The 59,829-nt window shown below is 58.7% G+C and overlaps 3 protein-coding genes and 1 long non-coding RNA gene across 8 annotated transcripts; 2 read left to right on the forward strand and 2 right to left on the reverse strand.

The window, feature by feature from the left end:
- Nucleotides 1–2,385: 2,385 nt before the first annotated feature.
- Nucleotides 2,386–25,484, reverse strand: SMC1A (structural maintenance of chromosomes 1A). Its single transcript, XM_048293200.1, has 13 exons — nucleotides 25,275–25,484; nucleotides 24,608–24,796; nucleotides 23,410–23,522; nucleotides 20,321–20,524; nucleotides 18,022–18,260; nucleotides 16,883–17,141; nucleotides 15,555–15,695; nucleotides 15,387–15,469; nucleotides 14,308–14,515; nucleotides 11,208–11,393; nucleotides 9,046–9,225; nucleotides 7,095–7,241; nucleotides 2,386–2,544 (listed from the first exon to the last, which is right to left on the reverse strand). The coding sequence occupies exons 1-13, from the start codon at nucleotides 25,381–25,383 to the stop codon at nucleotides 2,386–2,388; spliced, it is 2,217 nt and encodes a 738-aa protein (XP_048149157.1). The 5' UTR covers nucleotides 25,384–25,484.
- A 4,927-nt stretch (nucleotides 25,485–30,411) lies between these two features.
- On the forward strand, nucleotides 30,412–48,987 carry LOC125320776 (solute carrier family 12 member 4-like). The gene is made up of 21 exons (XM_048293193.1): nucleotides 30,412–30,479; nucleotides 32,673–32,960; nucleotides 33,753–33,848; nucleotides 34,946–35,092; nucleotides 36,579–36,633; nucleotides 36,738–36,868; nucleotides 38,208–38,440; nucleotides 38,532–38,668; nucleotides 39,009–39,122; nucleotides 39,786–39,884; nucleotides 40,464–40,521; nucleotides 40,955–41,129; nucleotides 41,905–42,008; nucleotides 42,082–42,180; nucleotides 43,247–43,366; nucleotides 43,935–44,039; nucleotides 44,261–44,436; nucleotides 45,412–45,610; nucleotides 46,141–46,322; nucleotides 47,069–47,200; nucleotides 48,869–48,987. The coding sequence occupies exons 2-21, from the start codon at nucleotides 32,733–32,735 to the stop codon at nucleotides 48,886–48,888; spliced, it is 2,610 nt and encodes an 869-aa protein (XP_048149150.1). The 5' UTR covers nucleotides 30,412–30,479; nucleotides 32,673–32,732; the 3' UTR covers nucleotides 48,889–48,987.
- On the reverse strand, nucleotides 35,200–35,490 carry LOC125320779. Its single transcript, XR_007201279.1, has 3 exons — nucleotides 35,458–35,490; nucleotides 35,355–35,421; nucleotides 35,200–35,230 (listed from the first exon to the last, which is right to left on the reverse strand). It is a non-coding gene; the product is annotated as an uncharacterized LOC125320779 (long non-coding RNA).
- On the forward strand, nucleotides 48,296–53,699 carry LOC125320777 (proline-rich proteoglycan 2-like). 5 transcript variants are annotated; one of them, XM_048293198.1, is made up of 6 exons: nucleotides 48,296–48,334; nucleotides 49,727–49,763; nucleotides 49,860–50,079; nucleotides 52,675–52,976; nucleotides 53,137–53,275; nucleotides 53,569–53,699. In XM_048293198.1, exons 3-6 carry the CDS (start codon nucleotides 49,962–49,964, stop codon nucleotides 53,691–53,693), a joined length of 684 nt encoding a protein of 227 aa, XP_048149155.1. In that variant the 5' UTR covers nucleotides 48,296–48,334; nucleotides 49,727–49,763; nucleotides 49,860–49,961; the 3' UTR covers nucleotides 53,694–53,699. The 5 variants fall into 5 exon arrangements, with proteins under 5 accessions (XP_048149155.1, XP_048149154.1, XP_048149151.1 ...); XM_048293197.1 differs by lacking the exons at nucleotides 48,296–48,334; nucleotides 49,727–49,763 and adding an exon at nucleotides 49,238–49,311 and having other exon boundaries at nucleotides 49,946–50,079; XM_048293194.1 differs by lacking the exon at nucleotides 48,296–48,334 and having other exon boundaries at nucleotides 49,741–49,763; nucleotides 53,137–53,699.
- Nucleotides 53,700–59,829: the final 6,130 nt, after the last annotated feature.

Consider the following 59,829-nt stretch of genomic DNA (forward strand, 5'->3'; position numbering starts at 1 on the left):
AAACCCGCCTGTTTTTGCCCCAATCCGGGGCCTATTTTTCCCAAACCCAGGGCTATTTTTTTCCAAACCCAGGGCTGTTTTTCTCAAACCTGCCCATTTTTGCCCCAAACCCAGGATGTTTTTTCCCAAACCCGCCCGTTTTTGCCTAAACCCCGCTGTTTTTCCCAAACCCGCCTGTTTTTCCCCCAAACCCCGCTGGTTTTGCCCCAAACCCGCCCGTTTTTGCCCAAACCTCACTGTTTTTTCCCAAACCCGCCCGTTTTTCCCAAACCCGCCCGTTTTTGCCCAAACCCCGCTGTTTCACCCAAACCCGGCCGTTTTCACCCCAAACCCCGGGCTATTTTTTCCCAACCCCGCAGTTTTGCCCAAAACCGGCCGTTTTTTCCCCCAAACCCCGCTGTTTCACCCAAACCCGCCCGTTTTCACCCCAAACCTGGGGCTGTTTTGCCCAAACCCGTCCGTTTTCACCCCAAACCCCGGGCTATTTTTTCCCAACCCCGCAGTTTCACCCAAACCCGGCCGTTTTCCCAAACCTGGGGCTGTTTTTCCCCAAACCCCGCAGTTTTGCCCAAACCCGGCCGTTTTCACCCCAAACCCCGGGCTATTTTTTCCCAACCCCGCACTTTTGCCCAAACCCCGCAGTTTTTCCCAAACCCCGCAGTTTTTCCCAAACCCCACTGTTTTTGCCCCAAACCCGCCCGTTTTTGCTCAAACCTCGCTGTTTTTTCCCAAACCCGGGGCTGTTTTTTCCCAAACCCGCCCTTTTTTCCCAAACCCCGCTGTTTTGCCCAAACCCGGTGGTTTTGGCCCCAAACCCGGCGCTATTTTTCCCCAAACCCGCCCATTTTTCCCCAACCCCGCCCGTTTTTCCCCAAACCCCACTATTTTCCCCCAAACCCTGCTGTTTTCCCCAAACCCCACTATTTTCCCCCAAACCTGGGGCTGTTTTTGCCCCAAATCCCGCTGTTTCACCCAAACCCGCCCGTTTTTCCCCCAAACCCGCCCGTTTTTGCCCCAATCCGCACTGGTTTTTCCCAAACCCGGCTGGTTTTGCCCAAATCCAGGCCCGTTTTTGCCCAAACCCTGCTGTTTTTCCCAAACCCGCCCGTTTTTGGCCCAAACCCAAGGCTATTTTTCCCAAACCCAGCCGGTTTTGCCCAAACCTGCCCGTTTTTCCCCCAAACCCACCCATTTTTCCCCAAACCCCACTATTTTTTCCCCAACCCCGCTGTTTTTCCCAAACCCACCCATTTTTGCCCCAAACCCAGGGATGTTTTTTCCCAAACCCGCCCGTTTTTTCCCAAACCCACCCGTTTTTCCCAAACCCCACTATTTTCCCCCAAACCCCGCTGTTTTTCCCAAACCCGCCCGTTTTTCCCAAACCCCACTGTTTTGCCCAAACCCGCCCGTTTTCACCCCAAACCCCGCTGTTTCCCCCAAACCCCGCTGTTTTTCCCCAAACCCCACTATTTTTCCCAAACCCGCCCATTTTTCCCCCAAACCCCGCCCGTTTTCCCCCAAACCTGCAGTTTTGCCCAAACCCGGCTGTTTTCCCAAACCCCACTATTTTTCCCCAAACCCCGCAGTTTTCCCCAACCCTGCAGTTTTGCCCAAACCCAGCTGTTTTCACCCCAAAGCCCGGGCTATTTTTTCCCAAACCCGCCCGTTTTTCCCAAACCCGCAGTTTTCCCCAAACCCGCAGTTTTCCCCAACCCTGCTGTTTTTCCCCAAACCCCGCTGTTTTCCCCCAAACCCCGTAGTTTTCCCCAAACCCGCCCGTTTTTCCCCAGACCCCACTATTTTCCCCCAAATCCCGCTGTTTTTCCCAAACCCCGCTGTTTTGCCCAAACCTGGCCGTTTTCACCCCAAACCCCGCTGTTTTCCCCCAAACCCCGCTGTTTCTCCCCAAAGCCCGCAGTTTTCCCCAACCCCGCAGTTTTGCCCAAACCCAGCCGTTTTCACCCCAAACCCCGCAGTTTCCCCCAAACCCCGCTGTTTTTCCCCAAACCCCGCTGTTTTCCCCAAACCCGCCCGTTTTTTCCCAAACCCGCCCGTTTTTCCCAAACCCGCCCGTTTTTTCCCAAACCCACCCGTTTTTCCCAAACCCCACTATTTTCCCCCAAACCCCGCTGTTTTGTCCAAACCCGCCCGTTTTTCCCAAACCCCGCAGTTTTGCCCAAACCCGGCTGTTTTCACCCCAAAGCCCGGGCTATTTTTTCCCAACCCCGCAGTTTTCCCCAACCCCGCAGTTTTCCCCAACCCCGCTGTTTTTCCCCAAACCCCGCAGTTTCCCCAAACCCCGCAGTTTTGCCCAAACCCGGCTGTTTTCACCCCAAACCCCGCAGTTTTCCCCAACCCCGCAGTTTTGCCCAAACCCCGCGCTTTTCACCCCAAAGCTGTGCCCACCTGCAGGTTGAGCGCCAGGTGCCGCGTCTTGGTTTGCTCCAGGTCGCTCTGCGAGTACTTGAGGCGCATCTGGAGCCCGTGGGCCTGGGACTGCACCTGGCGCAGCTCGGCCTCCTTGCGCTTGGCCTTCATCTGCTCCTGGATGGGGAGAAAAACCGGGAATTTGGGAAAAACGGGGAAAAATGGGGGAAAAACAACCCGGGGAATGGGGAAAAAAGGGGGAAAAACGGGAAAAAACGGGAAAAATAACCCGGGAATGAGGGAAAACGGGGGATGGGGAGGGGGCGCAGCTCGGCCTCCTTGCGCTTGGCCTTCATCTGCTCCTGGATGGGGGAAATGGGGGAAAAAACTGGGAATTGGGGAAAAATGGGATAAAATGGGGAATGGGGAGGGGCCACAGCTCGGCCTTCATCTGCTCCTGGATGGGGAGAAAATGGGGGAAAAAATGGGAATTTGGGAAAAACGGGGAAAAAAATGGAAATTTGGGAAAAACACGGGGGAAAAAACGGGGGAAAAATGGGGGAAAACAACCCGGGAATGGGGAAAAAGGGGGAAAAATGACCTGGGAATTGGGGAAAACCACAGGGAAAATGGGGGATGGGGATGGGGAGGGGGCGCAGCTCGGCCTCCTTGTGCTTGGCCCTCATCTGCTCCTGGATGGGGGGAAATGGGGGAAAAAACCGGGAATTTGGGAAAAACGGGGAAAAAAACAGAAATTTGGGAAAAACACAGGGAAAAAACGGGGAAAAATGGGGGGAAAACAACCCGGGAATGAGGGAAAAAGGGGGATGGGGAGGGGCCGCAGCTCGGCCTCCTTGCGCTTGGCCTTCATCTGCTCCTGGATGGGGGAAATGGGGGAAAAAACCGGGGATTTGGGAAAAACGGGGAAAAATACCCGGGAATGAGGGAAAAAGGGGGAGAAACGGGAAAAAACGGGAAAAACAACCTGGGAATGAGGGAAAAACCCAGGGAAAACGGGGGATGGGGAGGGGGCGCAGCTCAGCCTCGTCGTGCTTGGCCTTCATCTGCTCCTGGATGGGGAGAGAAAATGGGGGAAAAAAACGGGAATTTGGGAAAAACGGGGAAAAAACAACCCGGCAATGGGGGAAAAAGAGGGAAAAAATGACCCAGGAATGGGTTAAAACAACCCAGGAATGAGGGAAAAATGGGATAAAATGGGGGATGGGGAGGGGGCGCAGCTCAGCCTCCTTGTGCTTGGCCTTCATCTGCTCCTGGGGGGGGAAAATGGAGGAAAAAACCGGGAATTTGGGAAAAACGGGGGGAAAAACCAGGAATTTGGGAAAAATGGGGAAAACAACCCGGGAATGGGGGAAAAATGGGGAAAAACGACCCCGGAATGAGGGAAAAACACGGGGAAAATGGGGGATGGGGAGGGGCCGCGGCTCGGCCTCCTTGTGCTTGGCCTTCATCTGCTCCTGGATGGGGGAAAATGGGGGAAAAAACCGGGAATTTGGGAAAAACAGGAAAAAACAGGGGAAAACAACCCAGGAATGGGGGAAAAAGGGGGAAAAATGACCTGGGAATTGGGGAAAACCACAGGGAAAATGGGGGAGGGGGATGGGGAGGGGGCGCAGCTCGGCCTCCCTGTGCTTGGCCCTCATCTGCTCCTGGATGGGGGAAATGGGGGAAAAAACCGGGAATTTGGGAAAAACGGGGAAAAAAACAGAAATTTGGGAAAAACACAGGGAAAAAACGGGGAAAAATGGGGAAAACAACCGGGGAATGAGGGAAAATGGGGGATGGGGAGGGGCCGCAGCTCGGCCTCCTTGTGCTTGGCCTTCATCTGCTCCTGGATGGGGAAATGGGGGAAAAAACCGGGGATTTGGGAAAAACGGGGAAAAATACCCGGGAATGAGGGAAAAAGGGGGAGAAACGGGAAAAAACGGGAAAAACAACCTGGGAATGAGGGAAAAACCCAGGGAAAACGGGGGATGGGGAGGGGGCGCAGCTCAGCCTCGTCGTGCTTGGCCTTCATCTGCTCCTGGATGGGGAGAGAAAATGGGGGAAAAAAACGGGAATTTGGGAAAAACGGGGAAAAAACAACCCGGCAATGGGGGAAAAAGAGGGAAAAATGACCCAGGAATGGGTTAAAACAACCCAGGAATGAGGGAAAAATGGGATAAAATGGGGGATGGGGAGGGGGCGCAGCTCAGCCTCCTTGTGCTTGGCCTTCATCTGCTCCTGGGGGGGGAAAATGGAGGAAAAAACCGGGAATTTGGGAAAAATGGGGGGAAAAACCAGGAATTTGGGAAAAATGGGGAAAACAACCCGGGAATGGGGGAAAAATGGGGAAAAACGACCCCGGAATGAGGGAAAAACACGGGGGAAAATGGGGGATGGGGAGGGGCCGCGGCTCGGCCTCCTTGTGCTTGGCCTTCATCTGCTCCTGGATGGGGGAAAATGGGGGAAAAAACCGGGAATTTGGGAAAAACAGGAAAAAACGGGGGAAAACAACCCGGGAATGGGGGAAAAAGGTGGAAAAATGACCTGGGAATTGGGGAAAACCACAGGGAAAATGGGGGGAGGGGGATGGGGAGGGGGCGCAGCTCGGCCTCCTTGCGCTTGGCCTTCATCTGCTCCTGGATGGGAGAAAATGGGGGAAAAAACCGGGAATTTGGGAAAAACGGGGAAAAAAACGGAAATTTGGGAAAAACACAGGGAAAAAACGGGGAAAAATGGGGGAAAACAACCCAGGAATGGGGGAAAAAGGGGGATGGGGAGGGGGCACAGCTCGGCCTCGTCGTGCTTGGCCTTCATCTGCTCCTGCATTGGGGAAAATGGGGGAAAAAACCGGGAATTTGGGAAAAACACAGGGAAAATGGGGGAAAACAACCCGGGAATGGGGGAAAAAGGGGGAAAAATGACCTGGGAATTGGGGAAAAACACAGGGAAAATGGGGGATGGGGATGGGGAGGGGGCGCAGCTCGGCCTCCTTGTGCTTGGCCCTCATCTGCTCCTGGATGGGGGAAATGGGGGAAAAAACCGGGAATTGGGAAAAACGGGGAAAAATACCCGGGAATTCAGGAAAAACACGGGGAAAATGGGGGAAAAACAATCCGGGAATGAGGGAAAAATGGGGAAAATCAACCCGGGAATGGGGGTAAACACATGGGGAAAAGGGGAAAAACCCGGGAATTTGGGAAAAATGGGGAAAAATACCCGGGAATGAGGGAAAAACGGGGAAAAAACGGGAAAAACAACCCGGGAATTTGGGAGAAAAGGGGCCTCAGGGGGATGGGGAGGGGGCGCAGCTCGGCTCCTTGTGCTTGGCCTTCATCTGCTCCTGGATGGGGGAAATGGGGGAAAAAATGGGAATTTGGGAAAAACGGGATAAAATGGGGGAAAAACAACCCCGGGAATGGGGAAAAAAGGGGGAAAAAACGGGAAAAAACAGGAAAAAACGGGAAAAATAACCCAGGAATGAGGGGAAAACGGGGGATGGGGAGGGGGCACAGCTCGGCCTCCTTGTGCTTGGCCTTCATCTGCTCCTGGGGGGGAGAAAAACCGGGAATTTGGGAAAAACGGAGGGAAAAAAAGGGGAATGAGGGAAAAAGGGGGGAAAAACCCGGGAATTCGGGGAAAAGAAGGGGAAAAAAAGGGGGAATTCGGGAAAAACAGGGAAAAACGGGGAAAAACGGGGGTCGGGGAGCAGTGGGGAGGAGGAAACCCCTGGGGAGAGGTTTTTGGGGTCAGTCTGGGATTTTTGGTCAGTTTGGGTTTTAGGGTCAGTTTTGGGGTCAGTTTTGGGTTTTTAGGGTCAGTTTTGGGTTTTTGGGGTCAGTTTTAGGGTCACTTTGGTGGTTTAGGGTCAGTTTTAGGGTCACTTTGGGTTTTTAGGGTCAGTTTTGGGTTTTTGGGGTCAGTTTTAGGGTCACTTTGGTGGTTTAGGGTCAGTTTTAGGGTCACTTTGGGTTTTTAGGGTCAGTTTGGGGTCAGTTTTAGGGTCACTTTGGGGGTTTAGGCTCAGTTTTAGGGTCAGTTTGGGGTCAGTTTTAGGGTCAGTTTGGGTTTTTAGGGTCAGTTTGGGGTCAGCTTAGGGTCAGTTTTAGGGTCAGTTTGGGTTTTTAGGGTCAGTTTGGGGTCAGTTTAGGGTCAGTTTTAGGGTCAGTTTGGTGGTTTAGGGTCAGTTTGGGGTCAGTTTTAGGGTCAGTTTGGGTTTTTAGGGTCAGTTTGGGGTCAGTTTTAGGGTCACTTTGGGGGTTTAGGCTCAGTTTTAGGGTCAGTTTGGGGTCAGTTTTAGGGTCACTTTGGGGGTTTAGGCTCAGTTTTAGGGTCAGTTTGGGGTCAGTTTTAGGGTCAGTTTGGGTTTTTAGGGTCAGTTTGGGGTCAGCTTAGGGTCAGTTTTAGGGTCAGTTTGGGTTTTTAGGGTCAGTTTGGGGTCAGCTTAGGGTCAGTTTTAGGGTCAGTTTGGGGGTTTAGGGTCAGTTTGGGGTCAGCTTAGGGTCAGTTTTAGGGTCAGTTTGGGGGTTTAGGGTCAGTTTGGGGTCAGCTTAGGGTCAGTTTTAGGGTCAGTTTGGGGGTTTAGGGTCAGTTTGGTGGTTTGGGGTCAGCTTAGGGTCAGTTTTAGGGTGAGTTTGGGGGTTTAGGGTCAGTTTGGGGTCAGTTTTAGGGTGAGTTTGGGTTTTTAGGGTCACTTTGGGGGTTTAGGCTCAGTTTTAGGGTCCCACCTTGAGCTCCTCCGTCAGCCGCTCCTTCTTCTCCTTGAGTTTGTCCACGGCCTTCTCGTCCCAGCGCCGCGCTTTGGCCTTGAGGTCGCTGGCGCCGCCCGAGATCACCCCCGACTTCTGGAACAGCGTCCCGTCCAGGGCCACCGTCTGCGGGACAGCCAGAGTCACCCAGGGACACCCAGGGACAGCCAGAGTCACCCACGGGGCACCCACGGGCACCCAGAGTCACCCAGGGACACCCAGGGACAGCCAGAGTCACCCACGGGGCACCCAGGGGCACCCACGGGGCACCCACGGGCACCCAGGGACAGCCAGAGTCACCCACGGGGCACCCACGGGGCACCCACGGGCACCCAGAGTCACCCAGGGACACCCAGGGACAGCCAGAGTCACCCAGGGGCACCCACGGGCACCCAGGGGGCACCCAGGGACAGCCGGGGTCACCCAGGGCACCCAGGGGCACCCATGAGCACCCAGAGTCACCCAGGGGCACCCAGGGACACCCAGGGGCACCCAGGGGCACCCAGGGGCACCCAGAGTCACCCAGGGGCACCCGGGGGCACCCGGGGACACCCAGAGACAGCCAGGGGCACCCAGAGTCACCCAGGGGCACCCAGAGTCACCCAGGGACAGCCAGAGTCACCCACGGGGCACCCAGGGACACCCAGGGGGCACCCAGGGACAGCCAGGGTCACCCCCGACTTCTGGAACAGCGTCCCGTCCAGGGCCACCGTCTGCAGGACAGCCAGAGTCACCCAGGGACACCCACGGGCACCCAGGGGGCACCCAGGGACAGCCGGGGTCACCCAGGGCACCCAGGGGCACCCATGAGCACCCAGAGTCACCCAGGGGCACCCAGGGACACCCACGGGGCACCCGGGGACACCCAGGGACACCCAGGGGCCGGAGGGGGTCACGGGGCACCGGGGGCTGCTTTGGGGCCGTTTTTGGGGTACCCTGTGCCGCTGGTGCCCCCCGGGGCAATGGGGGCTGCGTTGGGGGTGGTTTTGGGGTGGTTTCGGGGATATTGTGGGGGCGTTTTTGGGGATATTTTTGGGGAAGTTCTGGGGTGTTTTTTGGGGATATTTTTGGGCTGTTTTGGGGATATTTTTGGGGTGGTTCTGGGGATATTTTTTGGCTGTTTTGGGGATATTTTTGGGGAGGTTCTGCGGAGTTTTGGAGATATTGTGGGGGTGTTTTTGGGGATATTTTTGGGGTGGTTCTGCGGTGTTTTGGGGATATTTTTGGGGTGGTTTTGGGGATATTTTTGGGAGGTTCTGCGGAGTTTTGGGGATATTGTGGGGGTGTTTTTGGGGATATTTTTGGGGTGGTTCTGCGGTGTTTTGGGGATATTTTTGGGGTGTTTTTGGGGATATTTTTGGGCTGTTTTGGGGATATTTTGGGGGTGTTTTTGGGGATATTTTTGGGGTGTTTTTGGGGATATTTTTGGGGTGGTTATGGGGTGTTTTGGGGATATTTTTGGGGTGTTTTTGGGGATATTTTTGGGCTGTTTTGGGGATATTTTGGGGGTGTTTTTGGGGATATTTTTGGGGTGTTTTTGGGGATATTTTTGGGGTGGTTCTGCGGTGTTTTGGGGATATTTTTGGGGTGTTTTTGGGGATATTTTTGGGCTGTTTTGGGGATATTTTGGGGGTGTTTTTGGGGATATTTTTGGGGTGTTTTTGGGGATATTTTTGGGGTGGTTATGGGGGTGTTTTGGGGATATTTTTGGGGTGTTTTTGGGGATATTTTTGGGCTGTTTTTGGGGATATTTTTGGGGTGGTTCTGCGGTGCTTTGGGGATATTTTTGAGGTGTTTTGGGGGATTTTTTGGGGTGTTTTTGGGGATATTTTTTGGCAGTTTTGGGGATATTTTTGGGGTGGTTCTGGGGTGTTTTTGGGGATATTTTTGGGGTGGTTCTGGGGTGTTTTGGGGGCTGTTTTTGGGGTACCTTGTGCCGCTGGTGCCCCCCGAAGGCGATCCTCCTGGCGTCCTCCACGTTGTCGCACACCAGCGCATTCCCGCAGGCGAACTGCAGCGCCTTCTTGATGTGGGGCGGCTCGTAGCGGATCACATCGATCACCAGCTTGGCCCCCCGCAGCTCCCGCAGCTTCTCGTCCGTGGGCTTCACCTGGAACCCCAAAAACGGGGGGGGTAGGACCCCAAAAATGGGGTTAAAACCCCAAACAGGGCACCCAAACCCCCACAGCTTCTCATCGGTGGGGCTTCACCTGGAACCCCAAAAACGGGGGGTTATAAACCCCAAAAATGGGGTTAAAACCCCAAACAAGGCACCCAAACCCCCACAGCTTCTCATCGGTGGGGCTTCACCTGGAACCCCAAATTGGGAGGGTAAGAACCCCAAAAACGGGGTTAAAACCCCAAACAAGGCACCCAAACCCCCACAGCTTCTCATTGGTGGGGCTTCACCTGGAACCCCAAAAACGGGGGGGGGTCAGGACCCCAAAAATGGGGTTAAAACCCCAAACAGGGCACCCAAACCCCCACAGCTTCTCATTGGTGGGGCTTCACCTGGAACCCCAAAAACGGGGGGTTATAAACCCCAAAAATGGGGTTAAAACCCCAAACAAGGCACCCAAACCCCCACAGCTTCTCATCGGTGGGGCTTCACCTGGAACCCCAAAAACGGGGGGGGCAGAACCCCAAAAACGGGGTTAAAACCCCAAACAGGGCACCCAAACCTCCCACAGCTTCTCATTGGTGGGGCTTCACCTGGGACCCCAAATTGGGAGGGTAAGAACCCCAAAAACGGGGTTAAAACCCCAAACAGGGCACCCAAACTCCCCTCAGCTTCTCATTGGTGGAACAGCTTCTCGTTCACCTGGAACCCCAAAAATGGAGGGGTCAGGACCCCAAAAATGGGGTTAAAACCCCAAACAGGGCACCCAAACCTCCCACAGCTTCTCATTGGTGGGGCTTCACCTGGGACCCCAAAAACGGGGGGGTTATAAACCCAAAAATGGGGTGACGATCCCAAATCAGTGTCAGGACCCCAAAAATAGGGTAAAACCCCAAAAATGAGCACCCAAACTCTCCCAGGAGCTCCTGCAGCTTCTTGTCTGTGGGTTTCAGCTGAAAACCCAAAGCTGCGGGGTTATAAACCCAAAAATGGGGCCAAAAGCCCAAATCGGGGTCAGGCCCCCAAAAAATGAGGGGGTTGTAAACCCAAAAATGGAGTCAGGGACCTAAAACAAGGCACCCAAACCCCCCGCAGCTTCTTCTCCATGGGCTTCACCTGAAGCCCCAAAATCAGGGGGTCAGGAACCCCAAAAATGGGGTCACAATCCCAAATCAGGGTCAGAACCCCAAATCAGCGTCAGGACCCCAAAAACGGGGTTATAAACCCAAAACAGGGCACCCAAACTCCCCGCAGCTCCTGAAGCTTCTCATCTGTGGGTCTGACCTGGAACCCCAAAGATGGGGGGTCAGGAACCCAAAAATGGGGGTCACAATCCCAAATCGGGCTCAGAACCCCAAAAATGGGGTCACAATCCCAAATCGGGCTCAGAACCCTAAAACAGGGCACCCAAATTCCCCCACAGCTCCTCATCCGCGGGCTTCACCAGGGCACCCCCAAAATCGGGGTCAGCTCTGGGGCCCCCAAACCCCTCACAAGGTCCCTGCTGACCCCAAACCCCATTTTGGGGTCGCACCTCGAGGCAGTCGAGGGGCAGGAAGGTCTCGGCTCCCCAAATTCCCTGGGAACGCCAAACCCTGTTTTGGGGTCACACCTCGAGGTAGAAGGTCTCAGTCCCCTGCTGACCCCAAAGCCCTCAGAGGGTCCCTGCTGACCCCAAACCCCTCACAAGGTCCCTGCTGACCCCAAACCCCTCAGAGGGTCCCTGCTGACCCCAAAGCCCTCACAGGGTCCCTGCTGACCCCAGAGCCCGTTTTAGGGCCGCACCTCGAGGCAGTCGAGGGGCAGGAATGTCTCGGGCTCCCCAAAGCCCTCAGAGGGTCCCTGCTGACCCCAAACCCCATTTTGGGGTCGCACCTCGAGGTAGTCGAGGGGCAGGAAGGTCTCAGTCCCCTGCTGACCCCAAAGCCCTCAGAGGGTCCCTGCTGACCCCAAACCCCATTTTGGGGTCGCACCTCGAGGTAGTCGAGGGGCAGGAAGGTCTCGGGCTCCCCGCGCTGCTCCTTGATGTACTGGATGCAGTCCCTGCCCGTCTTCTCCGAGTCCACGATGATGGCGTCCATGTTCTTGCCCAGCACCTTGGTCACGGCGATCTGGTACTTCTTCTGCGTGGGCTGGCACAGGTCAATGAGGCGGCCGTACTGAGGGGGGACAGGAGTTATAGGGTCAGGGACAGGAGTTATGGGGTCAGGGACAGCAGGTATGGGGTCAGGGACACCCGATATGGGGTCGGGGACAGGTGGTATGGGGTCAGGGTCCTCAGAAATGGGTTTGGGGACATCGGAAATGGGGTCAGGTTCTTCTGCGTGGGCTGGCACAGGGCAATGAGGCGGCCGTACTGAGGGGGGACAGGAGATATGGGGTCAGGGACAGGAGTTATGGGGTCAGGGATACTGGATATGGGATCAGCGACAGCAGATATGGGGTCAGAGACCCTGGAAATGGGATTGGGAACCTCAGAAATGGGGTCAGGGACATCAGAAATGGGGTCAGGTTCTTCTGCGTGGGCTGGCACAGGTCGATGAGGCGGCCGTACTGAGGGGGGACAGGAGTTATGGGGTCAGGGACAGGAGTTATGGGGTCAGGGACAGCAGGTATGGGGTCAGGGACAGGAGATATGGGGTCAGGGACAGCAGATATGGGGTCAGGGACATCGGAAATGGGGTCAGGGACAGCAGGTATGGGGTCAGGGACCTCGGAAATGGGATCAGGGACATCAGAAATGGGTTTGAGGACATCGGAAATGGGGTCAGGTTCTTCTGCGTGGGCTGGCACAGGGCACTGAGGCGGCCGTACTGAGGGGAGACAGCAGGTATGGGGTCAGGGACAGGAGTTATGGGGTCAGGGACAGCAGGTATGGGGTCAGGGACAGCAGATATGGGGTCAGGGACAGCAGATATGGGGTCAGGGACAGCAGATATGGGGTCAGGGAGCTCAGAAATGGGGTCAGGGACAGCAGATACGGGGTCAGGGAGCTCAGAAATGGGGTCAGGGAGCTCAGAAATGGGGTCAGGGACAGCAGATATGGGGTCAGGGACATCGGAAATGGGGTCAGGGACAGCAGGTATGGGGTCAGGGACCTCGGAAATGGGATCAGGGACATCAGAAATGGGTTTGGGGACATCGGAAATGGGGTCAGGTTCTTCTGCGTGGGCTGGCACAGGGCACTGAGGCGGCCGTACTGAGGGGGGGACAGCAGGTATGGGGTCAGGGACAGGAGATATGGGGTCAGGGACAGCAGATATGGGGTCAGGGAGCTCAGAAATGGGGTCAGGGAGCTCAGAATGGGGTCAGGGACAGCAGATACGGGGTCAGGGAGCTCAGAAATGGGGTCAGGGAGCTCAGAAATGGGGTCAGGGACAGCAGATACGGGGTCAGGGAGCTCAGAAATGGGGTCAGGGAGCTCAGAAATGGGGTCAGGGACAGCAGATATGGGGTCAGGGAGCTCAGAAATGGGGTCAGGGAGCTCAGAAATGGGGTTGGGCACCCCAGAAATGAGGAGAGGAACCCCAAAACGGGGCTGAAGGGGTCGCAGAGCCGGGGGCAGGTGAGGGGCCCGGGCGGGGCTTGGGGCGCAGATTTCGGGGAACGCATTTGGGGTTCCGGATTTGGGGTCCGCGTTTGGGGTGTCCCTCACCACGGATTTGGGGTTCAGCTGAGGGGGTTGGGGGCAGCTTTTGGGGCACGCATTTTTGGGGTTCCAGGGCACACATTTGGGGTGTTCAGGGGAGGGGTCTGGGGCTGTTTCGGGGCAGTTTTTGGGGACCAGATTTGGGGTTTCCCACACCACGGATTTGGGGTTCAGCTGAGCCGTTTAGGGGAAGTTTTTGGGGTTTGGGGGCACACATTTTGGGGTTCCAGGGCACACATTTTGGGGTTGTGGGGCAGTTTTTGGGGTTTTGGGGCACACATTTTGGGGTGTCCCTCACCACACAGCTGGGGTTCAGCTGAGGGGTTTTGGGATAATTTTTGGGACCCAGATGTGGGGTTTCATTTGCCGTGGATTTGGGGTTCAGGTGAGGGGTTTGGGGGCGGTTTTTGGGGTTTTGGGGCACACATTTTGGGGTTTTGGGGCACACATATTTGGGGTTCCGGGGCACATATTTTGGGGTTTTGAGGCAGTTTTTGGAGTTTTGGGGCACATATTTGGGGTTTTGGGGCAGTTTTTGGGGTTATGGGGCACACATTTTGGGGTTCCAGGGCAGCTTTTGGGGTTTTGGGGCACATATTTTGGGGTTTTGGGGCAGTTTCTGGGGTTTGGGGGCAGTTTTTGGGGCAGTTTTTGTGGTTTTGGGGCACACATATTGAGGTTTTGGGGCAGTTTTTGAGGTTTTGGGTCACACATTTTGGGGTTTTGGGGCAGTTTTTGGGGGTTTGGGGCAGTTTTTGGGGCAGTTTCTGTGGTTTTGGGGCAGTTTTTGGGGCAGTTTCTGGGGCAGTTTTTGGGGCAGTTTTGGGGCAGTTTCTGGGGGCAGTTTTGGGGCAGTTTCTGTGGTTTTGGGGCAGTTTTTGGGGCAGTTTCTGTGGTTTTGGGGCAGTTTGGGGGCATTTTGGGGCAGTTTTTGGGGGTTTGGGGCAGTTTTTTGGGCAGTTTCTGGGGCAGTTTCTGTGGTTTTGGGGCAGTTTTTGGGGCAGTTTCTGTGGTTTTGGGGCAGTTTCTGGGGCAGTTTTTGGGGCAGTTTCTGGAGGCAGTTCCTGTGGTTTTGGGGCAGTTTTTGGGGGCAGTTTTGGGGCATTTTGGGGCAGTTTCTGGGGGCAGTTCCTGGGGCAGTTCCTGTGGTTTTGGGGCAGTTTTTGGGGCAGTTTCTGGGGGCAGTTCCTGGGGCAGTTCCTGTGGTTTTGGGGCAGTTTTTGGGGCAGTTTCTGGGGGCAGTTTCTGGGGGCAGTTTCTGTGGTTTTGGGGCAGTTTTGGGGCATTTTGGGGCAGTTTCTGGGGGCAGTTCCTGTGGTTTTGGGGCAGTTTTTGGGGCAGTTTTTGGGGCAGTTCTGGGGCAGTTCCTGTGGTTTTGGGGCAGTTTTTGGGGCAGTTTTGGGGCGGTTTTTGGGGTCCCTCACCACGGAGCCGGGGTAGAGGCGTTTGATGCTGTCCATGATCTCGGCCTTGCGCTGCTGCCGGCTGCTCTCCTGGCGGTCGATGCGGGCGTCCCCGAGCTGCTCCATCACCTGGTTCAGCTCCTTGTTGATCTCGTCGATGCGGCGCTTGGCCAGCTCCACCTCCTCGGTCAGCTCGCCCTCGAGCCGCTTCTGCTCCTCCAGGGACTGCCTGGGGGGGAAATGGGGATTTGGGGGGGTTTGGGGGGGTTTGGGGTTCAATCCCAGCCCCTGGAGCCTCTTCTGCTCCTCCAGGGATTGTCTGGGGGGGGAAATGGGGATTTGGGGGGGTTTAGGGGGTCAATCCCAGCCTCTTCTGCTCCTCCAGGGATTGTCTGGGGAGGAAATGGGGATTTGGGGGATCAATCCCAGCCCTTGGAGCCTCTTCTGCTCCTCCAGGGATTGTCTGGGGGGGGCAATGAGATTCGGGGGCTTTGGAGGGGTTTGGGGGGTCAGTCCCAGCCACTTCTGCTCCTCCAGGGATTGCCTGGGGGGAAATGGGGATTTGGGGGGGTTTGGGGGAGGTTTGGGGGGTCAATCCCAGCCCCTGGAGCCTCTTCTGCTCCTCCAGATTCTGCCTGGGGGGGGGGGGAAACAAGATTTGGGGGGGGTTTGGGGGGTCAGTCCCAGCCCCTGGAGCCTCTTCTGCTCCTCCAGGGATTGTATGGGGGGGGAAATGGGGATTTGGGGGGGTTTAAGTGAGGTTTGGGGGGTCAATCCCAGCCCCTGGAGCCTCCTCTGCTCCTGCAGGGACTGCCAGGGGGCACAAAGGGGGTTTGGGACACTTCAGGGAGCACCTTGAGGACACAAAAAGGGGGTGGTGGGGAGCGGGCACAGCTTGGGGACAGGGACATGGGGACACGAGACCCCTCAGGGACCCCTTGAGGACCCCTCCAGCCCCCTGGGGACAGGGACATGGGGACATGAGACCCCTCAGGGACCCTCCAGCCCGCTGGGGACACCTTGGGGACAGGGATGGGGACATGAGACCCCTCAGGGACCCCTTGGGGACCCCTCCAGCCCCCTGGGGACACGGGACCCACTTGCTGGTGGCGATGTACTCCTCGAGCTTCTCGATGCGCTTCTGGTTCTCCTCGATCTCCCGCAGCTTCTGCTTGATCTTGGCCTGGGGACAGAGGGGACAGGGGGGATCAGGGGGTGCCAGGGGGGCTCTGGGGGTCCTGGAGGGGCTTTGGGGACCCCCAGCTCACCTCAGTCTCCACCTTCTTCCTCTCCTCCAGGTCCAGCCGGTCCTGGTCGGCTTTTTGGTCGCGGTTGAACTTCTCGAGCTCCTGGGCCAGCGTGGCCGCGCGCTTGCTGGCCTCCTCCTTCAGCCGGTGGTACTTCTTCACCTGTCCCAAACCCCACGGGATCAGCGTGGAGGGAGCAGGGCTCTGCTCTTCCCTCCCATCCCATCCCATCCCATCCCATCCCATCCCAGCCCATCCCATCCCATCCCAGCCCATCCCATCCCATCCCAGCCCATCCCAAACCCCACGGGATCAGCATGGAGTGAGCAGGGCTCTGCTCTTCCATCCCATCCCATCCCAGCCCATCCCATCCCATCCCATCCCAGCCCATCCCATCCCATCCCAGCCCATCCCATCCCATCCCAGCCCATCCCAAACCCCACGGGATCAGCATGGAGGGAGCAGGGCTCTGCTCTTCCATCCCATCCCATCCCATCCCATCTCATCCCATCCCATCCCAAACCCCACAGGATCAGTGTGGAGGGAGCTCCAGGGGCAGCTCAGGGCCTGGGCCGGGGCTCTGCTCCTCCATCCCTCCCCAAATCCCACCTGGACCAGCCCGTACCTGGTTCTCCTCCACAGTGAGATTCCTGCCCTGCTCTGGCTCTGTTTCTCCATCCCCAAATCCCACCTGGATTTCCAGGGTCAGGTCTCTCCCCTGCCTCTGGCTCTGCTCCTTTCCCAAAATTCCCCCAAACCCCACAGGACCATCCCGTACCTGGTTCTGCTCCAGGGTCTCTCCCCTGGCTCTGTTTTTCCCTTCCCAAATCCCACGGGACCATCCCGTACCTGGTTCTCCTCCAGGGTCAGGTCCCTGCCCTGGCTCTGGCTCTGCTCCTTTCCCAAAATCCCCAAACCCCACGGGACTATCCCGTACCTCATTCTCCTCCAGGGTCAGGTCTCTCCCTTGGCTCTGGCTCTGCTCCTTTCCCAGAATTTCCAAGTCCCACAGGACCATCCCGTACATGGTTCTGCTCCAGGGTGAGATTCCCCTGGCTCTGTTTTTCCCTTCCCAAATCCCACGGGACCACCCCGTACCTGGTTCTCCTCCAGGGTCAGGTCCCTGCCCTGGCTCTGGCTTTGTTTTCCCAGCCCTCCATCCCCAAATCCCACGGGACCATCCCATACATGGTTCTCCTCCAGGGTCAGGTCTCTCCCCTGCCTCTGGCTCTGCTCCTTTCCCAAAATCCCCAAACCCCACGGGACCATCCCGTACCTGGTTCTGCTCCAGGGTGAGATTCCCCTGGCTCTGTTTTTCCCTCCCCAAACCCCACGGGCCCATCCCGTACCTGGTTCTCCTCCAGAGTCAGGTCTCTCCCCTGGCTCTGGCTCTCCTCCTCCATGCGCTCCTCGAACTCCTGCCGGGATTTCTCCACGGAGAGCATCTCCTTCTCCAGCTCGTCCATGTCTGCCTTGCGTTTCTTGTACTGCTTCTGGGCGTTCTGCAGCGACTTCCGCGCCGCCTCCAGCTTCTTGATCTTGTGGGACGTGTTCTCCTTGGCCTTGATGTACTGGGGCCGCTTCTGGTTCAGCTCCGAGTCCTTCTCCCTGCGGAAAACCCCCGGATGAAGCCCCCCCAGGGAAGTCCCTCCCCGGTTTTGGGGTGGTGCCGGTGCCCAGTTGGGGTTTGGTGCATCCTCCCCTCCCCACAACGGGATAATCCCATGGGAGAACCACTAGGAGGGCGTTGGGAAAGGAGTTTCATGGATTTTCCCAGAATTAATGGAGCCTGAGAGGTTTGGGATTGATTTTGGAGCAGTGCTGGGGACTGGGGGAACTGGGGAAACTGGTCTGTGGGGCTTGGGGGTGGATTTTCCCACCAGGTAGGGAGGAATTCCCACATCCAGCCCGAAAACAGGGAATGCACCCTTTGGAAACACCCAGATTGAGCAAAAATCATGGAAATCAGGGAATCACCAGGGTTGGCAAATCCCAAAATCCTGGGATGCACCCACTGAGCCCCATGAGAGCTTCTCCAGGAAGGGATCCTGGAGCTGGGATCGGCCCCAATCCCGAGCTGAAATCCCAAAGGGGCTCTGGAGGCGCTGGAAGGAAATCTCCCTTCAAGGTCCTTTCCAACCCAAACCCAAGGGCTGGGAAAGCTGGGACTGCCCGGCTGGGGTGGGATGAGCTCCCTGGAAGGTTCCCTGCCCACGGTGGGGGATGAAACCACATGAGCTCTAACCCCATTTTTAACCCATTCCAACCCCAAGCATTCCAGGATTCCAGAGCCCTTCCCCTATGGAGACAGGCTGGGAAAGCTGGGATTGTCCAGCTGTGGCTGGATAACACTTGGAACAACCTGGTCTGTGGAGTTCCCCTGCCCAGGGCAAGGGCGGTTGGAACCAGGCAGATTTCCCACCCCACCCCAACACTCCCCGAGCCCCCAAATCCCGGGATTTCCTGGGATTCCCCCGGCCCAGCTCACTTGATCTCCTTCTCGATCTGCTGCTGCTCTCTCATCATCTTGCCCAGCTCCTTCTTGCGGTCCTTGAGCTCGTCCTCCACCCTGTCCATCCTCTTCTTGTCCTTGTCGATCTCGCGGTTCTTCAGCCCCAGCTCCTTGTTGAGCTTCTCGATCTCGGCCTCGTTGTGGAAGAGTTTGAAGAGCTGCAGCTGCACCTGGGCCCGAACCACCTCGTCCTTGAGGCGCTGGTACCGATCCGCCTGCGGGGGCACGGAGGGGACGTGGGATGGGAGCCACACGGAGCTTCCCGGGCCCGGGGCTCGGCCCTGGCTCTGCCCAGGAGCTTCCCGAACCCAGGGATGGGCCCTGGCTCTGCCCAGGAGCTTCCCGAACCCAGGGATGGGCCCTGGCTCTGCCCAGGAGCTTCCCGAACCCAGGGATGGGCCCTGGCTCTGCCCAGGAGCTTCCCGAACCCAGGGATGGGCCCTGGCTCTGCCCAGGAGCTTCCCGAACCCAGGGATGGGCCCTGGCTCTGCCCAGGAGCTTCCCGAACCCAGGGATGGGCCCTGGCTCTGCCCAGGAGCTTCCCAAACCCAGGGATGGGCCCTGGCTCTGCCCAGGAGCTTCCCAAACCCAGGGATGGGCCCTGGCTCTGCCCAGGAGCTTCCCGAACCCAGGGATGGGCCCTGGCTCTGCCCAGGAGCTTCCCAAACCCAGGGATGGGCCCTGGCTCTGTCCAGGAGCTTCCCAAACCCAGGGATGGGCCCTGGCTCTGCCCAGGAGCTTCCCAAACCCAGGGATGGGCCCTGGCTCTGTCCAGGAGCTTCCCAAACCCAGGGATGGGCCCTGGCTCTGCCCAGGAGCTTCCCGAACCCAGGGATGGGCCCTGGCTCTGTCCAGGAGCTTCCCAAACCCAGGGATGGGCCCTGGCTCTGTCCAGGAGCTTCCCGAACCCAGGGATGGGCCCTGGCTCTGTCCAGGAGCTTCCCAAACCCAGGGATGGGCCCTGGCTCTGTCCAGGACCTTCCCAAGCCCTGGCTCTCTCCAGGACCTTCCCGAGCCCTGGGTCTCTCCATGACCTTCCCAAGCCCTGGCTCTCCCCAGGACCTTCCCGAGCCCTGGCTCTCCCCAGGACCTTCCCGAGCCCTGGCTCTCCCCAGGACCTTCCCGAGCTCAGGGCTCAGCCCGAGGGTGTCCCTGGTCCCTCCCCAGCTCCCCTTTCCATCCCGACCCTTCTCCCACGACAATGGGAGGCTCTGCCTCATTCCTCTTGCTCCTTCCTTTTCCCATCCTTCCCTTTTGCCACGACTCAACAGAAGCCTCTCCCCTGTTCCTTTTCCTCCTTCCCACTCTTCTTCTTCAATGACAACGTGAGGGTCTCCCTCGTTCCTTTGTGTCCTTCCCCTCTCCATCCTTGCCCTTTTTCCATGATTTAACACAAGACTCTCCCTCTTTCCCTTCCCTTCTTTCCTTTCCCATGACACTGGGAAGGTCTCCCTCGACCCTTTCCCACCCTTCCCCTTCTTTCCACAACTCAAGGATCTCCCTCGTTCCTTTTCCTCCTTCCCCTTCTCCATCCTGACCCTTCTTCCACGAATCCATGGAAGGGAACCCCCATTCCTTTCCCATCCTCCCCCTTTTCCCATGACTCAAGAACCTCCCTTGCTCCTTTTCCTCCTTCCCATCCCTCTTTTTCCGTGTCTCCCTCACTCCTTTCGCTCCTTTCCCACCCTTCTCTTCCTCGTTCTTCCCCTTTTCCCCGACAATGTCCAAGTCTCCTCTTTCCCTTCCCCCTCCTGACCCTTTTTCCATCACTCTATGGGAGGATCTCCCGCACTCCTTTCCCATCTTTCCCCTTTTCCCAGGATTTCACAGGGAACTCTCCCTCATTCCTTCTCTTTCCCATCCTTCCTCTTTTTCCATGACTCAACAACAGTCTCCCTCGTTCCTTTCCCTCCTTCCCTTCCCCCTCCTGACCCTTTTTCCGTGACTCAATCGGAGGATCTCCCGCACTCCTTTCCCATCTTTCCCCGGGATTTCACAGGGAAATCTCCCTCGCTCCTTCCCTCTCCATCCTTCCCCTTTTTCCACAACTCAACAAGGAACTCTCCCTCATTCCTTTCCCTCCTTCCCAACCTTCCTTTCCCACAGGAACACAAGAATCTCCCTCACCCCCTTCCCTCCTTCCCTTTGCCCTCCCCAAGCTCCTCAGGGCCCATCCGGAATCGCTTCCACTGCCCCATTCCAGCCCCGCTCCCGTCCCCACCCATCGCTGTTTGACACCAAACCCGCTTTTCCCGGGATTCTGAGCGTTCCCCACCTCCTCCTTCTCCTGCTTGGCCTCCTTGCGCTCGGCAGCAATATTCTTCTTGCGGTGGTAGTTGAACTGCGTGTCCTCCTCGGCCTTCACCATCTCCTTCTTGCGCTTGTCGTACTCGGGGGCCAGCTCCCCGGAGCGGCTGATCTCCTCGAACAGCGCCGTGCGCTCCTTCGGGTTCTTCATGGCGATGGACTCCACGGCTCCCTGAAAAATGGGAGGCAGAGATGGTCCTAAATCCTGCCAGAGTTCCCTAAATCCTGTCAGGGATTCCTAAATCCTCACTGGGGTCCCTAAATCCTGTCAGGGATCCCTAAATCCCCACTGGGAGCGGCTGATCTCCTCAAACAGCGCCGTGCGCTCCTTCGGGTTCTTCATGGCGATGGACTCCACAGCTCCCTGAAAAATGGGAGGCAGAGATGGTCCTAAATCCTGCCAGAGTTCCCTAAATCCTGTCAGGGATTCCTAAATCCTCAGTGGGGTCCCTAAATCCTGTCAGGGATCCCTAAATCCCCACTGGGAGCGGCTGATCTCCTCAAACAGCGCCGTGCGCTCCTTCGGGTTCTTCATGGCGATGGATTCTACAGCTCCCTGAAAAATCAGAGATGGTCCTAAATCCAGCCAGGGATCCCTAAATTCACACTGGGGGTCCCTAAATCCAGCCAGGGATTCCTAAATTCACACTGGGGTCCCTAAATCTCTGAGAGAGTTCCCTAAATCCCCACAGGGAGCGGCTGATCTCCTCGAACAGCGCCGTGCGCTCCTTCGGGTTCTTCATGGCCATGGACTCCACGGCTCCCTGAAAACAGGAGGCAGAGATGGTCCTAAATCCTGTCAGGGATTCCCAAAATCCCCACTGGGGTCCCTAAATCCTGCCAGGGATCCCTAAATCCTCACTGGGGTCCCTAAATCCTGCCAGGGATCCCTAAATCCTCACTGGGGTCCCTAAATCCTGTCAGAGTTCCCTAAATCCTGTCAGAGTTCCCTAAATCCCCACTGGGGGTCCCTAAATCCCGTCAGAGCTCCCTAAATCCCCACTGGGGTCCCTACATCCTGTCAGAGTTCCCTAAATCCTGTCAGGGATCCCTAAATCCTCACTGGGGTCCCTAAATCCTGTCAGGGATTCCTAAATCCCCACAGGGAGCGGCTGATCTCCTCGAACAGCGCCGTGCGCTCCTTCGGGTTCTTCATGGCCATGGACTCCACGGCTCCCTGAAAACAGGAGGCAGAGATGGTCCTAAATCCTGTCAGGGATTCCCAAAATCCCCACTGGGGTCCCTAAATCCTGCCAGGGATCCCTAAATCCTCACTGGGGTCCCTAAATCCTGCCAGGGATCCCTAAATCCTCACTGGGGTCCCTAAATCCTGTCAGAGTTCCCTAAATCCTGTCAGAGTTCCCTAAATCCCCACTGGGGGTCCCTAAATCCCGTCAGAGCTCCCTAAATCCCCACTGGGGTCCCTACATCCTGTCAGAGTTCCCTAAATCCTGTCAGGGATCCCTAAATCCTCACTGGGGTCCCTAAATCCTGTCAGGGATTCCTAAATCCCCACAGGGAGCGGCTGATCTCCTCGAACAGCGCCGTGCGCTCCTTCGGGTTCTTCATGGCGATGGACTCCACGGCTCCCTGCAGGAATAACGGGGTCAGGGGTCCCTAAATCCCTGAGAGAGATCCCTAAATCCTCACTGGGGTCCCTAAATCCTGCCAGGGATCCCTAAATCCCCACTGGGGGTCCCTAAATCCTGTCAGAGCTCCCTAAATCCCCGCTGGGGTCCCTAAATCCTGTCAGGGATCCCTAAATCCCCACTGGGGTCCCTAAATCCTGTCAGGGATCCCTAAATCCTCACTGGGGTCCCTAAATCCTGCCAGGGATCCCTAAATCCTCACTGAGGTCCCTAAATCCTGCCAGGGATCCCTAAATCCCCACTGGGGGTCCCTAAATCCTGTCAGAGCTCCCTAAATCCCCACTGGGGTCCCTAAATCCTGTCAGGGATCCCCAAATCCCCACAGGGAGCGGCTGATCTCCTTGAACAGCGCCGCGCGCTCCTTCGGGTTCCTCGTGGGGATGGACTCCGCGGCTCCCCAGGAAAATGGGAGTCAGGGATGGTCCTAAATCTTAATAGGGAATCCCTAAATCCCTTTGAGGGGGCCCCTAAATCCCTGCAGGGTCAGGGGGATTCCCATGGGGAGGGGCTGATCTCCTTGAACGGCACCGTGAGCTCCCGTGGGTCCTTCACGGCCATGGATTCCATGGCCCCCTGTGGGAATAACGGGCTCAGGGCGATCCTGAATCCCTGAGAGATCCTTAAATCCCCGCTGAGGGTCCTTAAATCCCTGTGAGGAGTCCCCAAATCCCCGTGAGGAGTCCCCAAATCCCCACAGGGAGCGGCTGATCTCCTCGAACGGCGCCGTGCGCTCCTTCAGGTGCCTCGTGGGGATGGACTCCACGGCTCCTCAGGAAAATGGGAGTCAGGGAGGCCCCAAAACCCCCAGGGGTGCTCCCCAAATCCTGACAGGGTGCTCCCCAAATCCTGATGTGGAGGTGGGAGATCCTAATGGGGAAGGGCAGTTCCCGGAAGGGGCCGATCCTAAACAGCACCGGGCGCTCCTGTGGGTCCTTCGTGGCCATGGATTCCATGGCACCCCGGGAAAAGGGGGGTCAGGGGCGTCCCCAAATCCTTGGGGGAGTCTGGGGGATCCCTGTGGGGAGGGGGGTTCGGGGAGACCCCCCCCAAATCCACATTGGGGGTCTGGGGTCTCCCTCAGGGAAGGGGCAGTTCCTGGGAGGGGCCGACCCCCCCCTCCATCAGCACCTCGGGGTCCTTCGTGGCCCCCTGTGAAAAGGGGGGGGGGTCGGGGGTCCCCAAATCCTCACCTGAGGCCCCCAAATCCCCACGGGGGCCTGGAGGATGCCTGGGGGGGGGGGATGAGGGGGGAGAACCCCCCAAATCCTCATGGGAGTCCCCAATGCCTGGGAGTCCAAAAACCTCCCCTAAACCTCCACACCCTGCCCCAAAATCCCCCTAAAGCCCCTCTAAACCTCCCAAAAAAACCCCAAATCCGCCCAGACCCCCTTCCCAAGCCCCCCCTCACCTGGAAGACGAGGAAGTTCCTGGCCTTGATGAGGATGCCCAGCTTCTCCAGCTCCTCGCTGTACTCGCTCAGCTGCACCACCCGGTTGTTGATCTTGTACTCCGAGGAGCTGCCTGGGATGGGCATTTTGGGGGGTCAGGGGGCTCCCCCAAACCCTAAACACACCCAAAATGTGTCCCACAAACTCTGAGACACCCAAAAAGTGCCCTCCTTACACCCACACTGACGTGGGTGAAGGTGCAGCCCTCGGGCGCTTCCTTGGAGCTGCCTCTGCTGGGGATTCTGGGGGGATTTTGGGGATCACAGGGGCTCCCCCAAACCCTAAACGCCCCCAAAATGTGCCCCACAAACCCTAAACACACCCAAAATGTGCCCTCTAAACTGTGGCCCCCAACCCTGTGCCCCCCAAAATGTGCCCCTTGTCCTCACACTGAAGGAAACAAAGGTGTGGCCCTCAGGTCCCTCCTCAGAGCTGCCTGTGCTGGGGAGTTTGAAAGGGATTTTGGGGGGTCAGAGGGGCCCCACCAACCTCTAAACCTCCCAAAATGTGCCCACCAAACCCTAAACCCCCTAAACTGTGCCCTCCTTATACCCACACTGATGCAGGTGGAGGTGCAGCCCTCAGGCCCCTCCTCGAAGCTGCCTGTGCTGGCAATCTGGGGGGACCACAGGGGCTCCCCCAAACCCTAAACACCCCAAAATGTGTCCCACAAACTCTGAGACACCCAAAAAGTGCCCTCCTTACACCCACACTGATGTGGGTGAAGGTGCAGCACTCAGCCCCCTCCTCGGAGCTGCCTCTGCTGGGGATTTCAGAGGACCATGGCGGCTCCCCCAAACCCTAAACTGTGTCCCCTAAACCCTAAATCCCCTAAACTGTGCCCTCCCCAACTCTGTGACCCCCCAAATGTGCCCCCTTTGCACCCACCCTGATGCAGGTGAAGGTGTGCTCCTTGGCCCCCTCCTTGGAGCTGCCTGTGCTGGGGGCTTGGGGGTGATTTTGGGGGGTCAGAAGGATGCCCCCAACCCCTAAACCCTCCCAAATGTGCCCCCCCCTAGCCCCTGTGCCCCTCCAAACCCACAAATCTCATCCAAGACACCCCATAAATCCCCCTTTACCCACAGCTCCATCCCCAAACCCGCCCATAGCAGCCCCAAAAACCCCAGAAGTGTCCCCAAATCCGTGTCTCCCGCGCACCGACGATGACGCGGGCGAAGGTCCGGTCCTCGGCGCCCTCCTCCGAGTACACCATGCTGACGAAGGCCCGGCTGGCCGCGGGTTTCCCCACGGGAGCGCCGTGGATCAGATCCCGCAGCGTTTTCACCCGCAGGTTGCTCGTCTTCTCGCCCAGCACGAAGCTGATGGCGTCCATCAGGTTGGACTTGCCTGGGGGGGGACACGGGGCTCAGCGGATCTGGGGGTCTGCAGGGGGATGGGGGAGCCCAGGGAACGGAGGGTTTAGGGGGAAGCCAGGGAATGGGGGGGGGAGCCCCGGGAATTGGTGAGGGGGGATCCCATGGAATGTGGGGACCCCAGGGAATTGAGGGGGGACCCCAGGGAAAGAGGAGAGAGGCGAGGGGGGAGTCCAGGGAATGGGGGGGAGGAGCTGAGGGGGGGCTCAAGAGATTGAGGGGAGGGTGAGGGGGGATCCAGGGAGTGAGGAGGGGGTGAGGGAGGGCTGTAGGGAATGGGGGGGGGGGGACCCCAAAGCTCAGGAGGGACCCCAGGGAATCGGGGGTGGGGGGGAAGGGAACAGGGAATCCCTCCGGACAGGGTGGGAGGAGGGAGCGGGGCGGTGTGAAGAATTCCCCTCAGACCATCACGGGAGCGGCCTGGACCCCACCACAGACCCCCCGGGACCCACCGGAGCCATTGGGGCCGATGATGGCGGTGAAGCGGCGGAAGGGCCCGATGATCTGCCGGCCCTTGTACGACTTGAAGTTCTCGATCTCGATGAGCTTCAGGAAGCCCATGTTGGGGGATCCCGGGAGGGTCCCCGGGGTCTGAAGGGGTCTCGGGGGTCTCGGGCCGGGGCCGCGGCCGGAGGGCGGGGAAAGCGGCGGCTGGGGCGGCCGCTGAGGGACGGGGCGCTGCGCCTCGCGATTGGCTCCCATCGCTGTCAATCTTCCCCTTAACCCCGCCTCCTCGCCTCTCATTGGCCGGCAGTTTGCTGTGGCGGCTTTGTGGTACCACGCCTCGCGATAGGCTGACGCTGCTGTCAATCTTCGCCTAAACCCCGCCCTCCAACTTTCCATTGGCCGCCAATTTGAACGCGGGATTGGTGGCGCGAGCGGGCTCATTTGCATGGAACGTACCAAGTCTGGAGGGGGGGAGGAGGGGGAGTGGAATGGGCCGCCCCGTCGCCATGGGAACGGGGGGAGGCAATGGGGGCAAAGGGGGCCGCAAATTGGGGGATTTTCGATAAAAATCGGGTTTCTTGGTGATCGCGACAATAAACCTTGGGACAAGATTTATTGCTCGGGGTTCTTTCTAATCTGAATGACTCCACGATTCCAAAGTTGTAAGTTAACTTGTAGTAACAGATGATTACTCGACAGTGATTATTTAAATACTGATTACTTTTACGTTGCTTTTTTCTATTATAACCTGTGGCACAAACACTTATTGCTTAATCAGTTTATTATTTAAAAAGCATTGACAAACGAAGTAATAACTTGAGTATTCATTATAATAACTTGTCTTCATTTACTTTGGTTTGTTTCTAAATATTGTAAAAGCGTTGTCACTAACGGCTTATTGCTTCTGGATCAAAAAACGGTGTTTTAAATAATCACTTCTTTTCATTCATATATTTTTTTATTCTACCCCCACCTAGACACCCCACACCTGATCCAGCATCCCAGGTGTGTCCTCAGCTGGGGACTGCACTCACGGGTGTCACTTCCCCCTGAGCTGCCCCTCAAACCTCACGGGCACCGTTTGCCCCCTCATCAACCCCTCACAGGGACCAGTCCCACCCTCACCCACCCCAGGCTCTATTTCACCCTCATTTGCCCCTCACAGGCACCATTTCACCCCTGAGTGCCTCCCAAACCCCACAGGTGCCATTTGCCCCTCACCACCCTCTCACGGGCACCATTTCCCCCTTTCATCCCCTCCATGGGCTCCATTGCCCCCTCAGCTGCCCCTCTCGGGCTCCATTGCCCCCTCAGCTGCCTCTCAAACCCCCCAGGTGCTATTTCTCCCCTCAGCTGCCCCTCTCGGGCTCCATTGCCCCCTCAGCTGCCTCTCAAACCCCACAGGTGCCATTTCTCCCCTCAGCTGCCTCTCTCGGGCTCCATTTCCCCCTCAGCTGCCTCTCAAACCCCACAGGTGCCATTTCCCCTTCAGCTGCCCCTCTCGGGCTCCATTTCCCCCTCAGCTGCCTCTCAAACCCCCCAGGTGCCATTTCTCCCCTCAGCTGCCTCTCTCGGGCTCCATTTCCCCCTCAGCTGCCTCTCAAACCCCCCAGGTGCTATTTCTCCCCTCAGCTGCCCCTCTCGGGCTCCATTGCCCCCTCAGCTGCCTCTCAAACCCCACAGGTGCCATTTCTCCCCTCAGCTGCCTCTCTCGGGCTCCATTTCCCCCCTCAGCTGCCTCTCAAACCCCACAGGTGCCATTTCTCCCCTCAGCTGCCTCTCTCGGGCTCCATTTCCCCCTCAGCTGCCTCTCAAACCCCACAGGTGCCATTTCCCCTTCAGCTGCCCCTCTCGGGCTCCATTTCCCCCTCAGCTGCCTCTCAAACCCCACAGGTGCCATTGCCCCCTCAGCTGCCCCTCTCGGGCTCCATTTCCCCCTCAGCTGCCTCTCAAACCCCACAGGTGCCATTTCCCCCTCAGCTGCCCCTCTCGGGCTCCATTGCCCCCTCAGCTGCCTCTCAAGCCCCACAGGTGCCATTTCCCCCTCAGCTGCCCCTCTCGGGCTCCATTGCCCCCTCAGCTGCCTCTCAAACCCCACAGGTGCCATTTCCCCCACATCAGCCCTTCACAAGCTCCATTTCACCCTCATCCCCTTCACAGGCATTATTTTCATCCTTGTCACCCTCATGGGGTGGATTTTGACCCCATTTCCCCCACAGTTGCCCCCCAAAGCCCACAGGCACCATTTCCCCCTCAGTTGCCCCTCAGAGCTGCCATTTGCCCCCATCACCCTTGGGGACTCCATTTCTTCACTGCATCACCCTCACACAGCTCCATTTCCACCCCCATCACCCTCACACAGCTCCACTTCCACCCCCATCACCCTTGGGGACTCCATTTCCACCCCCATCGCCCTCACACGGCTTCATTTCCACCCCCATCACCCCCAATCACCCTCACACGGCTCCATTTCCACCCCCATCACCCCCAATCACCCTCACACGGCTCCATTTCCACCCCCATCACCCCCATCACCTCACAGGCTCCATTTCACCCCCTCACGGGCTCCATGTCACCCCCGTCACCTCACAGGCGCCATTTCACCCCCTCCCAGGCTCCATATCACCCATGTCACCTCACAGGCACCATTTCACCCCCTCACGGGCTCCATATCACCCCCATCACCTCACAGGCGCCATTTCACCCCCGCACGGGCTCCATATCACCCCCATCACCTCACAGGCTCCATTTCACCCCCTCACGGGCTCCATATCACCCCCGTCACCTCACAGGTGCCATTTCACCCCCTCACGGGCTCCATATCACCCACAACACCTCACAGGTGCCATTTCACCCCCTCACGGGCTCCATATCACCCACAACACCTCACAGGCGCCATTTCACCCCCTCACGGGCTCCATATCACCCACAACACCTCACAGGCGCCATTTCACCCCCTCACGGGCTCCATATCACCCACAACACCTCACAGGCGCCATTTCACCCCCGCACGGGCTCCATATCACCCACAACACCTCACAGGCGCCATTTCACCCCCTCACGGGCTCCATATCACCCCCGTCACCTCACAGGTGCCATTTCACCCCCTCACGGGCTCCATATCACCCCCATCACCTCACAGGCGCCATTTCACCCCCGCACGGGCTCCATATCACCCCCATCACCTCACAGGCGCCATTTCACCCCCGCACGGGCTCCATATCACCCCCGTCACCTCACAGGTGCCATTTCACCCCCTCACGGGCTCCATATCACCCCCGTCACCTCACAGGCGCCATTTCACCCCCGCACGGGCTCCATATCACCCCCATCACCTCACAGGCTCCATTTCACCCCCTCACGGGCTCCATATCACCCCCGTCACCTCACAGGCACCATTTCACCCCCTCACGTGCTCCATATCACCCCCGTCACCTCACAGGCACCATTTCACCCCCATTACCCTCAGGGGCTCCATTTTTCCCTCCTCACCCCCAAGGTTCGCTGCTTGGAACTGTCTCCCACGGGCTCCATTTTTCCCTCACCACCCTCAAGGGCTCCATTTTCCCCCGTTTTCCCCTAACAGAAACCATTTCCCCCCTGAGATACCCCTCAAACCCCACAGGAGCCATTTCACCCTCACCAACCCCTCACGAGCCCCATTTCTCCCCTCAGTTGCCCCCCAAGCCCCACAGGGGCCATTTCCCCCTCAGCTGCCCCTCATGGCCGCCACAGGTTGGACTCTATGATCTCAAAGGTCTTTTCCAACCCTGTAAATTCTGTATTTGTCCCCCATCACCCTCACAAGGGGCATTTCCACCCCCATCACCCTCAGGGCTCCATTTCCCCTCATTTTCCCCTCACAGACACCATTTCCCCCAAGCTGCCCCCAAAGCCCTCAGGCTCCATTTCTCTCCCCCACCTCCCCAGGGCTCCCTTAAAGCCTCCGCCGTCTTCAACAAGTCACGTAAAAATAACGAGAACAGAAGAAAAAAAGAAATGTTTGCTGTTTTTTCTAATGACTGAATTAATGTCATTTCTGAAATGCGTCCTGCCACCCAAAAACTGAGGAATTAACACTGTTTCCACCCATTTTGGGGGGGTCCCAGCTCGTGTTTTGGTGAGGCTGGAGGATCTCAGCTCCTGTTTTGGGGGTGTGGGTGGTCCAAACACTGATTTTGGGGCTCCTGGGAGGTTTCAGCTCCAGCTTGGGTGGGGCTGGGAGTCTCAGCACCATTTGGGGGAGGTTTGGGGGGGTCCCAGCTCCTGTTTTGAGGGGGGTGAGTGGTCCCAGCATCTGTTTTGGGGGGTCTGGGGTTGTCCCAGCACAAGTTTTGGGGGGTCTGGGTGGTCCCAGGCCATGTTTTTAGGAGTCTGGGGGGTTTCAACACCTGTTTTGGGGGGGTTTTGGGGAGTCCCAGGACCATTTGGGGGAAGCCTGGGGGGATCCCAGCAGTGGTTTGGGGGGTCTGGGGTGTCCCAACTCCTCTTTTGGTGGATCTGGGGGGTCCCAGCTCATGTTTTGGGGGGCTTGGGGAGTACCAGCACCGATTTTGGTGGGTCCTGGGTGGTCTCAGACACTCTTTGAGCGGGGTTCTGGGTAGTCCTAGCTCTGGTTTGAGCCTCCCCAAACTGGTGATTTGCCCCCAAAATGGCAAAGTCTCACCCTCAAAATGGTTGGATTATGCCCCAAAATTCCCATGTCCCCCCTAAAACGCCCCTTTTTCCTGCCAAAATTGTCGATATTCCCCTAAAACGATCAGGTTCTCTCTGAAACGACCCTTTTCCTCCCCAAACACTTCTCACCTTAGCCAAAAAATCTCTATTTTACCCCAAAACCTCCCATTTTCCCTGCAAAAACACTGATTTCCTATTAAAAATACCGATTTTCCCACTAATATTTGGGATTTTTCCTGGGGGGGGGGGGGGTGTCTCAGAGCCTGTTTTGGGGGGGGGGGGTCCCACCTCTGGGTTTGGGGGGTAGTGGGGGGGGCGGGGGGAACAAAGCCCCGCCCCTTCAGCGCCAAACCACGCCCCCTCCCGGCCACACCAATCAGGACCGAGGCCCCGCCCACCCAAACCACGCCCCCTCCCCCTCGGCCCCGCCCCTCGCCCCACCCCCTGCGTCGCCCCGCCCCCTGCGGCAGCGCGCGCGAGGGGGGCGTGGCCAGGGCAGCGCGCGCCGGCCCCTCCCCCGCGCCCCCCCTCAGGTACCGGCGGGATCGGAGGGGGGGAGGGGGCAAAGGAGCCCCGAAATTGGGGGATTTGGGCCCAAAATGGGACGGGATGGAGGGGCTAAGGGAGGGGGGGGAGGTGGCCCCAGAAAAGGGAGGATTTGGCCCTAAAAGGGGGAGTTTGGTCCCAAAAAGGGTGGGGCTGGCGGAAAAAGTGAATTTGGCCCCCCAAAAAGGGTGGGGTCGTTCCAAAAAGTGGGGGTTTGGCTCTAAAAAAGGGGGGGGGTTTGGCCCGAAAGGGGGAATTTAGCCCTAAAAAGTGTGGGGTTGGCCCCGGAAAGTGGAGGGGTTGTCCCCAAAGGGAGAGTTTGGTCCCAAATAGGGGGAATTTGAAGCCAAATAGGGGAGTTTAGGCCTCAAAAAGGTGGGGTTTGACACCAAAAATGGGGATTTTGGTCCCAAAAGGCGGAGTTTGGATCCAATAAGGGGGTGTTTTGTCTCATAGAGGGTGAATTTGACTCCAAAAGGGGGCATTTGGCCCCAAAAAGAGGGAATTCGGCCTCAAAAAGGAGGAGTTTGTCTCTAAAAGGGGAGATTTGGCTCCTAAATTTGGGCCATTAGGGAGAGGTGGCCTCAAAAGTGGGGGAGTTTAACCCAAAAAGGGGGGGGTTGACACCAAGAAGGGGGAATTTGTCTCTAAAAGGTGGGGTTTGGCCTCTAAAAGGGGGAATTTGGTACCCAAAAGGGGCTCTTCGGCCTCAAAACGTTGGGGGTTGGTCCCAAAATGAGGAGATTTGTCTAAAAAGGGGGATTTTGACACCAAAAATGGGGAGTTTGGCCCCCAAAGAGGGGGGTGGCTCCAAATGGGGGTTTCAGTGGGGCCATTTCCCCCAAAATTGCTCGTTCCCCCCCCCAAATTTCCCATTTTCCCCCCAAATTGCTCATTTTCCCATCCAGCTGAGTGTTTTCCCTGTCATTAATTTTCCCCCCAGAATTTGCAATTTCTGCCCCCCCAATGCCTTTTTTTCACTTCAAAAACCCACAAAATGTTGAATTTGGCCCCGAAAATAAAGATTTCTGCCCCATCCCAGTCATTCCTCCCCCAAAATGGGACTTTTCCCTCCCAAGTCTCCCCAGTTTTTGCCATAAATTGGGGTTTTCCCTTCTCCAGGTTTCTCCATCCTCACCAAGATCTGCTCTTTGAATTTTTTCTCTCTCTAGAATTATATATTTTATAAATTCTGGTCTATTTTTGTATTTCCCTCAAAACGACACAATTTTCCCCCAAATTGTTTCCCCCAAAATGCCTATTTTTCCCCCCCAAATGGCTCCTTTCCCCCTGGAAATTCCTGATTCCATCCCAAATCCCTTTTTGTCCTGCAAAAATTGAGAATTTTCCTCTCCAAAATTGATTTTCCCTCACAAAAATCCCTTTTCCAAGGGAAAAATGACCATTTCCTCCCCAAACTGGTGATTTGCCCCCAAAGTGGCAAAGTCTCACCCCCAAAATGGTTGGATTTTCCCCCAAATTCCCATGTCTTCCCTAAAACGCCCCTTTTTATTGTCATAATTGTCGATATTCCCCTAAATTAATCAGCTTCTCTCTGAAACAACCCTTTCCTCCCCAAGCGCTTTTCAGTTTGGCCAAAAATCTCTATTTTGCCCCAAAATTTCCCCTTTTCCCTGCAAAAATACTGATTTTCCACTAAAAATATGAGTTTTCCCATTAATATTTTTGGGATTTCCTCTAAAAATGTCAATTTCCCGCTTAAAAAAAGTGGATCTTCCCCCTAGAAATGTAGATTTCCCCTCAAAAAAGGTGGATATTTCCTCTAAATTCTGTTCTTTTTCTAGAATGTTTTTTTCTCTCCAAAACCAACCATTTTCTTCTTAAAATGTGGATTTTTCCTCTAAAAAGGTGGATTTTCCCTCCAGAATGGTTGATTTCCCTCTATCAAAGGTGGCTTTTCCTCTAAAAAGGTGGATTTTCCTCCAAAACCGGCATTTTCCCCTCCAGTAATGTGGATTTTCCCCCAAACCCGGCATTTTCCCCTCCAATAATGTGGATTTTCGTCCAAAACCGGCATTTTCCCCTCCAATAATGTGGATTTTCCTCTAAAAACCTGGATTTTCCCTAGAAAATTGTTCATTTCCCCCCCCACATCGTTTTCCCATCCCCGGAAAATGTGGCTTTTCCTTAGAAAACGTCTCTTTTCCCTCTCATTTCAGGTGACGCTGTCAGTGATGTCATCGCCACCCCGGTGACGTCATTACCTCCCGGCTGACGTCATGGCCGTGCCGGGGGCGTGGCCGGCGCGGGGGGCGGAGCCCTCGGACAGCAGCCCCGAGCCCCCCTCCCCCTCCAGCTCCCGGCCGCCCCTGTCCGACTCCAGCCCCTCCCCCACAGACACCACGCTCACCCCGCGGGGGCGGGGCCCGGGGGGCGGGGCCAGGACTCGCCCCGCCCCTCCTGCCCCGCCCGGGCTGGGCGGGGAGCGCCCCCTGGCGCTGTTCGAGGTGAGGCCACGCCCCCTGAAAAGCCCCACCCCTTCATTAGCACCACCCCTTCATTAGCACCACCCCTTCATTAGCACCACCCCTACCTTAGCCCCGCCCACTCAGGGCTGTTCGCCGTGAGGCCACGCCCCCTATAAAGCCCCACCCCCAATTAGTGACACCCCATTAGCGCACTGTTTGCTGTGAGGCCACGCCCCCTCCCCAAGCCCCGCCCCTTCATTAGCCACGCCCCCATTTAACGCCCCTGCGCTGCTCCAGGTGAAGCCACGCCCCCTCCCCAAGCCCCGCCCCTGCATTAATCGCTCCCCATTAACGCCCCTGCGCTGCTCCAGGTGAGGCCACGCCCCTTCCCCAAGCCCCGCCCCTGCGCTGCTCCAGGTGAAGCCACGCCCCCTCCCCAAGCCCCGCCCCTGCATTAATCGCTCCCCATTAACGCCCCTGCGCTGCTCCAGGTGAGGCCACGCCCCTTCCCCAAGCCCCGCCCCTGCGCTGCTCCAGGTGAAGCCACGCCCCTTCCCCAAGCCCCGCCCCTTCATTACCCACTCCCTATTAAGGCCCCTGCGCTGCTCCAGGTGAGGCCACGCCCCCTCCCCAAGCCCCGCCCCTTCATTACCCACTCCCCATTAACGCCCCTGCGCTGCTCCAGGTGAAGCCCCGCCCCCTCCCGGCCCCGCCCACTCGCAGCCCCCGAGTGCCCAGCGCTGCTTAAGACAAGGCCACGCCCCTTCAGCCCCGCCCCGAGCCCCGCCCCGGCCCCGCCCCCCGGCCCCACCGTCACTCGCCCGCCCGCAGGAGGAGCTGGCCACGCGGCCGCGGGTGCCGGCGCTGCTGCGCAGGATCGCCCCGTACAGCGCCCTGAGCCCCGACAGCGACAGCGGCACCGCCCCGGTGAGGGCACCGCGAGGGGCCAGGCGTGGGGCTGGGCGGGCAGCGCACCTGTACATCCCCCGTGAGGGGGCACCGGGCTGGGCGGGCACCGCACCTGTACATCCCCCGGGGATGGGGCTGGGGGCTGGGCGGGCACCGCACCTGTACATCCCCCGGGGATGGGGCTGGGGCTGGGCGGGCAGCGCACCTGTACATCCCCCGGGGATGGGGCTGGGGGCTGGGCGGGCACCGCACCTGTACATCCCCCGGGGATGGGGCTGGGCGGGCACCGCACCTGTACATCCCCCGGGGCTGGGGCTGGGCGGGCAGCGCACCTGTACATCCCCCGGGGATGGGGCTGGGGCTGGGCGGGCAGCGCACCTGTACATCCCCCGGGGATGGGGCTGGGTGGGCACCGCACCTGTACATCCCCCATGAGGGGGGACAGGGCTGGGTGGGCACCGCACCTGTACATCCCCCGGGGATGGGGCTGGGGCTGGGCGGGCACCGCACCTGTACATCCCCCGGGGCTGGGGCTGGGCGGGCACCGCACCTGTACATCCCCCGTGAGGGGGAACAGGGCTGGGTGGGGCTGGGCGGGCACCTCACCGGCACCTCCCCTGCACCTCCCACCTCCCCTGCACCACACCTGCACAGCCGCTGAGCCCCCACAGTGGCACTGCCCCATGGGGTCACTGTAGGCTGTCCCTGACCCCTGGGTGACCCCTGGGTGACCCCTGGGTGACCCCGCTGCCCTGGGGTCACTGTGGGCTGTCACTGACCCTGGGTGACCCTGGGTGACCCCTGGCCTGGGTGACCCCGCTGCCCCATGGGGTCACTGTGGGCTGTCCCTGCCCCCTGGGTGACCCCTGGGTGACCCTGCTGCCCTGGGGTCACTGTGGGCTGTCCCTGCCCCCTGGGTGACCCCTGGGTGACCCTGGGTGACCCCTGGGTGACCCTGCTGCCCTGGGGACACTTTGGGCTGTCCCTGCCCCCTGGGTGACCCCGGGTGACCCTGGGTGACCCCTGGGTGACCCTGCTGCCCTAGGGACACTCTGGGCTGTCACTGACCCCGGGTGACCCTGGGTGACCCCTGGGTGACCCCGCTGTCCCCGCAGCGCCGCGCCCTGGGGACGCTGCTGGGGGTGGCGGCGCCGTCGCTGCAGTCGCTGCTGGGGCTGGTGCTGCTGCTGCGCCTGCCCTGGGTCGTGGGACACGGCGGCGTCCTGGGGACAGCGGCCATCGGCGTCCTGCTGGGGGCCTGCGTGAGTGACCGGCGGGCACGGGGGGCAGGGGGTCACTCCGGGGTCACACTGGGGTCACACTGGGGTCACACCATCCTGTGTGAGTGACTGGGGGACATGGGGGGCAGGGGGTCACTCTGGGGTCACACTGGGGTCACACTGGGGTCACACCATCCTGTGTGAGTGACTGGGGGACATGGGGGGCAGGGGTCACACTGGGGTCACACTGGGGTCACACCGTCCTGCGTGAGTGACTGGGGGGACACGGGGGGCAGGGGGTCACTCTGGGGTCACACTGGGGTCACTCTGGAGTCACTCTGGGGTCACACTGGGGTCACTCTGGGGTCACACTGTCCTGTGTGAGTGACCGGGGGGCAGGGGGTCACTCTGGGGTCACTCTGGGGTCACACCGTCCTGGGAATGGCCACCCTCGGGCCCCTGCTGGACAAGTGTGTGACTGTGGGGTCACACGGGGTCATGGGGGGACGAGTGGGGCAGGGGTCACACAGGGGTCATGGGTGGTCACAGTGGGGGGTGGGGGAGCAGCTGGGGTCACATCTGGGGTCACGCCTTGGGGTACATTTGGGGTCGTGACCAAGGGCCACATCTGGGGTCAGGGGTCACTCTGAGGGTCACCAGTGGGGGGAGGGGTCACATCTGGGGGCACCCTTCAGGTCAGGGGTCATGTTCTGGGGTACCCTGTGGGGGCTGGGGTCAGAGAGGTCAGTGGGTCAGAGAGGTCAGTGCATCAGTGGGTCAGATGTCAGGGGGTCAGAGGTCGGTGGGCCAGAGGTCAGTGGATGAGAGGGTTCAGAGGTCAGTGGGTCAAAGGTCACTGGGTCAGAGCACAGTGGGGTCAGAGGTCAGTGGGTCAGAGGTCTCAGAGGTCAGTGGGTCAGAGGTCACTGGGTCAGAGCACAGTGGGGTCAGAGGTCAGTGGGTCAGAGGTCGGTGGGTCAGAGGGCTCAGAGGTCAGTGGGCTCAGAGGTCAGTGGGTCAGAGGTCAGTGGGGTCAGTGGTCAGAGGTCAGTGGCTCAGAGGTCAGTGGGGTCAGAGGTCAGTGGGTCAGAGGTCAGTGGGTCAGAGGGCTCAGAGGTCAGAGGGCTCAGAGGTCAGTGGGTCAGAGGTCAGTGGGGTCAGAGGTCAGTGGGTCAGTGGTCAGAGGTCAGTGGGTCAGAGGTCAGTGGGGTCAGTGGTCAGAGGTCAGTGGGGTCAGAGGTCAGTGAGTCAGAGGTCAGTGGGTCAGTGGGGTCAGAGGTCAGTGGGGTCAGAGGTCAGTGGGTCAGAGGTCAGTGGGGTCAGTGGTCAGAGGTCAGTGGGGTCAGAGGTCAGTGAGTCAGAGGTCAGTGGGGTCAGAGGTCAGTGGGGTCAGTGGTCAGAGGTCAGTGGGTCAGAGGTCAGTGGGGTCAGTGGTCAGAGGTCAGTGGGGTCAGTGGTCAGAGGTCAGTGGGGTCAGAGGTCAGTGAGTCAGAGGTCAGTGGGGTCAGAGGTCCGAGCTGCCCCACAGATGCTGCTGACCGCGGTGTCCCTGAGCGCCGTCGCCACCAACGGGCTGGACCCCGGTGAGCTGGGGGGGGATGGGGAGGGGGATGGGGGGAGGTCCCGCCCCCCCCGCTGTGGGGCGGGGCCGAGCCCTGGCCCCGCCCTCTGACGTCACGGCGGGCAGGGGGCGGGGCCCTGGCGCTGCTGTCGGGGGCGCTGGGCCCCGAGGCCGGGGGGGCCGTGGGCGTCTGCGGCTTCCTGAGCGCCGCCTTCGCCGCCGCCGCCGCCGCGCTGGGCGGGGCCGAGGTGCTGCTGGTGAGCGGGGCTGGGGCGGAACGGGGCCGGGAATGGGCGGGGCTGGGCGGGGCCGAGGTGCTGCTGGTGAGCGGGGCGGGGCCGGGTGGGGCCGGGTGGGACTGGGTGCGGCTGGGTGGGGCCGGAACGGGGCCGGGAATGGGCGAGGCCGGGGCTGGGCGGGGCCGGAATGGGCGGGGCTGGGCGGGGCCGGGGCTGGGCGGGACCGGGGCTGGGCGGGGTCGGGCGGGGCAGGGTCGAGGTGCTGCGGGCGAGCGGGGCGGGGCTGGGCGGGGCCGGGTGGGGCCGGGCGGGACTGGGTGCGGCTGGGCGGGGCCGAGGTGCTGCTGGGGAGCGGGGCTGGGGTGGGGTTGGGCGGGGCCGAGGTGCTGCTGGTGAGTGGGATGGGGCCAGGGCGGGGTTGGGTGGGGTCGGGGTGGGGCTGGGGCAGGGTTGGGGTGAGGCTGTGAGTGGGGCGGGGCTGGGTGCGGTCGGGCGGGGCCGAAGTGCTGCTGGTGAGCAGGGCGGGGGTGGGTGGGGTCGGGGCGGGGCTGGGGGCGTCAGGGAGGGGCTTGGGGGCGGGGCGGGGCTGAGGTGCTGCTGGTGAGTGGGGCAGGGCCGGGGTGGGGCTGGGGCAGGGTTGGGGTGAGGCTGTGAGTGGGGCGCGACCAGGCGGGGCTGGGTGAGGTCGGGGCGGGGCCGGGAGGTGCTGAGGGTGTCAGGGCGGGGCCGAGGTGCTGCTGGTGAGCAGGGCGGGGCCGGGGTGGAGCTGGGCCAGGGTTGGGGTGAGGCTATGAGCGGGGCGGGGCTGGGCGGGGCCGAAAGCGGCTGGGGCGGGGCCGGAGTGGGGCTGGGACGAGACGGGTGCAGGGTGGGATAAGGGGAAGAGGGGCGTGGGGGCCGGGGGAAGGGGTGGAGTGAAGAGGGGCGGGGCCTGGGGGCGGGCCCTGGGTAGTGGGTGTGGCTGGGAGGGGCCTGGGGGGTTGGGAAGGCTGGAGGGGCGGGGCCCCAGGAGAGGGCGGGGCTTAGGGAGAGGGTGTGGGCACAAAGGGGGCGTGGCTAAAGGGGAGGGGTGTGGGCACAAAGGGGGCGTGGCTAAAGGGGAGGGGCGTGGGCAATGGAGCAGGGCCTGGGAAAGGGCGTGGTCTGACCAGAGGGGCGGGGCCTGTGCCGCGGGGCGGGGCCAGCCTGGAGTGGGCAGGGCAATGGGGAGGCCTTTGGGGCGGGGCCTTTGGGGCGGAGCTGTGGGGTGGGCGGGGCTCCCCCTCCCGGGGGGTGTGGCCAGCCCGAAAGGGGCGGAGCCTCACGCCCTGGGGCGCTGGGTGGGCGGAGCCTGTCACCGCTCTGGCCCCTCCCCCAGGTGTACCTGAGCCCCGACTGGGCGGTGCTGCCGGGCCGTGGCCGCTGGGGCCGCCTCAACAACGGCCGTGGCTTCGGGGCGGGGCTGCTGGCGCTGCTGGGGGCGGGCTCGCTGGCCCCCCCCCGCGTGCGCGCGGCCGCCGCCCCCCTGGGCCCCGCGGGGCTACTGCTGGCCCTGCTGGCCCTGCAGGCGGGGTCCCTGCGCCGCGCCCTGCCCGGCGCCGCCGCCCACGCGTGAGTGCCGCACCCCGCCCCCCGCCCCCATGCAAATGACATGCTAATGAGGGCCCGGCTGACTCTGTGTGTGTCCCCTCCCCTCCCCCAGGCTGTGCCTCCCCCCCCGCCCCGGGGACCCCCTGCGGCCCTGCGCCCCCCCCGCACCCCCCAACGCCTCCCGCGGTCCTCCCGCCCACCAGGGGGCGCTGCCCGCCCTGCCCGGGCCCAGCGCGCGGCTGCTGGCGCGTGAGTCCAGCAGGGGGCGCCCTGCGCGAGGGGCGGGGCCAAGAGGGTGGGGGCGGGGTGAGGGGGCGGGGCCACCGCAAGCCCCGCCCACAGGGGCACCGTGGCTCCGCCCCCGGGGGCCGGGTTGGGGGCGGGGTCACCCTGAGGACCCGGGGGGATGGGTGGGGTGGGCGTGGCCACCGCAGGACCCCCCCCCCCAGGGAGCTTTTGGCCCCACCCCCCAGGCCCTGCTTAGGGACGGGGTCATGGGGGGGCATCGCGGGTGGGGGTGGGGTCACCCCGAGGTCATGGGGAGGGGGAGGGGTTTGGGGCGTGGTCTCACCCGCTGCCCCGCCCCCAGGGAACCTGTGGCCCCGCCCCTCGGAGGCGGGGCTGGGGGCGGGGCCAGAGGAGGAGGGCGGGGCCGACGCCTCCTTCGGGGCCCTGCTGGGGCTGAGCCTCCCCTCGGCCTCCGGTGAGAGCTGGGGGGGACCCCAAAGTCGGGGGGGACCTCCAGTTTGGGGGGGGGGACTGGGGCTGGAGTCCGAACTGGGGCGGGGGACCCCAAATTGGGGAGGGGGGTGCTGGTGTGGGGGATGGGCCCTGAATTGGGGAGGGGTCCCGAGTGTGGGGGACTTGGGGGGGGCACCCGAATTGGGGGGGACTTGGGGGAGGGAGAGACCCCAAACCGGGCAGGGGGACCCCAAACTGGGGGGTCCCGTGTGGGTTTTGGGGGGTCACAGGGGGTTTCTACCCAGGGGTGCTCCGGGGGGATTTGGGGGCTCGGGGGGATCCCAAGGCGGGGATTTGGGGTCACTGGGATCTGTCCCAGGTATTTGGGAGGTGGGGGATTTGGGGTCACAGGGGTGCTCTGGGGGGTCCCAGAGGGGGATTTGGGGGATCCCAAAGGGGATTTGGGGTCACGGGGGTGCTCTGGGGGGTCCCAGAGGGGGATTTGGGGGGTCCCAAAGGGGATTTGGGGTCTCGGGGGGATCCCAAGGGGGGATTTGGAGTCACTGGGATCTGTCTCAAGTATTTGGGGGGTGGGGGATTTGGGGTCACAGGGGTGCTCTGGGGGGTCCCAGAGGGGGATTTGGGGGGTCCCAAAGGGGATTTGGGGTCACGGGGTCCGTCCCAGGGGTGCTCTGGGGCTGCAGCCGCTGCTCCGAGCTCGGGGACGTCGCCCGCTCAGTCCCGGCCGGGAGCCTCGGGGCCGCCACGGCCACAGCCCTGGGCTGTATCCGACCCCAAAATGGGGGGACCCCCAAGCTAGGGGGACCCCAAAACATGGGGGGGGACCCCGAAACCGGGGAGGGGGGTCCAGACTGGGAGGAACCAAAACTCTGGGGGTCACCACGACCCTGGGCTGTATCTGCCCCCCCCCCCAAAATGGGGGGAGCCTGAAGCCCTGAGGGGGACCCCAAAACCTGGGGGGAGCCCAGTTAAGGACCCCAACTCCGGGAGTCACCACGGCCACGGCTCTGGGGGCTGGGACCCCCAAATGCCGAGGACTCCAAAATCTGGGGGGACCCTAAACCTTGGGGGGAACTCATGGTCCAAAGCAGGGGGGACCCCCCGAAATCTGGGGGACCCCAAAATCTGGGGGGGACCCCAACACCTGGGCAGGGGCCAACCCGGGTGTACCCCGAAATCGGGGGGTGCCTCCGCAGCCCAGATCTTTTGGGGTCCCCCGGGAGGGATTTAGCAGGGGGCAGCAGATTTTGGGGAGCTCTGGGGGGGGTGTCCCCGCTCAGGGGGGTGCGGGGGGGGGATTTTGGGGTGCTGGGGGTGTTTTGGGGCTTTCCTTGACGGCCAGACCTGAGCGCGGCGCTGCTGCTGGGGGCCGGCGTCGAGGGGCAGCTGCTGCGGGACAAGTGAGTCACCAGGGGGGTCCCGATGTCACCGGGAGGGTCCCGATGTCACCGGGGGGGTCCCGATGTCACCGGGGGGGGGGGGTCTCGGTGTCACCGAGAGGGTCTCGGTGTCTCCAGGGGGGGTACCGATGTCACCGGGTGGGTCCCGATGTCACTGGGGGTGTCTCGGTGTCACCGGGGGGGTCTCGGTGTCACTGAGGGGGTCTCGGTGTCACCAGGGGGGGTCCCGATGTCACCGAGGGGGGTCTCGGTGTCACCGAGGGGTTCTCGATGTCACTGGGGGGCTCCCCAAGGGGGTCCCCTGTGGGCTCCGCAATGTCCCAAGGTGGGTCCTGGTGGCCGCGGGGGGACCCCCAGTGCCCCCCCCCCATTGTCCCCGCAGGTTCGGGGTGTCCCCGGGCGGTGTCCCCACGCTGTCCCCGTGTCCCCGCAGGTTCGGGGTGTCCCTGGGCGGTGTCCCCGTGCTGGCCGCTGTCGCCTGGCCCTGGCCCTGGGTGCCGGTGCTGGGGGCGCTGCTGTCGGCGGCGGGGGCGGGGCTGCAGGCGCTGCTCGGGGGGTCCCGCCTGCTGCGGGGGCTGGCGCGGACACGGGCGCTGCCACTGCCGCACGTGAGTGTCCCCAGGGGGGTCCCCGTGTCCCTGAGGGGCCCTGAGGGGCTCCCCAATGTCCCCAAGGGGTCCCCGATGTCCCTGAGGGGTCCCTGAGGGGCTCCCACGTGTCCGTAAAGGTGTCCCGATGTCCCTAAAGAGGCCCTCGATGTTCTCAGGGGCTCCCCGATGTCCCTGAGGGGTCCCTGAGGGGCTCCCCGATGTCCCCAAGGGGTCCCCCATGTTCTCAGGGGCTCCCCGATGTCCCTGAGGGGTCCCTGAGGGGCTCCCCGATGTCCCCAAGGGGTCCCCGATGTTCTCAGGGGCTCCCCGATGTCCCTGAGGGGTCCCTGAGGGGCTCCCCGATGTCCCTAAGGTGTCCCCAATGTCCCCAGGAGGGTCCCCGTGCTCCCACCGGTGTCTTTGGGGGTGTCCTCGCTGTCCCTAAGGGGGTTCCCGGTGTCCTTAGCAGGGTCCTGATTGTCCCTGAGGTGTCCCTGCTGTCCCCGGGGGACGCCCTGTCCCCCCCAGACGCTGTCCCTGGGATGTCCCCGATGTCCCTCTGGAGATCCCCACTGTTCCCACGCCCCAGTGACCCCCCTGCCTCCCCAGGTGCTGGCCCGGAGGATGTCCCCTGTCCCCGGGCTGTCCCCGGGCTGTCCCCGGGGATGTCCCCATGTCCCGGGGGCTGTTCCCATGTCCCCATGTCCCCAGGGGCTGTCCCCGGGCTGTCCCCATGTCCCCGATGATGTCCCCATGTCCCCGATGATGTCCCCATGCCGCGCTGTCCCCGCAGGCGCTGGCCCGGGGCCGGCTCTGGCCGCTGGTGGCGACGGCGGTGACCGCGGCGCTGGGGGTGCTGCTGGGCTCCCTGGACCTGCTGGCGCCGGTGCTGTCCGTGTGCGTGTCCCCGCCCCGTGACGTCACGGCCCGATGACGTCACGGCAGCACGGTGACGTCACTGCCCCCGCAGGTTGTGCCTGACCTCGTACCTGGGGCTGAACTTGGCCTGTGCCCTGCAGGGGCTGCTGCCCACCCCCGGCTGGAGCCCCCGCTGCCCCCTCTACCACTGGTCAGTGTCCCGGGTGACCATGAGTGACCATTGAGTGACCCCTGAGTGACCGCAGGGACCCCCAGAGTGACCACAGTGACCAACAGTGACCCCAAAAGGTCCCCCAGTGACCAACAGTGACCAACAGTGACCCCACGGTGACCACAGTGACCCAGAGTGACCCATGGAGATCCAGTGACCCTCAGTGACCCCTCAGAGAGCCCCAGTGACCAAAAGTGACCGCACAGCGATCCAGTGACCCTTAGTGACCACTGTGCCTACTACTGACCAGTAGTGCCCTGTCCCGCCCCTGCCCCCCGCTGCCACTGTCCCTGTCCCTCACCCCGTGGTGTCCCTGCTGCTGTCCCTGACTGTCGCTGTCCCTGTCTGTCCCTGTCCCCCTGTCCTTGTCTCTGCTGCTGTCCCTGTCCCTGTCCCCCTGTCCCTGTCCCTGACTGTCCCTGTCCCTGACTGTCCCTGTCCCTGCTGCTGTCCCTGTCCCCCTGTCCCTCTCCCTGACTGTCCCTGTCCCTGCTGCTGTCCCTGTCCCTGTCCCTGACTGTCCCTGTCCCCGTGGTGTCCCTGCTCCTGTCCCTGTCCGTCGCTGTCCCCAGGGCGGTGTCCCTGACTGTTCCCGTCCCTGTCCCCGTTCCTTTCCCTGGCTGTCCCTGTCGCTGTCCCTGTTCCTGAATGTCGCTGTCCCCGACTGTCGCTGTCCTCCTGTCCCTGTCCCTGACTGTTCCTGACTGTCCCCGTCCCTGTCCCCGACTGTCCCTGTCCCTGACTGTCGCTGTCCCCCTGTCCCTGTCGCTGTCCCCGTCCCTGACTGTCGCTGTCCCTGACTGTCGCTCCTGTCCCTGTCGCTGACTGTCCCTGTCGCTGTCCCTGTCCCTGACTGTCCCCGTCCCTGACTGTCGCTGTCCCTGACTGTCGCTGTCCCCCTGTCCCTGTCGCTGTCCCTGACTGTCCCCGTCCCTGACTGTCCCCGTCCCTGACTGTCGCTGTCGCTGACTGTCCCTGTCGCTGTCCCCGTCCCTGACTGTCGCTGTCGCTGACTGTCGCTGTCCCCGGCTGTCGCTGTCCCCAGGGCGGTGTCCCTGGCCGGGGCCGCGCTGTGCCTGTCGCTGATGTTGGTCACCTGCTGGCACTGCGCCCTCCTGGCCCTGGGCATCGGCGCCACCGCCTACAAATACCTGGAGTTCCGCAGGTGAGGGGACACAGCTGGGGGGGAGGGGACACAGCTGGGGGGGAGGGGACACCTGGGGGGAGGGGGACACAGCTGGGGGGGACGGGACACAGCTGGGGGGGAGGGGGACACACCTGGGGGGGAGGGGACACCTGAGGGGACGGGGACACAGCTGGGGGGGAGGGGACACAGCTGGGGGGGAGGGGACACCTGGGGGGGAGGGGGACACAGCTGGGGGGGATGGGGACACAGCTGGGGGGGGAGGGGACACAGCTGGGGGGGAGGGGACACCTGGGGGGACGGGGACACAGCTGGGGGGGGAGGGGACACAGCTGGGGGGGGATGGGACACCTGGGGGGGAGGGGGACACAGCTGGGGGGGATGGGGACACACCTGGGGGGGGATGGGGACACAGCTGGGGGGGAGGGGACACCTGGGGGGGCACGAATGGGGAGGAGGGACGCGCCTGGGGGGTGCCGCACACCTGGGAACACAAACACCTGAGGGGGACACGCACACAGAGCTGGGGGTCCGACCCTCACCTGGGGGTCCCGCCCCCCCCCTCATGCGGCCCCTCCCCCCCCTGCAGCGCCCAGACCGAGTGGGGGGAGGGGCTGCGGGGGCTCTCCCTGAGCGCCGCCCGCTTCGCGCTGCTGCGGCTCGAGGATGGACGGCCCCCTCCCCCCAGCCTCAGGTGAGACCCCCGGGACCCCCGGAAACTCCCAGCCTCAGGTGAGACCCCCCGAGCCCCTCCCCCCAGCCTCAGGTGAGACCCCCCGAGCCCCTCCCCCAGCCCCAGCTGAGACCCCCCCGAGCCCCTCCCCCAGCCCCAGCTGAGACCCCCTTTCCAGGACCGCAGCTCCCGGTGCCCCCCAGCCCCCGTGACCCCCCGTGACCCCCCTATTTCCCCCCCAGGCCGCAGCTCCTGATCCTGTCCAAGCCGTGGGACCCCCCCGCGCCCCCCCCCCGGCCGGAGCTGCTCTCTTTGGCCGCGCAGCTGCAGGGGGGGGGGCCGCGGCCTCACCGTGCTGGGGGCGGTGCTGGGGGGGGCCCTGCCCGCGGACCTGCCCCGGGCCCGGGGGGCCGAGAGGGTGAGGAGGGGGTTGGGGGGGTCACGGCGGGGGTCACGGGGGGCTGGGGGGTCATAGGGTCCGAGAGGGTGGGGGGAGGTCCGAGGGACTATGGGGGGTAATGGGGGGCTATGGGGGTGCCGAGAGGGTGTGGGGGGGATATTGGGGAGGGGGCTTTGGGGGGGATATTGGGGGCTCCTGGGGGCTGTGGGAGGGGGGTCACGGCCCGCGGGAGGGTCGCGGGGGGGTTGGAGGAGGGGTTTGAGTGGGCGGCTGTGGCTGGGGGTGTCACGGCCAGGGCGGGGTGGTGGGTCCGGGCTGCTTTGGGGTGTCCCTGCCCCTGCCCCTGACCCCCATCCCTGCCCCTGTCCCTGCCCCCATCCCTGCCCCTGTCCCCATCCCTGATCCTGCCCCCATCCCTGCCTCTGTCCCTGCCCCTGCCCCTGACCCCCATCCCTGCCCCTGTCCCTGCCCCCATCCCTGCCCCTGTCCCTGCCCCCATCCCTGTCCCTGCCCCCATCCCTGCCCCTGTCCCTGTCCCCATCCCTGTCCCTGTCCCCATCCCTGTCCCTGTCCCTGTCCCCATCCCTGTCCCTGACCCCCATCCCTGCCCCTGTCCCAGGCGCTGCGGGCGGTGCTGGCCGTGGCCAGGTCCCTTTCGGATGTCCCCTTGTCCCTTTCGGGATGTCCCCTTGTCCCTTTGGGGTGTCCCCTGACCCCCCGCCCCTGTCCTTGTCCCCCCAAGCGCTGCGGGCAGCGCTGGCCACGGCCGGGCCCCGCGGGTCCGTGCAGGTTCTGGTCACTCAGGGGCCCTTTGGGATGTCCCCTGTCCCCGACCCTGTCCCTGTCCCCGACCCCGACCCTGACCCTGACCCTGTCCCCCATCCCTGTCCCCTGTCCCTCTGGCTGTCCCCAGGCGCTGCGGGCGGCGCTGCCGGGTCCGGGGCCCTTTGGGGTGTCCCTTTGGGGTGTCCCTGACCCTGTCCCTGTCCCCAGGCGCTGCGGGCGGCGCTGGCCGCTGCCGGGGCCCGCGGGTTCGTGCAGGTCCTGGTGACCCCCGAGCCGGGCCCGGGGCTGGCGGCGCTGGTGCAGGGGGTGGGGCTGGGGGCGCTGCGCCCCAACACCGTCCTGCTCGGGTGGCCCCGGAGCTGGCGACAACAGCCGGACCCCGCGGCGGCCGCGCGGAGCTTCGTGGGTACGGGGGGACAGCGGGGACACGGGGGGGACACGGGGGGACACGGGGGGGACAGCGGGGACACAGGGGGACACGGGGGGACACGGGGGGGACACGGGGGGACAGCGGGGACACAGGGGGGACACGGGGGGGACACGGGGGGGACATGGGGGGGACAGCGGGGACAGTGGGGGAACATAGAGGGGGCACGGGGGGGACATGGAGGGGACGTGGGGGAGACATGGAGGGGACACGGGGGACGTGGGGGGGACACGGAGGGACACGGGGGGGACGCTGGGGGGAGACGGGGGCATGGGAGGGACACTGGGGGACACGGGGGGGGACATTGGGGGTGGGGACAATGGAGGGGACACGGAAGCGGGAGGGGCCGGGGGCACTTGGGGGCCACCGGGGGAGGGGACCAGGAGGATTCGGGGGGACACGAGGGGACAACAGTGAGGACACGGGGGTGGGAGGGGGCGGACGGACACACGGGGGGGGGGGGGGGGACGTCTCCAGGAGCCCCCTCCCCACGGCCGTGTCCCCCCCAGAGCTGCTGCGGGCGGCGGGGGCCGGGGGCCGGGCCCTGCTCGTGTCCAAGGGCGCGGCGGAGCCGGGGGGGTCCCCGGGGCGCTCCCCGGGGGGGTCCCCGGGGGGGTCTCTGGACGTTTGGTGGGTGGTGGGCACCGGGCGGCTCCTGACGCTGCTGCCGCTGCTGCTGCGACAGCACCCGGTAGGGGGCGCTGTGCGCCGGGGCGGGGCCGGAGGGCGGAGGGGGCGGGGCCGGAGGGGGCGGGGCCTGAGGGGGCGGGGCCTGAGGGGGCGGGGCCTGAGGGCGATGGGGGCGGGGCTATGGGGAGGGGCTGTGGGGGAGGGGGAGCTGGGGGGTGGGTGTGACCCCTGGTGACCCCCCCGTGACCCCGGGCCCGCAGGGGGGGTGGGGCCAATGGGGATTGGGGGGGGGGGAATCTGAGCCTGCTGACCCCATGTGACCCTAATGTGACCCCCGGTGACCCCCTGGTGACCCCCTGGTGACCCCCTGGTGACCCCTGTGCCCCCCCAGGTGTGGCCTGGATGGGGTTGGGGGGGGGGGGTCTGTGGGTTTTGGGGAGGGGTCTCACCCTTGTCCCCCCCGTCCCCAGGTGTGGCACAGGTGGGGGTTGGGGGGGCTTTGGGGGGTCTGAGGGTTTTGGGGAGGGGTCTGAGGGTTTTGGGGGGTCTGTGGTTTTGGGGTGGGGTCTGTGGCTTTGGGGAGGGGTCTGAGGGGTTTGGGGAGTCTGTGGTTTTGGGGAGGGGTCTGAGGGGTTTGGGGTGGGGTCTGAGGGTTTTGGGGGGTCTGTGGTTTTGGGGTGGGGTCTGTGGCTTTGGGGGGTTTGGGGAGTCTGTGGTTTTGGGGAGGGGTCTGAGGGGTTTGGGGTGGGGTCTGAGGGTTTTGGGGGGTCTGTGGTTTTGGGGAGGGGTCTCACCCCGTGCCCCCAGGCGTGGCGCGGGTGCCGCCTGCGCCTGTTCACGGTGGCGCTGCTGGAGGACAACAGCGAGCGGCTGCGGCGGCTGCTCGAGGCTGTGGCGCGGCGCAGGGCCCTGCCCGCACAGGTGCACGTGGTGGAGCTGGTGAGGGCCAAAACCCCCCGAAAAAACACCCCAAAACCCACCCCTAAACACCCAAGATCCCCCCGAAAACCCCGAAAACACCCCCAAAACCTCCTGAAAACCCCCAAAACACCCCAAAAACTCCCAACCCCCCAAAAAAGCCCCCCAAACCCCTGAAAACACCCCAAAAACACCCCAACCCCCCCCAAAAATCCCCCAAAACACCCCAAACCCCCCCGATAACACCCAAAAACACCCCAAGGCACCCCAAAACCCCCCCAAACCCCCCCAAAACTCCCCAAAAACACCCCAAGGCACCCCAAACCCAGCCCTGCCCGCACAGGTGCACGTGGTGGAGCTGGTGAGGGCCAAAAACCCCAAAGAACACCCCGAAACCACCCCAAAATCCCCCGAAAACCCCTGAAAACACACCAACCCCCCCAACCCCCAACATCACCCCAAAACCCCCCAAATCCCCCCGAAAACTCCTGAAAGCACCCCAAAACCACCCCCAAACCCCCCGATAACACCCCAAAACCCCCCAAAAACCCTCAAAACCCCCGAAAAAAACACCCCCAAAACCCTCAAAACCCCCTGAAAACCCCCCAAAACACCCCAAAAAGCCCCGATAACCCCCCAAGGCACCCCAGAACACCCCAAACCCAGCCCTGCCCGCACAGGTGCACGTGGTGGAGCTGGTGACAGCCAGAAAACCCCGAAGAACACCCCGAAACACCCCAAAATCCCCCCAAAACACCCCAAAAACCCCCGAAAACCCCTGAAAACACCCCAAAACCCCCCCAAAACCCCCCGAAACCCCCAAAATACTCCAAAAACACCCCAAAACCCCCCCAAAATACCCCAAAACCACCCCAAAAACACCCCAAAATCCCCCCAAACCACCCCAAAACCCCCAAAATCCCCCAAAACCCCCAAAATCCCCCCAAACCCCCCTGGAACCCCCCAAGGCCAGCAGTGCCCAGCCTGCTCTGGCACTGGGAGGGCGCTGGGGGTACTGGGCCAGACTGGGAGTGCCCGGGGAGGGTCTGGGACTCACTGGGATGCACTGGTCCGTACTGGGAGGGTGGGGGGGAAGTGACGGGTCCGTACTGGTCTGTACTGGTCTGTACCGGTCCATACTGGTTCATACTGGTCTGTGCTGGTTTGTACTGGTCCGTACTGGTCTGTAGCGGTCCGTACCAGTCTGTATCAGTCCATACCAGTCTATACTGGTCCATACTGGTCTATACCAATGCATACCGGTCTGTACCGATCCGTACTGGTTCATACTGGTCTGTCCAGGTCCATACTGGTCTGTAGTGGTCCGTACCAGTCTGTATCAGTCCACACCAGTCTATACTGGTCCATACTGGCCTGTACCAGTCCATACTGGTCTATACTGGTCTATATTGGTCTGTACCGGTCTGTACTGGTCTGTACTGGTCCGTACTGGTCCGTACGGGTCTGTACTGGTCCATACTGGTCTGTACCGGTCCGTACCGGTCCATACTGGTCCATACTGGTCCATACCGGTCCGTACCAGTCCATACTGGTCCATACTGGTCCATACTGGTCCATACCGGTCCGTACCGGTCCGTACCGGTCCGTACTGGTCCATACTGGTCCGTACCAGTCTGTACCGGTCCATACCGGTCCGTACTGGTCCATACTGGTCCGTACTGGTCGCAGCACGACGGGGACGTCTCTGACTACACGTACGAGCGGACGCTGATGATGGAGCAGCGCTCGCAGATGCTGCGGCAGCTGCGCCGGGCTCAGGTGACGTCATTGCCCCGCCCGTGACGTCATCACCCTCCCCGCGATGTCATCCCCTCCCCATGACGTCATCACCCTCCCCATGACGTCATCCCCCTCCCCATGACATCATAACCACACCCATGATGTCATTGTCCTCACTGTGACGTCACACAACCGCCCCGTGATGCCATCACCCTTCTTATGACATCATCGCCTTCCCTGTGATGTCATCGCCCTCCCTGTGACATCACACGGCCTCCTCGTGACGTCATTTCCCTACCGGTGACGTCACAGGGAGGCCCCGCCCCCTCGCAGCCGCCCAGCGCCGAGGAGGAGGAGGGGGGGAGAGGAGACCCCCGGAGGGGCCCCAGCCCGTGAGTGGCACTGGGAGCACTGGGAGGGACTAGGAGGGACTGGGAGGGCACTGGGAGGGTGCGGGGCCATACTGGGAGGGTGGGGTTTGGGACTCTGAGCTGTACTGGGAGGCTGGAGGGGGACGCTGGTGGTGACTGGTCCGTACTGGTCCATACTGGTTTATACTGGTCCATACTGGGCAGGGGGGAACATCCAGCGCATGCACTCAGACATTGTGGGGGGCGGTCAGGGGGGTGGTCAGTGGGTGGTGACTGGTCCGTACTGGTTTATACTGGTCCATACTGGTTTATACTGGTCCGTACTGGTTTGTACTGGTCCATACTGGGCAGGGGGGAACATCCAGCGCATGCACTTGGACATTGTGGGGAGTGGTCAGAGGGGTGGTCAGTGGGTGGTGACTGGTCTGTACTGGTTTATACTGGTCCGTACTGGTCCGTACTGGTCCATACTGGTTTCTACTGGTCCGTACTGGGCAGGGGGAACGTCCGGCACATGCACTTAGACATTGTGGGGGGTGGTCAGAGGGGTGGTCAGCGGGTGGTGACTGGTCTGTACTGGTTCATACTGGTCCGTACTGGTTTCTACTGGTCCGTACTGGTCCATACTGGTTTCTACTGGTCCGTACTGGGCAGGGGGGAACGTCCGGCGCATGCACGCGGCCGAGCGCCTCAACGCCGCCATCGGGGCGCACTCGGGGGGGGCGGGGCTGGTGCTGCTGGACCTGCCCCCCCCGCCCCCGGCCCGGCCGCACCGGCCCCTGGAAAACTGTATCCAAAAAAGGGGGAAATCGGGCAAAATGGGGGGAAATGGGGGAAATGGGGAAATGGGGGAAATGGGGGAAAATGGGGGGAAATGGGGGGAAACGGGGAAATGGGGGAAATGGGAATAACGGGCAAAATGGGGGAAATGGGGAAATGGGGGAAACGGGGGAAAATGGGGAATAACGGGGGAAAAACGGGAATAATGGGGAACAGCGGGGAAAATTGGGAATAACGGGAATAATGGGAATAACAGGGGAAATGGGAATAACGGGAAAATGGGGAAAACCGGGGGAAAATGGGGAAAAACGGGGGAAATGGGAATAACGGGGAAAATGGGGGAAAATGGGAAAAATGGGAATAACGGGAAAAATGGGGGAAAACGGGGGAAATGGGGGGAAATGGGGGGAAAACGGGGAAATGGGAATAACGGGGGGGAAAACGGGAATAATGGGGGGAAAACGGGGGAAAACGGGGGAAAACGGGAATAACAGGAATAATGGGAATAACAGGGGAAACGGGAATAACGGGAAAATGGGGGAAATGGGGAAAACCGGGGAAAAATGGGGAAAAATGGGGAAAACGGGGGAAAATGGGGGAAACGGGAATAATGGGGGAAATGGGGGGAAAACCGGGGAAAAACCGGGAATAATGGGGGAAAAACGGGAATAATGGGGAACAACGGGGAAAATTGGGAATAACGGGAATAACAGGGGAAATGGGAATAACGGGAAAATGGGGGAAATGGGGAAAAATGGGGAAAAATGGGGGGGAAACGGGAATAACGGGAATAATGGGGAAAACCGGGAATAATGGGGGAAACGGGGGAAAACGGGGGGAAATGGGGGGAAATGGGGGAAATTGGGAAAAATGAGAATAACAGGGAAAACGGGGGAAAATGTGGGAAAAGGGGAAAATGGGAAAAACTGGGATAACGGGGAAAATGGGGGAAATTGGGAAAAACGGGAATAATGGAGAAAACAAGAAAACCGGGGAATAATGGGGAAAATGGGAATAATGGGGGAAAATGGGGAAAAACAGTGGAAAATGGGGAGAAACTGTGGGAAAAAGGGGAAATCAGGAAAAATGGGAATAATGGGGAAAACAGGAAAACCAGGAATAATGGGGGAAAACGGGAATAATGGGGGGGAAATAGCGGGAAATCAGGAAAAGTGGGGGAAATGGGGAAAATGTGGGAAATGGGGAAAAACGGGAATAATGGGGAATGGGGGAAAATGGGGAAATTGGGAAAACCAGTGGGAAATGGGGAGAAACGGGGGAAAATGGGAAAAAAGGGGAAAAGTGGGGAGAAATGGGAGAAATGGGGAAAAAGGGGAATAACGGGAATAATGAGAATAACGGGAATAATGGGAATAACGGGAATAATGGGGGGAAATGTGGGAAAACAGGAAAATGGGAAAAATGGGAATAACGGGGAAAAATGGAAATCGGGAAAAACGGTGGAAAATGGGGAGAAATGAGGGGAAATTGGGAAAAACGGGAATGATGGGGGAAATGGGGAATGGGGGAAAATGGGGGAAATGAGGGGGATGGGAAATGAGGGAAACCAGGGAAATGGGGGATGAGGGGATGGGGGGAAAATGTGGGAATTTGGGGAAAATGGGGGGAAAACGGGGAAATGTGAGGGGAGAGCGAAGGAAATGGGGAATTTGGGAAATGGGAATGGGGGAAATGGGAATTTGGGAATTTGGGAAATGGGGAATGGGGGAAATGGGGAATGGGGGAAATGGGGATGGGGGGAATGGGGAATTTGGGAAGTGGGAATGGGGGGGAATGAGGGGAAATTGGGGGAAAATGGGGAATGGGAATGGGGAATTTGGGAAATGGGGAATGGGGAATTTGGGAATTTGGGAAGTGGGAATGGGGGGAAATGGGGATGGGGGAAATGGGGAATTTGGGAAATGGGGAATTTGGGGGATTTGGGGAATGGGGGAAATGGGGATGGGGGGGAATGGGAATGGGGAATGGGAATTTGGGAAATGGGAATGGGGGAATTTGGGAAATGGGGAATTTGGGGATTTGGGGAATGGCGAATTTGGGAAATGGGGAATGGGGGAAATGGGGATGGGGGGAATGGGAATGGGGGAATGGGGAATTTGGGAAGTGGGAATGGGGAATTTGGGAATTTGGGAAATGGGGAATGGGGGAAATGGGAATGGGGGAAAATGGGAACTGGGGGGAAATCCCAGGGAATTGGGCAGGGAGGGAATGGGGAAAACTGGGAAATGGGGAAGGGAGGGAACGGGAACGGGGCAGGGAATGGGGGGAATGGGGGGGACTGGGAGGGCACTGGGGGTCACTGGGTGTTACTGGGAGGGCACTGGGGGTCACTGGGGGTTACTGGGAGCACTGGGCGTTACTGGGAGGGCACTGGGGGTCACTGGGGGTTACTGGGAGGGCACTGGGGGTCACTGGGCATTACTGGGAGGGCACTGGGAGGGCACTGGGAGGTCACTGGGAGGGCACTGGGCGTTACTGGGGGGCACTGGGTGTTACTGGGGGGGTCACTGGGCGTTACTGGGGGGTCACTGGGCGTTACTGGGAGGTTACTGGGAGCACTGGGCCGCCCTTGACGCTGCCCAGACCTGGAGTTCCTGGAGGTTCTCACCGAGGGCCTGGGGCCGGTGCTGCTCGTGCGGGGCGGGGGACGGCGACGGCGACCCCCCCGAGCCCTGAGCGCCCAGTGCGGCCCAGTACGGCCCAGTACGGCCCAGTACGGCCCAGTGCGGCCCAGTGCGGCTCCCAGTGCGGCCCAGTACGGCTCCCAGTGCGGCCCAGTACGGCCCAGTGCGGCCCCAGCAATCCCAGTACGGCCCCAGCAATCCCAGTCCGACGTCAGCCTGAGCTGCAGCTGCCCCAGTGCGCTCCCAGTGCTCCCAGTATGGGCCCAGGGACCCCCCCCCCCCCAAGCCCTGAGCGCCCAGTACGGCCCAGTTTGGCCCCAGCGTGGCTCCCAGTATGGGCCCAGCCCTCCCAGTATGGGCCCAGCAATCCCAGTCTGACGCCAGCCTGAGCTGCAGCTGCCCCAGGGCGTTCCCAGTACAGGCCCAGCACTGTCCCAGTGCACTCCCAGTACTCCCAGTAAGGGCCCAACACCATCCCAGTGCACTCCCAGTGCTCCCAGTAAGGGCCCAGCGCTCCCAGTACAGGCCCAGCACCGTCCCAGTGCCGTCCCAGTGCTCCCAGTAAGGGCCCAACACTCCCAGTCCGACGCCAGCCTGAGCTGCAGCTCCTTGAGCACCATCCCAGTATGGCACCAGTGCTCCCAGTACAGGCCTGGGACCGTCCCAGTGCACTCCCAGTGCTCCCAGTAAGGGCCCAGCACCATCCCAGTGCACTCCCAGTGCTCCCAGTACAGGCCTGGGACCGTCCCAGTGCACTCCCAGTGCTCCCAGTAAGGGCCCAGCACCATCCCAGTGCACTCCCAGTGCTCCCAGTACAGGCCTGGGACCGTCCCAGTGCACTCCCAGTGCTCCCAGTACAGGCCTGGCACCATCCCAGTGCTCCCAGTCTGGCCCCGAGCCCTTTACTGGTGTTTGGCGCCTCCACTCCACCAAAGAGCCCCCAATAAAAGGGCCCCAAATCGGGGGTTTTTGTGCTAAAAAGGAGCCGAAGTTGCAGTTTTTGACCGCGGGGGGGAATTCCCGGAAAATTGGGAATTGTTCGGGATTTTGGGGGGGATTTTTGGGAATCCGGGAGCGAATCCACAACGGAAAATCCCGGAAGGGGAAAGGGGGAAGGGGGGGGGAGGGGGAAAATGAGGAGAAAAGGGGGGAAAATGGGCAAAAAGGGGGGGGGGAATGGGGAAAAAAAAGGGGGAAAAACAGGAAAAAAGGGGGGGAAATGGGGTAAAAAGGGAAAATGGGCAAAAAGGGGAAAATGGGGAAAAAAGGGGGATGGGAAACAGGGAGGAAATGGGGGAAAATTGGGGGAAAATGGGCAAAAGGGGAAAATGGGGAAAAAAACGGGGAAAAAGGGAAAAAAAAGGGGGGGGAAATGGGGAAAAAGGGGGGAAATGGGCAAAAAGGGGGGAAATGGGCAAAAAAGGGGGAAATGAGTAAAAAAGGGGGGGGGAATGGGGAGAAAAGGGGGGGAAATGGGCAAAAAGGGGGATGGGAAACGGGGAGGAAATGGGGGAAAATTGGGGGAAATGGGCAAAAATGGGGAAATGGGTGAAAAGGGGGGAAATGGAGAAAATTGGGGGGAAATGGGGGAAAAATGGGGAAAATGGGCAAAAAGGGGGAAATGGGTAAAAAAGGGGGGATGGGAAAACAGGGAGGAAATGGGGGAAAATTGGGGGAAAATGGGGAAAAGGGGAAAATGGGGAAAAAACGGGGAAAAAGGAGAAAAAAGGGGGGGAAATGGGGAAAAAGGGAAATGGGGAAAAAGGGAAATGGGAAATGGAGGAAATGGGGGAAAATTGAGGGAAAATGGGTAAAAAGGGGGGGAGATGGGGAAAAAGCGGGGAAAAACAGGAAAAAAAGGGGGGGAATGGGGAAAAAGGGGCAAATGAGTAAAAAAGGGGGGAAAATGGGGAGAAAAGGGGGGGAAATGGGCAAAAATGGGGAAATGGTAAAAAGGGGGAAAATGGGTAAAAAAGGGGATGGGAAATGGGGAGGAAAAGGGGGAAAATTGGGGGAAAATGGGCAAAAAGGGGAAAATGGGGAAAAAATGGGGAAAAAGGGGAAAAAAAGGGGGGGGAAATGGGGAAAAAGGGGGAAATGGGGAAAAAAGGGGATGGGAAATGGGGAGGAAATGGGGGGAAATTGGGGGAAAATGGGGAAAAATGGGAGAGAATGGGGAGGAAATGGGCAAAAAGGGAAATGGGTAAAAAGGGAAATGGGTAAAAAGGTGGAAATGGGTAAAAAAGGGGCAAAATGAGCAAAAAGGGGGAAAATGGGGGAAAATCGGGGGAAAATGGGCAAAAAGGGGGAAAATGGGCAAAAAGGGGAGGAAAATGGGTAAAAAAAGGGAGGAAATGGGTAAAAAGGGATGGGAAACGGAGGAAATGGGGGAAAATTGGGGGAAAATGGGGAAAAAATGGGGAAAATGGGGAAAAAAAGGGGGGGAATGGGGAGAAAAGGGGGGGAAATGGGCAAAAAGGGGAAAATAGGAAACCAGGAGGAAATGGGGGAAAATTGGGGGGAAATGGGCAAAAAATGGGGAAAATGGGGAAAAAAAGGGGGGGAAATGGGGAAAAAAAGGGGGGGAAATGGGGAAAAAAGGGGGAAATGGGGAAAAAAGGGGATGGGAAATGGGGAGGAAATGGGGGAAAATTGGGGGAAAATGGGGAAAAATGGGAGAGAATGGGGAGGAAATGGGCAAAAAGGGAAATGGGTAAAAAGGTGGAAATGGGTAAAAAAGGGGCAAAATGGGTAAAAAAGGGGGAAAATGGGCAAAAAGGGGAGGAAATGGGTAAAAAGGGGGGAGGAAATGGGTAAAAAGGGGGGAAATGGGGAAAAAATGGAGAAAAAGGGGAAAAAAAGGGGGGGAAATGGGGAAAAAGGGGGAAATGGGGAAAAAAGGGGATGGGAAATGGGGAGGAAATGGGGGAAAATTGGGGGAAAATGGGGAAAAATGGGAGAGAATGGGGAGGAAATGGGCAAAAAGGGAAATGGGTAAAAAGGGAAATGGGTAAAAAAGGGGCAAAATGGGTAAAAAAGGGGGAAAATGGGCAAAAAGGGGAGGAAATGGGTAAAAAAGGGGATGGGAAACGGAGGAAATGGGGGAAAATTGGGGGGAAATGGGGAAAAAAAACGGGGAAAAAACAGGAAAGAAAGGGGGGGAAATGGGGAGAAAAGGGGGAAAATGGGGAAAAAGGGGGAAATGGGGAAAAAAGGGGATGGGAAACGGGGAGGAAATGGGGGAAAATTGGGGGAAAATGGGCAAAAATGGGGAAAAAGGGGAGGAAATGGGCAAAAAGGGAAAATCGGGGGAAACGTCGAGCAGAGAATGGATTTTGTCCTTTTTGGCTTTTGTTGTTGGCGTGGATGGAAAGAATTAATGAGTTAATTAATAAAGAGCTTGGAATCGTTAATTGGAAATGGAAAAGGAAAAAATGGAAAAGGAAAAAAGCACCAAAGTGGGAGAGGTGAAGGAGGAAATGGAAATATTGCAGAAAAATGGGAATAATGGAAAGAGTGAGATAAAAATAACGAGAATGAGATAAAAATGAATAAAAATGACATAAGAATGAGATAAAAATGACAAGAATGAAATAAAAATCACAAGAATAAAATAAAAATGCAATGGTAGCATGAATAAAATAATAATAAAAATGATAATAATGAAAATTACAATAATAATAATAAAAATTGTAGTAATAAAAATTATAATAATACTAAAAAATTTAATAATAAAAATTTTAATAATAAAAATTATAATACCAAAAATTGTAATACTAAATTTTAATACTAAAAATTATAATAATGAAAATTATAATACTAAAAATTATAATAATAAAAATTGTAATAATAAAAATTATAATAATACTAAAAATTTTAATAATAAAAATTGTAATACTAAGAATTATAATAATAACAATTATAGTAAAAGCAATGAAGGTAAGAATGTAATGCGGACGTTAATAAAGTGATAATAATAGTGGAGATGTAATTATAAAATTAATAAAAAAGTGATAATAATAATAACAGTAAAAATATGGTGGTAATGTTAATAAAAAATAATAATAATATAGTAAAATATAATAAAGTTAATGGAGTAGTAATAATAATAACAATAAAAGTAATATAATGGTAGCAATAAAATAATAATAATAATAACAATAAGAGATTACAGTGGTGACGTTAATAAAGTAACAATAATGAAGTAAAAATAGAATTGTAAAATTAATAAAGCAATAATAACAATAATAGTAATAGTAATAATAATAATAATGAAAGTAAGACTATGATGGTAACATTAATCAAGTAGCAATAATAATAAAGTAAAAATGCAATGATCAAACGAATAAAATAGTAATAATAATAATAATAATAATAATTAGTGAGAATATAATGGTGAAGTTAATAAAATAACCGTAATAATAATAGTAATAGAGTGATAACATTAATAAAATAATAATAACAATAGAAGTCGGAATATGATGGTAAGGGTAATAAAATAACAGTAATAATGAAGTAAAAATCCAATTCTAGAATTAACAAAATGAAAAAGGAATAATAATAATAATAACAGTGAGAACATGATGATAATAAATTAATAATAATAATAAGAAGAGTAAGGATACAATGGTGCCGTTAATAGAATAATAATAATAATCAAGTAAAAACAGCATTTTAGAATTCATAAAGCTGTGATAATCATAACAATAGAAGCAACAATATCATGGCAGCATGATTAGAACAATGATAATATTAATAATAATATTAATAAAAATAAAAATAAAAGAATACAATGGTGGCGTTAATAAAATAATAACAATAATAAAGTAAAAATAAAATTATAAAATGAATAAAATAGTGATCATGATAATAAAACTGAGAATGTAAGGGTGAAGTTAATGAAATAGTAAATAATAATAATAATATTATAATAATAATAATAAAAAAATAATAATAACATGTAAAGTTAGATGTGATGGTAGCATGAATAGAATAATAATGATAATAATAATAATAATAATAATAATAATGATAACAGTGAAAGTGAAAATACAGCGGTAACGATAACAAAGTAACAATAGCAATAAATAAAAATATAATTATAAAATCAAAATAAAGTAGTAATAATAATAATAATGACAATAAAGGTAAGAATATAATGGAAGATTAATAAAATAATAATAATGAAGCAAAAATAGAATTACAAAATGAATAAAGCTGTAATAATAATAATAACAATAGAAATAACAATATGATGGTAGCATGAATAGAATAATAGTAATAATACTAATATTAACATTAATATTAATATCAGTGTTAATATTAACATTAATATCAATATCAATATTAATATTAATATTAATATTAATTAATTAGTATTAATTAAAATGAATATTAATATTAATATTAATAGAAGTCACAAAAAAGTATGAACATAAGGGTGGCGTTAATAAAATAATAATAGTAATAATAATAAAGTAAAGCTGCAATTATAAAATGAATAAAATAGTAATAATAATAAAACTAAGAATTTAAGGGTGCAGTTAATGAAATAGTAAATAGTAATAATACAATGATAACAGTAATAAAATAATAATAATAACGATGAAAGTTAGATATGATGGGAGCATGAATAGAACAATAATTAATAATGATAATGATAATGATAATGATAGTGATAACAATGAGAGTGAAAATACAGTGGTAACGCTAATTAAGCACCAATAATAATAATGTAATAATATAATAACAATATAATAATAATGTAATAGTAATAATATAATAAAAATACAATAATAATATAATAATATAACAATAAAATAATATAATAATAATAAAATAACAATAAAATAATAGTATAATAATAATATAAAAAAATAATGAAGTAGCAATAATAATAAAATAAAAGTACAATTATCAAATCAATAGAATAAATTAGTAATAATAATAGTGACAATGAAAGTAGGAACTTAATGGCAAAACTAATAAAATAATAAGAATGAAATGAAAATACAGCTATAAAAAAATAAAATGAAGTTGTATTAATAATAATAAATAAAAGTGAGAATAGAATGATAGCGCTAATAAAGCAATAATAACAACGAGCTGGAAATACGATTATGAAATTAATAAAATAAAATAGTAATGATAGTAATGCTAACAATGATGATGGATTTTGGGGTCTCGGGGGGGATTTTTGGGGGTCTCTGGGAGGATTTTGGGGTCTCTGAGGGGATTTTGGGGTCTCTTGGAGGGGTCTCTGAGGGTCTTGGTGGCTTTTGGTGTCTCTGGGGAATCTCCTGGAGGTTTTGGGGGTGTCTGAGGGGATTTTTGGGGGGCTCTGACGGGATTTTGGGGTCTCTGAGGGGATTTTTGGGGGTCTCTGGGGGGATTTTTGGGGTCTCGGGGGGGATTTTGGGGTCTCTGAGGGGATTTTGGGGTCTCGGGGCGGGACGGGGGGCGTGGCCACAGCGGAGGGGGCGTGGCCACAGCGGAGGGGGCGTGGCCACAGCGGAGGGGGCGTGCCCGCGCCTCACTCACGTGACCCCACGCCAGTCACGTGCCCTCCCCTCAGGGGGCGTGGCCTCGCGCGCAGCCAAGATGGCGGCCGCGCTGTGGGCGCTGCTCGCGGCTCTCGCCGGGGGTCGCGTCGGGCCCGGGGCCCGCGGGGGCCTCGCAGGTCCCGCTGCTCGTCTGGTCCACGGAGAGGTGCGGAACGGGGGGGCCTGGGCGGGGTTTTAGGGGGTGTTGAGGGGGTTTGGGGGCGCGGAGAGGCCTCGCAGGGTCCTTAGCGGGGGTTTCGGGGGGGTTCGTGGCGACTCTGGGGCCTCTTGGGGGGGTTTGGGGAGCGCTGAGGGGCCTCAGAGGGTCCTTCTGGGGGGAGCTCAGCGCCTTTTTGGGGGAGATCTGAGGGGGGCTGCGGGGTTTTGGGGGCTCTCAGGGGTCTTTGGGGGGCGCTGAGGTGCCTTTGGAGGGGGCTCGGGGGATTTTGGGGGGTTTTGGGGGGCTCTTAAGGGATTTGGAGGGGTTTTGGGGGCCCTTGGGTGGCTTTTGGGGCGCTTTGAGGTGGTTTTGGGGGTCCCGGGTGATATTTTGGGGGGTCCCGGGTGATATT

The sequence above is a fragment of the Corvus hawaiiensis genome, assembly GCF_020740725.1.
Source record: "Corvus hawaiiensis isolate bCorHaw1 chromosome 34 unlocalized genomic scaffold, bCorHaw1.pri.cur SUPER_34f, whole genome shotgun sequence".
Taxonomy (NCBI): Eukaryota; Metazoa; Chordata; class Aves; order Passeriformes; family Corvidae; genus Corvus; species Corvus hawaiiensis.

Bases quoted from the DNA above. Each gene is read 5' to 3' on its own strand.
- LOC125320777 (XM_048293198.1), top strand. From the start codon at position 49,962: ATGCACGCGGCCGAGCGCCTCAACGCCGCCATCGGGGCGCACTCGGGG. The intron at 50,080-52,674 runs GTATCCAAAAAA...GACGCTGCCCAG, and splicing joins GCACCGGCCCCTGGAAAACT to ACCTGGAGTTCCTGGAGGTT. The intron at 52,977-53,136 runs GCCCAGGGACCC...TTCCCAGTACAG, and splicing joins TCCCAGTGCTCCCAGTATGG to GCCCAGCACTGTCCCAGTGC.
- SMC1A (XM_048293200.1), bottom strand. From the start codon at position 25,383: ATGGGCTTCCTGAAGCTCATCGAGATCGAGAACTTCAAGTCGTACAAG. The intron at 18,261-20,320 runs GTGGGGAACGCT...GTGCCCCCGCAG, and splicing joins CCAAGCAGGAGAAGGAGGAG to GCGGATCGGTACCAGCGCCT. The intron at 2,545-7,094 runs GTGGGACCCTAA...CTCCCCATCCAG, and splicing joins GGCTGACGGAGGAGCTCAAG to GAGCAGATGAAGGCCAAGCG.
- LOC125320776 (XM_048293193.1), top strand. From the start codon at position 32,733: ATGGCCGTGCCGGGGGCGTGGCCGGCGCGGGGGGCGGAGCCCTCGGAC. The intron at 33,849-34,945 runs GTGAGGGCACCG...CTGTCCCCGCAG, and splicing joins GCGACAGCGGCACCGCCCCG to CGCCGCGCCCTGGGGACGCT. The intron at 46,323-47,068 runs GTAGGGGGCGCT...CCGTGCCCCCAG, and splicing joins TGCTGCTGCGACAGCACCCG to GCGTGGCGCGGGTGCCGCCT.